At 36.8% G+C, this 72,089-nt stretch overlaps 2 protein-coding genes across 2 annotated transcripts; both read right to left on the reverse strand.

Annotated features, from left to right (window-relative positions):
* Positions 1-10,773: 10,773 nt before the first annotated feature.
* On the reverse strand, positions 10,774-11,860 carry LOC150075561 (uncharacterized). The gene has a single exon (XM_090388550.1). The coding sequence runs from the start codon at positions 11,858-11,860 to the stop codon at positions 10,913-10,915; it is 948 nt and encodes a 315-aa protein (XP_090244676.1). The 3' UTR covers positions 10,774-10,912.
* A 14,361-nt stretch (positions 11,861-26,221) lies between these two features.
* On the reverse strand, positions 26,222-27,776 carry LOC150075562 (uncharacterized). Its single transcript, XM_090388713.1, has one exon. It carries the CDS (start codon positions 27,660-27,662, stop codon positions 26,577-26,579), a length of 1,086 nt encoding a protein of 361 aa, XP_090244839.1. The 5' UTR covers positions 27,663-27,776; the 3' UTR covers positions 26,222-26,576.
* Positions 27,777-72,089: the final 44,313 nt, after the last annotated feature.

Here is a 72,089-nt window from a genome sequence, read left to right on the forward strand (position 1 = left end):
AGGCAAATGGGTCTGTCATGTTCCGCAAGGCGTTCTTGAAGACGTCTGGAGCTTTTCCCCTACATGGTAGCTGGCAAGTAATACGGTATATAATATTGCTGTTTAAAAGGGGGATGATAGGCATTTTTAATTTTGAGTCTAGAGATTGTAGACTCCTGCCAGGAAGTTGTATGCATTTCATGTGGTACTTATGCAGGATCTTAGAAATCTGGTCTGGGATGCCCAGGTAATATGGAATATAAGCAGTAGGTACACTGTCACTGTTGTGAGGGGACAAGGGCCTCGGATGAGTTGCAAGTTCTTGTGCTTGTAGTAAGCACCTGTCTTAACACACGGGCATGGTATCCACAATTCATGAGGTCAACTTTTACTCTAGAAACCTTGGTGCACCTGGCTTCCGAGTTGGAATGGCTCCAAGCTCGAGAGTAGAATACGTGCCGTGCTGTTTAATGACAACGGCTGACCTGTAGTTCGTGAATTGCCCGCAGCACATTGGTTTTAAGTATACTGAGGCTTCCAGATGAGAGCCCACTTGCCTCACCAAAGCAGCTAGGAAAGGAAGTGTTCCGTTCACTTCCAATTCCAGTGAACCGTATGAAGGGCAATAGGGAGTTGAAGTACTCTTAACAGCCGCACATCTGAACCTCGGAGGATGACAGTGAAAATATCAACTACACCACATTGTGATAGGTACTGGCGGGTTCAGGAAGATGCATTCCTCTAAATCCTCCATTGCAATGTTGGCAATGACAGCTGACAGGGGTGTCCATTGCCATACCGTGTGTTTGTAGAGAGAATCGCCAAATGTGATTACATTGCCTGACAAACACAGGTTAAGAGCTGCACAGATATCTTCTGTAGATAGCGATGTTCTATGCAATAGGCTGGGGTCATTCTCTACAAGCTGTCAGGCACATACGACGGCCTGTTGGACTGGAATGGAGGTAAATAGGGAGACATCTAAGGATGCTACGATCTTGTCATCAAGAACCATAAGGTGTTTGATGAGACGAAGGAACTCATTGCCATTGGAGACAGTATTTCCCACTAGGGGCATTAGGAGACAGGCAATGTGTTTTGATAGTGCATACGTTGGCAAGTTGCAACTGGAGACAATGGGCCAGAGGGAAGCCTGGCTTATGCACCTTTGACAGGCCATAAAATTGCGGGAGCTGGCAGCTCATGGCATGCAACTGCCAATCTTGAGATCTTCCCCGATTTGAACCACTGGTAAGTCAACTTGTTAACCTTTGACTCTAGTCGCCCAAGACCTTGATGGGTGGGTCGTGTACAGGTTCATAGACATTATGATCGAGCAGGAGGGTGAGAGCTTTCTTCAAATACTCCGAACAAGCCAATACAACCGTGCAGTGTCCCTTGCCCGCAGGAAGGCCGACGATGGTAGTCTTTCTCGATGGAGTTAAGAGCAGCGTGCTGTCAGCAGCTGAGGTTTTCGGGTTAGCAGGCTGTGCACAAAGAATAGAAGCTGTCCTGATGCGGATGTCATTAGCAGTCTCTTCAGGGAGGTGGGCTAAGGATGCCTCCACTCCCATTGCAATTTGTGATTGGCAGTCTCGATGGTAGAATGCTGAACTTCATACCAGAGGCGAAAAGATCAGTCTGATCAAGTCAATTGTTTGCTGCTAAGATTCAGGACAAAATTAGCGGTGTCAGTAGGATGGGTGTGTACTCTAATTAGGTTGACATGTTGCTGGCGAGAGCGCAAGCGTTGGACACATGGTTGGCCTAGAGCAAAGAGTGTGAATCAGCCTTGAGAATGCTGATTGGGAGATAATAGCTGATGGCCAGTATTTCCAATTGTCTGACCACTGTCCACGATGCTTTCTCCAAAAAACTTGCACATTATAGACCAATGAGGTGTTACATAAAATAGGTATTTTTAACATTAGGTCAGCACACCACAATAACCAGAAGTCATCTGGCTATAATTAACGTTAGCAGAACCCTGGTTCTGCTGACGTTAATCATGAGCATGCAGCCCATATAGTTGGTCTTGCTGTGGAAATTCAGTGGCTAGGATATTTATACTGAAATTCTCAAGCAGTGAAGCTAAAATTTAAGAGCCCCATCATGCTGAAAACATATTTGATGTGTTTCCGGCAATGCAGATAGCACCTCCTCCAAAAATCACTGTAAAATGTTGGACTGCAGCATAGTTGGAAGGAAAAATGGAATGTCTAAAGTATTCCTTGAGCAGCATGATGCACAGGCAAACTGTTGTCCGAAGATAATAAAGCACTCAAACCATATTTCCTGGTAAATGTCCATAACGGGGTCAGTTTCCTGGAATTTTCTTACTTCTTCAGTGATTGCAAAGCCAGTAATAGCATTATTGTTATTAAATTTTTTTTAGAATTGTTTTAGTAAATCAAACGTATATCTAAATTTAAGAGTTTTAAGGTTAATACAGTAAATGACAATGCATAACCACTTACCAGCTGCCTTTGCAATATCATCATCACAAGAGATTGATTCGCTCACAAGAACTTGATTTGTTTGTGGATGAAATGTATACAGGGCATCACGAAAGTCCGAACTCAGTTAAAAATAAAATAAAACTTAATCATATTAATTACCGAAATGCTCAAAATGAGCTTCTCGTTCATTCACACATCTGTCCACTTTTGTAGATTGGCAATTGTTTGATGCAATACATTGTCTGCACCTGTACTTTTCTAGAAGATCCCCAGGGCTCACATCTGGTGAGTATGGGCTTGGCTCAAGCAGGGTCCTTAGCTGGATATCATCGTTCTTCTCTTTCTTGATTTCCTTTTACCCCTCTCCCCCCTGGTACAGAATAAGCCTCAGGCTTCCTTGTACCATATGGCTAATAACACAGGCTTCCAAAACTTGAGCATATGCAGTAATTTTCACTGGTAACATTTCCCTCAAAAAATGTAAGGCCCCATCAACTCACGACCCAACCTTAGGATTAGTTTTCGAGTAGCCTTTGGATATCCATTCGGTGTTGGTATCATTCCAATATTGCCATTTATGCCGATTAACAGAACCATTCAAGTAAAAGGCCTCATCACCGAACTTGCGACAGCAAAGTGGGGTGCACACTGCTGTGCAATAACCACTCACAGAAATTCACCCATCTGTCAGTGTCATCTCCAGATAATTCCTGAAGCAATTACACTTTCTAAGGGTGGAATTTGTTTTATTTAAAATTTCTTGCAGCAGATATTTGGCTAATACGAAGTTCCCGGCCATGTTTCCTCAAAAATTTTGGGGACTCCTGTTAATAGTTGAGTAATAGCAGAGGTTTCATCACTTGTGGATATCTGAGGACAACTGCATGGTCAAAAACACTAACGGTCATCTTTAGACAGTCAAGTAGTTTTCAAACTAATCAATGACGGTGTTTTTATCGTGATGCCTTTGGTGAATTATCTTGCACACTTCCCTCAGGCTCCTGCCCCTTATGTGTAAGTGCACCAGTTCTATGAATTGGTGCATTATAGCCAAAGCAGCTTATGTGCCATTAAACCACCACAATAGCACCAGTTCTACCTTTTGTGGTGCATAGTCACTCATTTTTTAATATCTACAAAATAAAATTAAAATGTGTTTATTGATATCAATAACATAATGTACCCTATGGGTACAGACTTTTGTCACACCCTACACATACTGTGATTTACTTATTACCAGGTGGTTTGGTGGAAAAGTGTAAGGGATTCTCAAACTCAGGGTTCATTACTGCAGGTATTTGCTTAATCAAACCCTCTGCTGTGCCATCAGACAGCTAACACCCCCCTTACTACATATAAAAATACCAATGTAAACTACTGTCTGATGACTGCTAGTTTCTGTCTCACTAATCTAATATTAAAAGTAGCAAGAGCCTATATTTTTAATTACAACCACTATTATGAAAGCATCGATAGTATACAATTCTTTAATTTATTAAAGTAAGTTGTTTAATTATAAAGTATTATAAAATATGGAGTGAATAGTATGTTGGGAAGTATGTGCATTGCAATGGTGAAACTACCATGTTTAATTTCGTATAGCTGCCGAGGATTACATGAGTAGCCCAGAATTTATAGTTTTGCCAGTGGTGCAGTGAAGTAGAAACAACTACTTTATATTATTAGTTAATCAATTAATAATTAACTGGTAACATGACAATCAGTTATTTGCTTTTATTAATCACAGAAAAATTTAATCAATTTAATAAATAAAAATCTAATGTGCACAAAATGTAATGCACATCATACATTAACCAACTTATTAGATACGGTATATTATATATGGAGACATACCCAACTTAACATAACATGGCCTTCCCCATATAAAATTATTCAGACTCCCTCCAATCACAGATGGCAGAACAGAAGCAACTAGATTACACATAATTGATTCAGCTACCTACTAAAGCATTACCAACAGGTTTAGTTTGGTCATTTGTCTGCAAAAAACATTTTAAATCTGTATGCCCAAAACATAAGCAATACTGGACCTTGTCACAACCTCAAAAACATAACAAATACTGCATGATGGAAGAGATAGGGAGATGCAAGAGCTTTTAAATGAAGGTCAAATGCAGCATTTGCTAATTTAAACTTTCATTAAGCAAAGTGGTGCATTACTCCAAGTGTCACAGGATCCACTTGAAGAATGTCATCGTCCACCTAGTACTGTACTGCATAGTGCCATAGACAGGTATTCTTCTGTGCAGGATGGACACATCTCGACGATCAGTTATGTTGGTTACAGCTGAGTGGTCACCCCTAGCATGCTACGTCCTCATGGGTAGCACAGTTGGTAGGATTGCTGTTCTTCCCACACTGGGTGGAAAGGACCCAAGTTTGAATCCTCTTGATGATGGGAGGAATTTTTATAGATCTTTTTCACAATGTAGATGAGTTAGTCGGTCTCGGGCAAGGTATGCATAGTTTTTCTGAGTTTTTCGAAAATATACACAGAGCAACACGGCCTTGTCCTAAAACCCAATAACAACTAGCATGCTACACATAGTGCTTTTAGACCCTGCATGAATGATACACTTAAGGTTACTAAACTGCCATATCAGTGTGATAATGCAAGCAGATTTGCCAAAAAAAAAATGGCAGGACTTGACCAAAATCTGACATATTAGTGGAACCCGAATATCAGTTCCACCAGCATCTTAGGCTATAAGTTGCAGCCTTAGCTATCATCCCTCAAAAGTATGTCTGCAACAAACCTCAGTGACTGAAACTTAAACACAAAATATTCATTCACACAAATATGTCTTGGAAATTCATTCTCTGAGAATATCCAGGTATCCAGTGGTACATCAGCACTGCAGATGCCTGAACTTAATGTTTATACATCTGCAATGCCAGGAAATATAATCAAAACTTAAACAGTTTAGGTTATTTCCTCAGCTTTCTCATCAAGGGTTATTCACTAACAACTTTGCTGCAACTCATGTACATTTTTGGTTTCATGTTTAGCCATTGCAATCAAAAATATGATACTCATCATCAGAAATTATTTTATACATCATTTAAAGCTTATCAAAAGAGCTATAATCTAGTCAACTGGAATTTAATCACAGTTTTAGCTTAAAGGCTTCAGTTGAATCAGGATTACTTCTGAGAAAAAAAAATAGCAGTAGGCAGAAAACTTCAAGAAAATTTCTTATTCTAACAGCAACAAATTACCTCGAAATAGCTAAAAAGAAAATAAAATGCTAAGGGACAAACACATGAACGGATTAATTAATATAGATAATAAAAAAATAAATTCACCGTCGAAGATATGTGGTTGCATCGTGTGGTATATTTTAACAAGACATACAAAACGTACCTGAATCTAATGGTTTTCTTGCCACCATTCAGCATCCACTTATTGGAATATAGTTTTTGAAATAAAACATAAGAGAAAAAGCAAATAAAATTTGTGTGTAAATATCAACTAGTGTGTGTTTTCATATGCATTTTGTAACATACTTTTATTAAAGAAATAAAAGAAAAAGCACCATTCAAGACAGTACAGTTTGGATGGTGTTTTCTTTCTCTTCTCATTTTTAAGTCCACATATTTTTATATCTTCAGCTGAGTCATTATTATTTTTCCAAAGGTGAAATATTTAGGCAATTTGAGAGAGAGACAGTCACTGCTTGGTAGAAAATGCATTGTTAGATAATAAAAATGTTGATTTTAAAAGTTAATAAAACCTTCAACTGATATTCTACAATACTCCTCCAAATTTATCTGACTGGATCAGACCAGTTCAAAAAGAGTTAGACACAAGAGAAGAAAATTAATTAAAAATAAATAAATAAAATAAAAAAATTCAGAATTTTGTTCTAAAATGTTAATTATATTCTGATTCATATTTATGCTTACTAAAATAAGCTTAAAATCACTACTCAAAGAGAAATTCTAAATAAAGTGTGAAAAATTTCAAACACAAAGTGTGAGCCAAAAGTTTCTGGACTGAGGGCAATAAAGTCAATTTAGACTTGCATTAGTTACATGTTGGCATTGTCCCTTTCAAAGTAGTCAGAGTTTATACATCAATCCAAGTACTTCTCTCACTGAACCATCTATGGAACTCCTATTTTGTGATGCCATCCAACATTTTCTGCAATTTGGCTTGAATCTCCATGCTTTGAATTGTCCTTTTAACTGGATTTTCATTTTGGCAAAGAAGTTGCAGGGGACCAGGTCAGAAAAATAGGGAGAGTGTGGGATCATCACCATTTTGTTCTTGGCTAAAAATTGCTGAACTGACAAAGCCATGTGGACTGGAGCATTGTTGTGGTACAAAAGCCAATCCTGAGTGCACCATTCGGGCATTTTTCTCCTGACATCCTCTCTCAAACACTTTAGGACCCCAACATGCAACTGGTGATTTACAGTTTAGCCTGGTGGAAGGAACTCCTGATGAACAATTCCCTCACTGTCAAAGAAAACATTCTGCATGCTCTTGACATTTGACCCAACTTTCCTAGGTTTTTTTAGTTGTGGAGATGGCCTTTTCAACTGGGACGACCGCTGCTTTGTTTCTGGGTTATAAACCCAGCTTTCATCCTCTGTTATAACCATGGAAAGGAAGTTTCTGTTCACTCAGCAAACATGGCACAAATTTTGCACAATCTGCCTGTTTAAATTAGCAGTTAAAATGCATTGGCATGTTCCATACAACAGGCCTAGAAAGTCACAAATATCATTAATTTTACATTGTCTGTCCTCGTGGATGATTTTATGCACTTTTTCAACATTTTCATCAGTCCAACTTGACAATGGATAATCCAAGTGTTCAAAATTCTCAATTGAAGTTAGTGGCCTGGGAAACATAAATACCATTGAAAAGTTTGTGTTCTACCCATAGTATAACACATATATATGTTTTAAGTCTATGAAACTGTTTTCCCAAGTTTATGACAAAATATGATGCAAATTTCCTGTTCTTCAATGTCAGCTACAAAAATCGCAAGACACCACAAAACACACTTAAACAGCAATTGCACAAATGCACAATGTCTTATAGGCACGAAACTCACCACATTAACTAACAATGAATCAGTTCAGCAGTATCTAACAGTGCACTGCTATACAACATGTGTTAGTGCTCCACACAGCTAGTCCATAAACCTTTGGCTTGCACCTCATAGCACATCTTTATTAGCAAAATTCCATAAAATTAATGAGAGCTTCCAAGAACAGTCCTTACAGAATGAAATTCAAGCAGATTGTATCATAACAAATATATTTTGTTTGCCTTATTTTATTTTCTAGGTCTGAAGTTCGTTACACTTTTCTTTGTTTTCAGATTCATGCCTTTATTTATTTTACTTAAATGCATGCACTTTTTACTTAAAATCTATTACAGTCTTATAAGAATAAAATTATTAGAATAATCAGACAGTACACCTATATCAATATCATTAATAAATATTAAAAGCGTCAACATATACTCCACTCATCACAAATGTCCATGAAGGGCAGTGGCCATTTATAACCACTCTGTCTCCTACCACTTAACCATCCATTTATCCATACAATAGTAACTTGTCCCTAATGTCACACTGCTCTAATTTATACAATTGTATATATGATACCATATAAAAAGATTTATTGAAATTTAAGTACACAATGTCAAAATTATTCACTGAATCTAGTTCCTCTGTTACAACACCTCATAACAGCTAATCAGCCTGGTGAAGCATGATTTCCTTTTAACATTCCATGATACTTTATGGCCTTCATCCTATCAAGACATTCTTGCATTACTTCTTTAATTATATACATAATTATTTATTATTTTTGATGTGAAAACATCTATGCTGGCACTGGAGTAAAACCAATTGGTAACAAAATTTTCTTATGAAAATGACAATTCAATTGGTAACAAATTTTTTTACGAAAATGACGTTATTGATGTCACTTCTATTAGGTGGCTGTTAGATTTTAAATTATGCAAATGACGTCAATTCCTAAACGATGCTAGCTCAGTCACTAACAATTCAGTAGAGTAAGTAGTTGATTCAGTAGAATAAGTTCATACTAAGATACGGAAATGACGTTACTTCCTAAATGACTCCAACTCAGTCATTAATGTTGATCCAGTAGAGTAAACAGCAGGTAGTAATATCATGCAAGAATAAAAGCTTAAAAGCCACCGAAGAAGCCTCCCACATTGACAAAAGAATGATTTCAAAAACATAGAGCAAAAAAAAAAAAAAAAAAAAAAAAAAAAAGCAGAGTTTAATTAAATCTGCTTCTCAAGATTTTGATCAACATCAACCCTCTACATTGATTTCTCATCAAGAACCTGGACCATGGATCTCACAAAATTATATTCAAGAACTTCCTGAAGATTTAGATCCAGAATATTTGAGTTCAAATGAATTACCTGAGGATTTTCAATTGATTCCTAAACCAGCTAGACAGAGTATACTGCAACAACCAACTTTGATTGGATCATCCAAAAAGAAACAAAATCATATTTCAGCTCAATTGTCTGTTGTACATCCTCCACAGGTTTCAACAGTAGTCGACCATGAAATCATTTACAAGAACATAAAACATGATTGGAACTCCTATAAAGAATTTGAACAACAAGAGAAGTAACAATGTGAGTACGATAAACTGCTACATGATAATCGGGCTGCAAGAGTAGCTCATGGTGTATTGTCGATGATATATAGGAATTTTTCTAGCAGGGATAAGGAGGTGATTATTCCCTTGTATAAGGCAATAGTCAGGCCACACCTACAGGTCTGGAGGCCTCATTTCAAGAAGGATGTAGGGATGCTGAAACGAGTACAGAGAAGGGCAACAAGATTGGTGAATGGAACAAAGGGGTGCTCTTACGAAGAAAGGCTTAAGTTTTGCAAATTACAGTGTCTGGAGACTAGGCACCAGCGAGGTGATCTGATTGAGGTGTATAACGCCTTGAATGGTTTGAGCATGCTCAATGCTGATGGGATTCTTCCTCTTGCTCAGAAAAATCACCTGAGGGCATAAATTCAAATTGAGGAAAGACAGATGTAGGATAGACGTGAGGAAATTTTCCTTTAGCCAGCGGGTGGTTGGTTGGTGGAACAGACTTCCATCCCTTGTAGTGGAAGTTGATAGCCTAAATAAGTTTAAGGCTCAGCTGGACAGGTATTTCGAACGAACAAGAGGGGTGAAGTGGAAGTGGTTATTTTTTATTTATTTTATTTTTTTTTTTGGCTGATGCTGCATAAGCTTGCTTTCTTGTATCAAATGCCTCTACTAATGCTAATGCTAATACACCACCAGCTTGAAGTAAATTGGATTGTTGGGTGACTGCATCAGTGAGATTGTTACTGTGAGCACGTAAATTTTGACAATTTAACGTTAGAATGGAAAGATCTTGTCGTTTACTGATGAACTCGTATAAAGTACTTGCATGGTAAGTAGAGGATTACTCGACAACCTGGTCATTTCAGCTTAAAGTGCAAGAGTGGATGCAGTGTTTCTCAGTCTATGATAAAATTCCTTTTTTCCATTTGCAGCAATAATGTAAAGATAATTGATATCTGTAACTCAAGATAATGCAACATAAACTAATTGTTCTTTGTGATATTTCTGGTATTCATAAAGTACGGAATCGAAAGTACCTCCCTGAGATTTATAGATGGTAATAGCACAAGCCAATATTAGTGGAAGATTATTTCGTTTAGCCGAGATCTTTCTGTTATTGAACGAAACACCCATACTTCTTGCAATTGGTACGGCTTCTAAATCAATTTCTAGAGCCACTAGTATAACGACAAACTGTTGGAAAATCCGTGAGTGTTAGACCTGTTGGAGACATTTGTGCAGCCAAATGCCTTCTTCCTGATGGTCAAATGATATTGTCGTTAGTCATTTACATTTCACCTAACCAAAAGATCAAACACATCATTGAATTCATCAATTTCGTTTTACTTCCTTACACAATTGCCATGGATGTTTTCACATAAAATAAAATATCTTTCATGCGTACAGGGTGCACATGCTGCTTTTTTTTTTTTTTTATAAGATTACTTGTAGAGATTCAACACCTTAATCAGAGGTCATGCTATGCTTTTGAGGCATTTGGATGTAAGTAAAAGACCGTGAGAGACTCCAAGAAAAGATTAATGGTCTAATTTAATATAATTAAAAGTTCATTAATAAGCAAAGAAATGATTGACCATGACAATTTATTATAAAATGTTAAAACAAAAGTATTGTGCTATGAAAATGTATTACCTAAATATCCCATATCAGAAATGCTCCTTTTAAACCAAAGTGGTGTTCAAAGGAAATATTTTTAGCCAGATTCTTTTCATAAGAGCACTTTCTTGAGAACAAATTGTAAGATGTAAATGGTTAAATTATTTTGATAACCAAATATTGTAAACGTGATGTCACACAAGTATGGCATGTCTGAATGATTACTCATTGCTATGTATTTGTAAATGTGATTTTAGCTGCACAGACTGAGAAAATGCCTTCCCACAAACTTCACAGATGAACAGTTTCTCCAGAGTGTGCAGTAATAAATGTCTTTTCATACTACCTGATTGTGTGAACATCTTCCCACATGTTTCACAATGGAATGATTTCTCTCTAGTGTGAACTACTAAATGTCTTTTTAGACAATCTGATGTTCGAAATGACTTTTCGCACATTTTGCAAGAAAACGGTTTCTCCTTTGTGTGAACTCTTATATGTTCTTTTAAACGACCTACTGTTATAAGCATCTTTCCACATATTTCACAACAGAAGGGCTTTTGCCTCTTGCCAGCGTGAACTAATAAATGACTTCTAAGTAAACGTGATGTTAAAAAGGCTTTCCCACATTTTTCACAAGGAAATGTTTTCTCCTGTGTGTGAATTTTTAAATGGTCTTTTAGACTGCATGAATATGAAAATTCCTTGCCACATATTACACACGAAAAGGGTTTTTCTTGAGTGTGAACTAACATATGCCTTTTAAGTTCACTTGCTCTTTTAAAGGTTTTTGCACACACTTCACACGGAAAGGGTTTCTCATCAGTATGAGCTAGTAAATGTTGTTTCAGATTACCTAATCTGTAAAATGCTTTTTCACATACTTCACACGTAAAAGGTCTCTCCCCAGTATGAATTACCAAGTGATTTTTGAGTTTACGGGTTTCAGAAAATATCATTCCACAGATTTCGCACATACAGTTCTGCTTATTTTGGACTTTATCAACTGAAAATAAATTTTTGCAATTATCTTGTTCATTAATTCCTTCTTGGATAACAGAATTCTGCTTAATGGTAACTTGTGCTTTGGAATTTTCCAGTGATTCTATAATTTTAGGTGAAAGATTTTCTTGTATAATACCTTCCCCATTACTTTCATTGGCATACATTTTTACTTGATTATCTGTAATTAAACTGCCAATTATTCACTGCAGTATGGATAGCTGCCAAAGACTGGAGATACAGCTTGTTCTTGATATTGCTTTCCTTAATTATAAACTGGATGAACGCTAAAAAAAAAAAAATAAAAAATAATAATATAAACATGTTGAGATCCATAGTGCATACATTAAAAATATTGCATCAACTTACAAAATTAACAGTTACAGAAACAATGAGTTTTTTATAGTATAATTAAATTCCTATTTAATGAATCTATGGGGCAATAGCTTTTCGTAAACTAAACTAAGGTTTTCACTTATTGGGAGTTACACAAAATTACACCAAGAAATTGTTCATCACTGTACAGAACACTACATAATTATGATGAAACAATTTCTTTACACAGGTAGCTTCTATTTTCATTAATTGCATACTGAACGAATAATTTAATGTCCTTGATGAATCTGAAGGACAAACAAAAGAAAAAAAAATTAAGGGAAACTATATAAAGAAGTCGATGTCGATAGCTCAAAAAATGAAAATACTGTATTTACTTAAAAAAAAAAGTTATGAAATCATGAACTTAACATAATAAGTAAATCCATGAGATAAGTGAAAATTCAACGATGAAATTCTTCAGTTCCTTTATATATATGAGATTTGTTATAATGATCTTGGTTGTATATCAACTAGGGACATGATAATCTGGCAATAATAGAAAATACAAATTCATGAGAAATAAAAATTTAATAATTACAAAGAAGATCTGAAGACGATAAGCTGGCCAAAACACAGTAAAACTACCCTGGTAGTAGAAATGATGCATGTGCATTACCCAGGTATAAGTAAACTCCTTCATACTCTTAGGCATTTAGTCAAGAAATATCTTTTAGATTTTTATAATGTTTATAATTACAGGAAAAGATACCATTATTCTCTATACAGAGAATGCACTAGAAATATTGTATTCAGATGAGGCTAACAGATCTGACCCCTCAAGCCAGTGTTCTTCTCAAAAAATCTTCCCCGAAAGCCTTTTGAGGAAAGTCTTTTTTTTTTTTTTTTCCAGTGTTTTTTTTTTATAAATATAAATTCTTGTAAATGTCAAAAGAAATTTTATTTTAAAATAAAAGCTTACAAAATATTTATTTACTTCATTAAATTTATTAGATAAAATTAGAATATACTGGCTGAAAGTGCTAAAGGTATACATGAAAAAATTAAAAAGCACAATAAACAGATGGACAGTAGCTTTTGGCCACTGTACACAGCCTTTACTGACTGAAGTAAAAATAGTTAGTGCTGGCTTAGATACAGACTGACTATAATTTATCACGGATGCAAGCAGCACAAGTGATGTTTGCATCCCTCAAAACACAGTAAAGGGGTGGAATGATGGAGGTTTCTGCTCACCTTATGTAACACCAAAGGCTCAAAAATAGGCTGCTATCCCTATATTTAAGCCATCACTAATCATTACTTTAGTTGATAAAGGATGCCTACATCCTTTAGGGGAACAGGCATTCTGTGTTATTAGACACTCAGTCTAAAACACTGACGGATGTAATATCTTTCTATTTCAGAAGATTTAGGAGAAGTCCGGCTGGTCTGCCTCCCTAAAATCTACTCATGCACAACTTCTCAATGGTAAACCCTGTTATGACACTTAGGTGGCAACGAATGTGTAGAGTGGTTCTCTTCAAGATGCCTAGTCAGCATGAAGAGGAAAAGACCAAACCCTCCAGCACATGACAGCACCATGAAACAAATGGCCCTCAGTTCGCAGTGGCTTTCACTCCACCCTCTTACGGCAGCAAGAGGATCAGACTGGAAGCAGAGGGTGCTAAGAATCTCTGGGTACGACCAGGCTGCCATGCAAGGAAATTGAACTTGGCCTGTTAAAACGTAATATCGCTTATCGGTAAAGTAGGATATTAGACCTGGAAAAGGAATTAGAAAATGTGAATTGGAATATCATCGGTTTGGCTGAAGGAAGAAGAAGAAATGAATCACTTATGAGTTTATCAAGTGAAAATCTGCTGAACACCAATGGAAACAGTGAATGGAGTGAAGGTGGAGTTGGCTTTCTGGTCCATAAAGATATAAAAAAACATTTTGGAATTCAAAAGTACATCACCAAGGGTGTCAAGACTACTACTCAGGATTTCTAAGAGGCACAAGCTAAAGGTTATAACGATTTATGCACCAACATTGAGCCAAGATGATGAAGAGGTTGAAGAAATGTACACTGAATTTCTGAGTCTTCTAGATGAGCAGAAAACCCACTACACTATCATTATGGGGAGACTCCAATGCTAAGGTTGGAAAGAGACAAAACAGCACAGAAAGGGGAACTATAGGAAATTTGGAATTGGTGAAAGAAGTGAAACACTTGTGCAATTTGCAGAATCTTGAGAAATGTCAGTAATGAACACTTTTTTCAAGAAAAGGGTGAACAGAAAGTGGACATGGAAGAGCCCAAATGGATTAACAACTAATGAAATCGACTTCGCCCTCACTAACAGAAGATACATTGTAAACGACATTACTGTCCTGAATAAGGTAAATATTGGAAGTGATCACAGAATGGCAAGATGCATGCCTGATATAGATGTAAGAAAAGAAAGGAAAAAACTGACTCAAGTATATAATACAAAGGTCTTTGAGATAACAGAAGAGGAGAAAACGCAGTATGTACTGAAACTTAAGAACAAGTTTAAGCTTCTGTAGACTGTTCAGGACCAAGGTATTAATGAGGAATACTACAACTTTCAGAGGCCTCCATAGCCAAGTGGTCAGGAGTGGGAGTGTAGTAGCACATGCTCTTTGAGTAGACTGGGGTTCAAGCCCCTGACTGCTAAATACGGTCGATCTGCCAACCTGTACTGGACCAGCGTGGCAGATTATGGTCCATTTCCCTCAGCATGAATTATTGAGGGGGCTTCCATTCTGCAGTGGGCTGATAATGGCTGCAGTTTTTTTTTTTTTTTTTTTTACAACTTTCTGAAAGTGTAGTAAAAAAAAAATTTCCACTACCTGAGAGTAGTATTAACTGAAGGTCACTGCTATACAGTGTACCTGGGAAGTAGAGGGATTAGCGAATCAGAGAAAAGGGTGGAGATGAATACAGATATTAAATTTCTGTTATAGAACAAGATTGAAATACGAACAGAACTAATTCTATACGTTATTCACTTATACGTTTACATTTGTTTAAAATTAAGATAAAAATGTGTCACCCAGTATGAAACGTTTCCACTCACCTGATCTTAATATAAAACAGCTGTGCAATTTGCTTCCCGACAGAACTGTTTTCCAGATTCATTGGTGCATATCGTTTCCTTTTTTATGTATCTTTTTGGTTTGGTGACCCTTTTATATCTCTTTTAGGTTTCGTAATTACAAGTGGTAGCTGATTAAAACGTTTGTATATTTTGAATTAATTGTGACCCTTTCTGTTCTCTTGATCAGTTGAATTCTTATACGTTCCTAATTTTAGGTTTCACCCTGGAATGCTTTGTTGTAAAGCATATCTCATTACAGTTACTAAATTAGCAAAAACTTGTTTTACACAGATTGCCTTTTGTCAATGCAAGTTTGACAAATGACACCTCAAAACAAACGAAAGAAAATGGCAGCACAGCATCTCCCTCTTTCGTCACGAATTAAAAATTAGGACGTTCCCTATTTTCTCGAATATTATTATTATTGTAATAATATCTGTAAATTGCTTCTGCTCTCTGGTCGATTTGCCTGCTTTTCTGGAAAAATCCCAGTTTTTTTCGGGAGTAAAAACTTAGCTATGTACGCCTGAGACAGACTAACTCATCCACGGAGCAAAAAAAAAGTCTATAAAAGTTCCTCGCGTCATCAATGGGACCTGAACAGGGTCCTTTGCCATTTAGTGTGGGGAGGACGGTGACGATATCACTTTGCTACCGCTCACATAAAAAAATGTCATGTCAATTTATTTTATACCAGGGGCTTAGCGACGGGTGCAGGAGCGAAGAGTATGTGGTATATTTGCCAACGGGCTGCAGTCTATGCAGCACCAGCTGGTATTACTTATTTATTTAAGGGCTACAAAGTCTGCGCGAGTAGCACAGTGGTATCATCGACCTCCCCACACCGTGTGGAAAAGGCGCGGGTTTGAATCCAGTCGATGACGCGAGGAACTTTAATGGGCTTTTTTCACTCCATTGCTGAGGTAGTCGATCTCAGTCGTAGATAGCAAGTTATTCCCCCCCCCCCCCCCACATACACAAACTGGGGTTTTTGCGTCCAGCAAAATAAGCAACTCGACCAGAGAACACACGCAATTTACAGACAAAAATACGGGTATATGTAATAAAAAGCGTATAGCCGCGCTACGCAGCTGATTTCTACAGGCAACGCTACTTCCAGTTTTTAATGCTTTTGAATTCTTTTCAATTTTCACTGACCTCTAAATATCGTAACCAAATGCCTTCAGCACTCATATTTAGCAAAACATATATATATATATATATTACCTTCCAGATTACATTCATAACAGTCCATTTTACAGAGTAACTACCCACTTCGTTTCACTTTATTTCATATGTACAAGTGAGAGAATGGGCACCATAGCAAACCATCTTTAGCCACTGCGTCCGTGACAGTTATTGCGGCATATTGAAAGAACTTTCAGAACGAGAGCAAACAAAACTACTTTTTTTTGCATCAATAATAAAATAAAAAGAAATGAATCATGACAGAGTGACCAATTTTCAGGGCTAAAAACTGAGACAAAACGAATTCTAAAGATGAAAAAATCGACACGAACCGTACCCTAAAACTAATCTAACGTGCGAGGCAGTGGGGGATAAAAACGATTTGCATTCAACTAGAAATAGTTGTGTTCGAAGGTTGAAACAAGCACCATGTATTACACGTTTTCAACATAGTCACTTGACATTTTTGCCACCTATCAATATATTTCTGCATTCCAGTTTTGTAGAAGCCCTCTGATTGTCCTTCACCCCATGACTCGGCAACAGAAATCACCTCATCATCAGCAGTAAAGTCTTTTCCGCGAAGAAAGGACTTCAGGCCAGGAAAGAGGAAGAAATCTGAGGGTGCGTGGTTGGAGGAATAAGGATGCGGCAATATTTCAGTTTTTCCTGGCACAGCGACAATATTTCATATGCACATTGTGTCCTTTTATTCTTCTAGTAAGGGATCAAAAATCTGGGCATCCATCTAGAAGATGCTTTACTCATATACAAACTGTTGATGGATGATACAGTCCACAGACCCTACACTAACTTGGAGCTTTGCAGCTAGTTCTTTGACACCAATACGGTGATCTTCCAGGATTAATAACTAAATTTTTGCAACTCTCTTCTGTTACAGCAGAAGTCCTGGGTTTTCAGTGCATCCAAATGTGGATGCACTGTTTCCACATTTGTACTGTTTATGCCAATGTGCAACAATGTAACCTGGCTAGTCTTCTTCATACACAGTAAACATTTCTTTGTGGATTGTTGTTGTAACAGTAGGGTTTTAGGAGCATTAGCGACTAAGGCCATATAGCTCCATGTATACTATCTGTTGTTGTTGTAGTTGGAGCATCAGCAACAATGGCTATAATGCATAGTAAACTGTCTGTAAATTAAGTGTTGTGAGATCGCGTTCCTGCTTGCTAGACGAAAAACCCGAGGTTCCGGGAGAAAAACCACTCTACCCTCACCCGAGACCAAATAATTCAGTTTCGTTGTGAAAAAAAAAGCCCATAATATTCTTTACGTCATCAACAAATGCAAGTCTAATCTATGCGGTGTGGAGAGGACTCAGATTCGACTGTGATATAGGGCCGTACTGTAGAGGTATGGCCCTATGCCATCAGTATCTCAGAAGATCCAGTTCAAATGCAATTATCGATAACTCAAAGCTATTTAGGTTAATCTTATGTTGGAGAAAGCGATATATTAGCTGTGATTTATGTATTTTATGGATGTTCTATACAGTTTTTATGTTTTAGCATTTTGTATATAAGTAAATATATCTCCATTAGATTCCTCTGGATGCCCGTAACGGGAATCGCATCCTTGTAAAATTTTGTAAATAAAGAATTTATTATATTGCAGGGATTATTTTAAAAATGAAGATTTCCTTGCAGTGGAGTCCTAAGGCACTGACTGCAGACCAGAAGCTTGGAAGGGTGAGGTGTTTACATCAGATTGTGCAGCATTTTGAATCTAATGAAGCTGTTTTGGAGCAGTACATCACTATGGAAGAAACATTAGTGCACCACTTCAAACCTAAAACAAAAGAATAATAGTAGTGGAAGCATCCTTCTTCGATACTGCTAAAACGTTTTGATGGCAGAAGTCAGCTGGGAAAGTCATGGCATTCACCTTTTGGGATACACGAGTGATCAGTGTTGATTTCCTGGAACAAGGTGCCGCTATCAATGCCGACTATTATTCTAACCTACTGAGACGTTCCATGAGGAATAGAAGCTCAAGAAATATGGGAACTTGGCCAAAGGAGTCACCTTGTATCAAGACAATGCACCAACACACACTGCTTTTGTGACTCAGAACACACTGCATGACTGTGAGTTCAGTTATTACAGCAGCAGCCCTCGTGTAGCACAGTTGATAGGATGGCCATCCTCCCACTAGGTGGAAAAGACCTCAGTTCAAGTCCCATCGATGACGGAAGGAATTTTTATGGACCTTTTTCACAATGGCTGATTTAGTCGGTCTCGGGCAAGGGTAACATGGTTTATTCACCCAGAACCAGGTTTTTCATCTAGCAAACAGAAAGTCAAACTCAGAACTCACACATATACAGACAATAAACATGGAATAATATGGACTTAGTTGCTGATGCTCATAAAAAAATTACAGCATCCACCCTATTCACTACCTTTGGCTTCATTGGACTATTTTCTATTTCTAAATCTCAAACAGGACTTGAAAGGACAGAAATTTGACAGTGACAATGTTGTGATGAAGGCAGTTAACAGGGGCATTCCTAGGGTATGTGGTGCCCAAGTGCCAATCACAATTTGGCATTCCCTTTAAAATTTTCTGTGTATGTAAGTTTCAGGTTTTCAGGTAGTGCACCCTCAGGATGGCCCACCCCTGGCAGTTAACTGGTTTGAATCAAAATCTTCTGCGTTTAATTTGAGTTAGTTATGTAGGCACCAAAAAGTGTTGACTTTAGGGGCAACTATGTTGAGAAATGTACATATATATATATATAGATATATATAAATATGTACATATATATATATATATATATATATGTTTGTGTGAGACTGTCTATAGAGAAGACTGTCAATGCAACATTGACTAATAATATCACAGGTTGGGCAGCCCCAAGGGAAAATGGGGATGGGGGAGTGGCACTTCACAGTATCTGTTAAAACCATACCTTTAACCTTAAGTCTCTGGGTCATCCACAATCACTGCCAGAGAGAGTTCATAGAAGCCTAGTCCATCCAACCTGGCTCAGTTGCCAACATCAATAGAAACATTGGACAGTTTGCCACTCCTTGCTCCTGGATTGCCCTCTTCCCCGACCTTGGATGCCACTTCAGACCCCATTCTCATCCCCCCCCACAATGGCACCCTTACAACTTCCAGGGCTGCTACTTCTGGAATGAAGAGGTTCCAAAGAATTCAAGACTTACAGCCAGACAACCAAGCCACACCCATTCAATCCCATCATCCTATGCAGATCACTGCAAATTCAAACCAGACAAGTCTGAGCCAATCAACATAATGCTGCTTTCTCACAAGGCTTCAATGGTATCAGTCTGTCTAAAGATAATTTTGTTTTTCCTTCCAATAAAATTATCAGTAAATTAACTGTAGGAGAATAAAGATATGTTCCAGGTACAATTATGATTTACTGTATTTGCTAAACTGTAAGATGCACCCAGATTTTAGAAAAATATTTTATTGCAAATTCACAGCTACTAAAGATATCATTTACTAAAGGTATCTCAGTTTTAGAACCAGTGACTTTCAGTTCCCTTGTTTCCATTCTTTAATAGAATTTAACACCTTCAATTTGAAGTTAACAGCGTACAAACGCCTCTTCTACCTTGTACTCCTTAAAACATAAAATCACAAGCTATTAAAGGGGAGGGAAGAGTTAACATATCATGCATCAAAGGTAAGGCAGAGTACATGGTAATTTCCTTTAATCCTTTCCAGGGAAAGGTTTCTAGTTTATTTCTGTAGAAATAAAGGACGGGTTCTATTGAGATGTGCAAGACAATGAATAAGATGATGAATAACATATATAAAAAAATATATATGTTATAAATATATGTTGAAAATGCATTGCATGCTATTTAGGGACTGGCATATCCATAAGCTACAAGAATAAGTCCCCTTCCCCACTACTGATTCGCACCACCAAATTATTTGCTAACTGCACGAAGGAACTACTGTATGCACTGAATGCATGTAAAGAAAAATTAAACAATTTTGCATTTATAAAACAGATTTAATGCCAGTTAAATACACGTTTGTCCTTACAAAATCAATGTCATGATATTCTGAAATGCTTTAAGTATATTACACTAAAAAATGCTAAATAAGAACCATGGCCTCATCACATTGAAATTGGGGTTCTTTTTATGGTTATAAAAGTTGAATTTAAAATGTATATTCATTTGCGTTTTTTTGTTTGTTTTTTGACGTCAGTTGGTGTGGTGCCTGTGTGTGCAGCAGGGTTGGTCACTCCTGCAATATACAAGCTCAATCTTAAAAAAAATAAAATTAAATAACGGCATGCATCTAGTATATGTTTGGACCATAAGACACAGGGGAATTTTAGGCAACATTTTCCAGGAAAAAAAAAAAAGTGTGCCATATGGTCCCATAAATACAGTATATCCATTAAAATTTATATATATATATATATATATATATATATATATATATACACACACACACACACATTCACTGAAGCATCATTTCATATCCCTTCTGATTCATTGACAGTAACATATCGTGGTGAGAGTAGAATTCCTTTTATAAGTCACAAACTATGATTTCCTTACGTAACAGTATCATGGGACGTGCATAGTTTTTCCAAGATACACATGAAAAAAAAAAAAAAAGTTTTCATAATTTGCCTAGTCTGTAGCACATAAAGGAGAATCGTCACTAATAAATCATCAGTTTTTACTTCATTTAAATTTCCAATGTTATATATTCACTTTCTTTCATTCAATCAGATTTCTTATAATCAATGCTTCAATGCAATTTTAATCAATCACACTCATAACCTGGGTTGGTGCAATCATTCCCTGCAGAGCCTGAGTAAATTTAGCAAATACAGTTTTATATTAAGTTATGGTTAACTATCATGCTGTACTGTATAGTATATAATTGCATTATATCACTCCTCCCCACAAGAAATATATTACCATATGAATTAATCATTATTCATTCTTTGATAGTAACCAATAAATGGAATTTAGATTTCTTTTTGGATGCTTCAACATTTTTAACATATACCCAACTTTAAGTGGTGAATCCAGCAAACATTTTTAATCTGGGAGAAGATGGACTAAAGATCAACAGTTAAAAATGTAATGGAATATTTTAAACAATTTTTATTGATAATTTAAAAATTATAACTTTTACATAGATTAAATACTTAATATACATTTAACAATACAAAATAAAACATAATAAAATGAATTTTATGTGTATACATTAATGAAATAACCAAAAATAAGTAGTTTTAAAATTTATATATAAATATATCTAATGTTCTCTTTCCAGCCTTGGCAAAACATTCAATTACTTTATCTACTGTGTTTAAAACAGTGCTACATCTGTCAATCTACCTTGGCTGATCTGGTTTCTTGCATATTTAATCTCATCAGTGATGCTCCTGTTTAATTATGTACACACAAGAATATAATGGTCGTGACTGTCACTTGTTGATTTTCGTACCATTACAAATATAAAATAAACATTTCAGTATAAAATTTAACACAATAATCAAACTAAATAATTGTTTAATATTTTATTATTATACATTTAACATTCTATAACACCATCTCACTATTGTCCTCCCCCCCCCCCCAATTGGCAACTCCAACACTGTCTGTAAATTATTCTTTAGACAGCAGAGGCCAGTTCACAAATTTATGACTGCATACATATTGAATTATTAACGACAGCCACATTTTCAGCATCAGTTACAAGATGCCATGCATTTTTTGCGGCAGTGCATGGGCCCAAACTTGCAACCTCCTTACTTGTGGCTACACATGCTAACCACTGTACCAGAGCTACTTTTCTGATGTCAAGACATTTTTGATGGAGTATATTCCCTGTTATGTAAAAGTCATGAAATTATGTGAAGTAATTTTCTAATAAAAGAAAAGGGGTAAAAAGTTTGATAATCTCCTCCAGAGTCAACTTAGTACACAGTCTTTGCTTGCTTTACACAGAATTTCAAAACTTTTAAGTAAGATTTTTGGACTCTTGATAGGATTGGGCATGTCAGCACTGATTTCAGACATTCATTTGACCCTGCTGAGAACTGTCTATTAGCCATGTAGGTCTAAGGGTGCTTCTTAATTGTAGAATGCAACTGGCCTGCTTTCAGGGAACCAACAACTTCAAGCAGCTTAAACAAATCATGTAAGTGAACGAGGGCATACACAATAACAGTATGTCAGAACTGATCTCACTGGTTGTGTTAATCCATCTACTTACTAGAATTTTATTTTGGAATTTGAAACAAATACCAAAATAAACCTAAAAAATAGTATAAAATATACATAATAGGTAGAAATATATGCACACGCTCAGTTTGCATATATTTCTACTTATTTTTAGCAAAATTAACTTTCTGATTTTTTTGAAAATAAAAGGTGTAAAACATACAGCTTGTTTCAAAAATTTAATTTTTTTTTAAAAACTTACATACAATAAGCACTGCATTCTGTTAAGAAAAGATGAAATACTGGCATTGTTCAACCAGATTCACAAATAAACCCCAAAACATTTATCAACACCACTAGGAATTACAGGAGAGAATCGATAATCCGAACTAATTGGGACCAGAGGTAGCTCGAACTTTCAATTTGTTTGGATTTTTGAACTTATCAAAAACACTGTTCTGGAGACATGGAAAAAAAAAAAGGTTAATGTTTACAATGGGTACCCCTTCCGATTGACCATTGAGAGTAGCAGTGATTGATATGCCTAATCCGCTATGGTTTATATGCCTAATCCGCTATCCCCCACCACTGCCGCTGTTTTAAAATCAGAAAACGAGTTCCAGATTTTAAAACAGCAGTGGGGGGCACTCTAAGACTAACCATAGAGGACTAGGCATGTCAATCACTGCTACTCACAATGATCAATGGGAAGGAGTACCCGCTTATAAATTTTAGTCAAAAAAGGTTAGTAAGTTTAGAAATAAAAGTACTGGTTTAAAATCTCAGAGATTGCCAAATTTTTTGTTAAAATCCAGCACCTTTCCACACAACAAAGGTCCAGATATGGATTCTCCAAAACTTTGTCTCTGCGAACTATAAATAAAAGGCATCTGCGAGGGATGAGTCATCAGCTGTTCTCATAGTTTTTCTTCTTATTTTTTTTTTTTTTTTGCACCATCTGAATCAAGTTTCAATGAGAATTTTAAAAATTTTTCCATGTTGTTTTTAATGTCTGCTATGGTTGACTTTCCAACCTCGTAAAATTTTGCTAACGAAAATTCTTTGAAAGTACAATTCAATTATTAAAAATTTCTGCTTCCTTTTAAAAGATGAAGAAAACTATAGTACGGTAAAATAAACTCTGTTCAGAATCTTTTTACTCCGTATCTCGCTTGCACATATCGTGTTAGTCATAATTTCTGCAAGCCATGTTCTTTGTTTTCAATTGATGCTTATCTTTTTTTTTACTGTTTTGATTTTACAACCCCCCAAAAAATGTCAGTGAACAGAAATATCAGATTACAAGGTGTGTTGAATAACAGATTACAAAGTGTTATGTTTACTTAGTAGTGCAGGTATATTAATTAAGCTATGTACGTAAGCATTATTTTTATTTTGCTAACCTGTGGATAATATTCTTCAGATTTTCATACATCATTTAATTCTGTTAATTGGTAAGGAAAAAAAAAGGTTTAAATTTGTGCTTTATATCTTCATTTTTATAGCCTGTGGATAATATTCCTCCAATTTTTGCTTATTAGAATTGCTGTTTAATAGAATCAAAATTCATTTCAAAAACCTTAACCGGCACTTACTGCAATTATTTTATGGCACAGGCATAAAAAAAAAAAAATAATAAATAAACAAATAAATGCTGGCTTGTTTGGATTGATGTTTCGAATTATTGACCTTCGGATTTTCTTTAAATTTTCTTCGGATGCTCTACTGCATATTCAAATTACAATCTATCAAACCATAGTATATAGAGGGTTTTGGTGTCAAACATTAACTACAAAATTGCATTTTCTTTTTGCGATAACTTTAGTTTTACTTTATACAATTAACAATGCATATCATGTCATGTCATTGAACTGTATCTCTCTAGTACTTTACAAGTTAGCTTAGGCTGTAAGTACATTTCCAGAAACCAAGAAAATTTGAAATGAATTTTTTGGTTAATTACAAAAACATAGACTACAAAATGATTTTGTAGTTAATGTTGTTTGACACCAAATCCTCGATATATGGTAGAAATTTTGCATCGGCTTCTCCATCACAAAAAAAAAAAAAGGATCTTCTTTTGAAAGCGGGCTAATACTTCTGCACATTTTTGAATGAAAGTGCATACACGTCTGGGATTCTTGCAGTCCTCTAATACAATTATGATTATGAACAACACTGGTGACTTGATTTTTCCTGAGGACAACATCATATAATACCAAATGTTTCTATTGAGTTTTATTATTTTGTGTTCCTTATCTCCAAATTACTACTACATGTTTCTATTAGTGCACAGTTCCCTAATAATTCCAAAATGTGTACATAATACATTCGACTTTGATTATGGAGAGGCATTCTGCTCTCACTACAGATTAGGCACCTAGATCTCGACACTAAGGCTGGGCTCATGTTCAACTTAGGACAAGTACCATTATCCACAGTTTTGCCTAGGTTACTAACATCTTTTTAAATTATATAGCATTGCCCGAATAAGTGAACCTACTTTACATTTAAAAGTCTGAGACACCGCCGAGACAGCTGTTTCAAAAACTCACTGGTTTTTCATCAGCTAGTGAATGGCCTCTATTGGCAAACATATCTTAATTGTGAATAATGTATTTTGTCTAAGTGAACAGCCAACCAGGAATATGTGTGCTGAATAAGTGAACCTACTTTACATTTAAAAGTCTGAGACGCCACCAAGACAGCTGTTCCAAAACTTGCTGGTTTTTCATCAGCAAACATATACCTAATTGTGAATAATGTATTTTTGTCTAAGTGAACAGACAACCAGCATCTGGAAGTCAAACTTCAAACAGTTTGGCATACATTTGCTAAAAGTGACCACCCACCAGCTGATGAGAAGCAAATAAGCTTCAACACAGCTCTGCTGGCAGTAACTCACATTTTTAAATGTAAAGCAGGTTTGCTATTCAGGTGATGCTATACAATTTTCAAAGATATTAGAAACTTAGGTGGGGTTGCAGCAAACATTGATAAACATGAGTAAATTAAATATTTATTATAGAACTACTGAAATTATTGTACACTACAATCTTTCATTCCATATTTGTTTAGTTTATTGCAGAAATAAACATAGTCAAGCATGATTACGTGAACACAACTTCAATAATCATTCGTATAATTAACTAAGATAAACTAATGGCTTTCATTGGTTGAAAAGAGCAGTGGGCAAAAATTGTAATCTAATATGAATAATATGAGAAACTCTACCTCCAAAATTGGTGCTTGCCGAGATTGCTTAGGACCAAGAATATCAAATAATGCATTGCCATATGGGAATAAATTCTAAAAATATTGAAAAATAATGTATTTTAAAATGATATCGGAAAATTCTCAAATTTTTTGGTAGTTGTTGGCGCATCGGCTTCTGTGGCCATAATGCACCTCCCAAGGTTTTTGCAGTACTTTGATCCAAGCCTGAGGCGGGATTCGAACCCACGACCTTTGGGTTGCCAGGCAGGCACTTTACCCACCAGGCTCGCCCAACCGGCTCTCAAATACTAGTATAACAACAAATACTGATTATTTTAAAATTTGAAATGATATTAAAAAATTACTTAACTAGATTTTAGTAATTACTTATCTCATTAATTTCTAGCAGTTTTATATCCTGTTTATAGTTAACAAGGAGTAATGCAGTCACAGCTGATTAAACTGCACTTTAAAATTTAAAATAAATAGTTGATGAAAAGGAATTTAATTATTAATTTTTCTAGCTTTTCTTCCTATCTATGTATGTTATTCATTTTGTTCTGCCAGGGGTCGCTAAAAATTGTCTTATGAAAAGTGGTTGGGGATAAAAAAAAGTTTAAGAACCTGTGGGTTAGTTGACAGTCTAGTAATATTTAAGAGGCAACTGGATAAGTACCTTCTCACAAGAGTGGAAAGAGTATGATAAAAGAGATATAAGTTGTACATGTAGATTTTTTTTTTGCTGATGCAACAAAAGCCTAGCTTCTTTGCATCATACAGCTTGCCTCTATACTGATACTAAATATTTTTAAAATTGTGATTGTGCCATATCACATATTTCAAATTGGTTTCTCATCAGTGTGAAGTAATAAATGACTTTTTACATTACGCTTTGATGAAAATGTCTGACCACATATTTCACAAATGAAGGATTTTTCCCGAGTATGAACCAACAAGTGTGTTCTTAAACTACTTGATTGTGAAAAAGCCTTGCCACATGTTTCACAAGTGAAGTGTTTCTCCCCAGTGTGAGTCAACAAATGTGCTTTTAGAGTACTTGTCTGTGAAAATGCCTTGCTACATATCTTACAAGGGAAAGGTTTCTCACGAGTATGAACACGTAAGTGTCTTTTCAGACCACTTGACTCGGCAAATGCTCTGTTACAAACTTTACACATAAGTGGTTTCTCACGAGTGTGAACTCTTAAATGAGTTTTCAAGTTGCCTCTTTCTATAAATGCCTTTCCACACATTTCACAAATAAAAGGCTTCTCTTCGCTATGAGTTTTTATATGTCTTTTTAGACTACTTAATTGCACACATGCTTGGCCACATATTTCACAATAAAAAGGTTTCCTCTTGCTGTGAATTAAGGCATGTATTTTTAGATCCCCTGATCTCAAAAATGCCTTGCTACATACTTCACAGGAGAAAGATTTCTCCTGAGTGTGAATCAATAAATGTCTTTTCAGGTTACCAGATTCTGAAAATGCCTTTTGACATATTTCACAGGTGAAAGGTTTCTCATTAGTATGAATCAATAAATGTCTTTTTAAGTTGCCAGATTCTGAAAATGCCTTGTGACATATTTCACAAGGGAACGGTTTCTCTTGAGTGTGAACTAATAAATGCTGTCTTAGAACCGATGATCTTGAAAATGCTTTTCCACATAATTTACACGAAAAGAGTTTCTCCTGAGTGTGAATCAACAAATGTCTTTTCAGATTACCAGATTCTGAAAATGCCTTGTGACATATTTCACAAGAGAAAGGTTTCTCTTTAGTGTGAACCAATAAATGCTGTTTTAGGGCTCCTGATCTTGAAAACGCTTTGCCACATAATTCACACGAAAAGCGTTTCTCTTGAGTGTGAACTAACAAATGTTTCATTAAATCTCCTGATTTTGAAAAATCTTTGCCACACATTTCAGCAAGTGAAGGATTTCAACTGAGTGTGAATAAATAAATGGCTTTTCAATATATATAATTCAAATAATGCATTTCCAGATACCTCACACTTCAATAGTTTCTCCTGAGTATGAACTAAAAAGTGTCAGGTGATTAAAATATACAACACCCACTCCACACATTCCATAATTAAATTTCTCTCTACATATTCAAATTTCTCTTTTCAAATTCCTTTTGTTACAATACAATTATTTTGTTTATTTAGTTTTCTTGTTTTTTAATAATTCCTTTTTGAATAATGTTCTGCTTACTTATATCTCATGCAAGTGAGCTTTTTTTTCTGTTTCTGTTGTTTTATGTGAGACAAGGCTGTCTTGTATTCTTGAAATAGATTCTCCTTTTTTCTTCACTTTCAAAAATTTTTGGCCACTGTCATGAAATTAAAAAATTCTCTTTGACATGTTTACTTGATAAACAGATACTGATGATGCACTGGCTACACATCTGCTTTTTCTTTCCCTCAATTTTTAATTGATTTAGAATTGATGTATTCACCACTCTGAATCTGAAAAAGAAAACAGAATATATGAAGTCAATGTGCATATGTTAGATATAATGATAAAAATAATGAGCTTCACTTCTAAGGACATATTGCAATAAATCCTTAGAAGTAAAGAGACAGCGTTGTTTCTACTGTTATATTTCATAATGGCTTTGGATATTTAAAGGTTATTCTGTGTTGAAATTCCATTTTATATATTAAAGTTCTATTAATCACAAAATATCATATTCAACACTATGCAAAACTGAAATTTAAAACCTGTGTCTGCATTTGCATTTTAAGATTAATATAAAATAAGTTTTAACTTAAAATGTGTGTATATTGTGCACACTTGCTTTACCGACTTGTATTTAACTTGGCAGTGGGCATAAACTGCATATCACTCTGTTTAGCAATGAAATAAATAATAACCACATACACACACACACATATATATATATATATATACAGTCGAACATAAGTTATGTAGACTACAGGTTGGGAAACACTGAGTAATCCTATATATATATATTAATATAAAAGAAATAAAATCTCTAATACGTGAATTTCATATAAAAATGACCAGGTTGCTATATATATATATATAGGGGTTTGGTTTTTTTTTTTTTTTTTTTTAGGAGCATTAGCAACAAAGGCCATATTGCTCCATCCGGGGATATGCGGTGGTCATTCCGTGACCTTTCCGCATCCTTCGTATTTGGTGGTCATAGGCTCGAACCCCGATCTAATCAAGAAGCGTGTGCTACGCACTGCTGTTCCTGCCCACCTGGCTACGGAGGAGCCTATATATACAGGGTGTCTCAAAAATATTGGTACAAACGTTTAGGGGAGGTAGGTAACATCTAAAGGAATGTAAATCACATTGGAACCCATAACCGGAAACATCACCGTAAGTCGGTAGATGGCGTAGTAGTCGCCGCATGAAGAGCATGTATCGATATACGAACTGTGAGCTGTCAGACATGCACCTAATGTATGGATTAGCAGAGGGCAATGGACGAGCCACTCAACGAATTTATGGAGAATGCTTCTCAGACAGACATGTACCGGACCACCATTTGTTTGCACGTGTGCATCAAAATTTGTGCGATTATGGCTCATTTAGAGGTAACAAGAGTAGTGCAAGCAGACCATGTTCGATGCGAACTCCCACCATGGAAGAAAGTGTGTTGAATGCCGTCCAGAATAATCCTACTACCAGCACACATGCCGTTGCCTCAGGAGTGTCTCATTGCAGTGTACAGCGTGTCTGGCATGAAAATTCCTTACACCCCTTTCATCTCCAAAGGGTTCAGTTACTGCTCCCCCAAAATCATCCTGCACGTGTGGCTTTTGCACAGTGGTTTCTCCAAGAAAGTGTTCAAGACTTGAATTTTCCAGCCTATGTTTTGTTCACTGATGAGGCTTATTTCACTTGGGAAAGCTTATTCAATCAGCACAATGCTCATGTGTGGGCTTGCTCACGACAACCCACACGGTGTGTGCCCCCATGTGGCACAAAGTATTCAAAGTATTCAAAGTATTTTATTATTTTCTGCGGGCTCCAGGGTTTCCCCTATCCGCCGCTGAAGAGTAACTGTACATTATTTACAATTTGTGGTTTTACAATACATCTTGATCCAGCATCTTCACAGGAATGATTACAAACATACTGTATAACCCTAACACTTGCAACTAAGTTATTACAATTTGTTGAAGGCACCAATTTCTGTATTAACCTTCACAACTTATACAACTATACAGATAGTTAGGACCTACCAGTTCGGTTACAATGAGATCCGATATATATCTTACAATTTTTACAATTTATGATTTACAATTTATGATTTACAATTTATACAATGTAAGATTTACAATTTATACAATTTAAGATTTACAATTTATGTACCTTTTTTACAAGCCGAAGTCCCAGGACACCGTCCACCCAACAGTGATCCTGGCACATCGACTTATATATTCTGAATGCTAATATTGCCTTCCGGCAATAAATACAAATACATTTCCTCATCAGAGGTCTTGTATCAATACGATTAATACCAAGGAGGCAACTATATACAGTGGTAGTACACTTATTACATTACATAATTATTCTCAGCCGGCAAGTCCTTTCCTTCTGCGGAAAGCCTTGTCTGCAAAGTTAGCCAGTGCCTCATAATTTTCTTTACATTCTAAAAACTTGGTGAAGTTATTTGCATCGTAAACTTCGGTCAATGCCTGAAGTTCAAATCGAATGTCTACATAATATCGACATTCTAAGATTATATGTTGGACTGTCTCCTCTGAGCCACATTTACAGAGAGGAGACGCAGCCAAACCCAGAGTAAATAACTTTGAGTTTAAGCTGCCATGCCCGGATAGAAGGAAAGTTAGGTGAAGACCCGGGTTAAACCAGGGCCAATGTTTTTTGTCAAATTCGGAAACTTGAGGTATAAAAAGGGTAGTAATTCTTCCAGTGTTGGCATTACTCCATTCGTTTTGCCATTCCTGGAGGAACTGGTTTCTTAATCTAGTGTTGTCTTCTTTCACTGGCACGTCTAGGTTTACAGAAAACTGGTTGAACTGTGCCGCAATACCCTTCCTTCTACAATACTGAAAGTAATTGTACAGCACTTCGTATTTAATTGGTAGTTTGCCGTTGATTACCTGTAATGCCGACGTTGAAACTGTGCGACAAGCTCTTGAAGTTGCAATCAGAAAGAAGCGCTGGGCTTGAGTCAAGATTTTTTCCACCATGACTCTGCGTATACTGGGGCCCCAAGCGCCCGCAGCATAACAGACAATAGGAATAAATATACATTTGTAGTACAGCTTGAGAGTAGAGGGTTTCAGACCCCAAGAACCTTTGGTAATTCTGATTATTTTGCCTGTCAAAGTCTTGATTTTGCTTAGTACGTATTTAGCATGGGTCATGAATTGAAGTTTGTTATCTAACATAATTCCTAGGTATTTGTACGAGTTAACTAATTTTATTGATTGTTCTTTAATCTTAATACATGGAGGTCTATTTGGGTCTAATTTTCCTTTGAGAAGAATTTGTTTTGTTTTGGGAACAGAAATAGTTAATTTATGTGTACTACACCACTCATCTAGGTCTGATAGGACTTCATTAGCACGGATTTCAAGTTGTAGTCTGGAGTTTCCAGAAACAAGGATAATTAAATCGTCTGCGTAGGCCATCTTTGTAGTGCAATTATGTTCGGTAGCCAGCCACCCATCAAGGACCACGTTCCAGCATACTGGTCCAAGAACTGATCCCTGAGGGCAACCGCGAGTCACAGGTCTCGCAACAGAGCAGGATCCACTGGAGACCACAAGTGATCGATTCTGGAAATAATCCGTGATGAGACGGTAAATAGGCACGGAGACCCTGGCCTCTCGGAACCTCTCCAGGACACTTTGCCACCAAACAGTGTCAAAGGCCCCATGTGGCACAACATAGCTTTGCAATAAATGTGTGGGCAGGTATGGTCGGTGACTGCTTAGTCGGCCCATACCTGTTACCATCCCGCACGAACTCCGCTAAATATCGGATCTTTCTTGAACAAGTTCTACCAGGGTTACTTGATGATGTTCCAGCAAATGTGAGACGCAACATTTGGTTTCAACATGATGGGGCACCTGCCCATTATGGAAGGTGTGTTCGTGACCATTTGAACAGGCGTTTTGGGTGTCGATGGATTGGCCGTGGTGGACCCGTTGCCTGGGCCCCCCACGCTCACCTGATTTATCAAGCCTTGATTTCTTTCTGTGGGGCCCTCAAATCTATCGTGTATGAATCGCCTGTGGAGACAGAAATGGATCTCGTGGCGAGACTCATCTGCGCTGCTGCTACTGTCAAAGAAACTCCAGGTGTGTTCGACCGTGTCCACCAATCCATGCTGCGTCGGTGTCCCGCATGCATCACATCTCATGGTGGAACCTTCGAGCATCTGTTGTAACATCATGAAATGCAACCATCTCATACTCCATTGATAATATTATGTCAAATAAATGTTTGTCACTAATTACTGTCTTGTGTGATTTCTGCTTCTCGTGCCTCTGCTAATACTTTTCCGTGACGTTTCCGGTTATGGGTTCCTATGCGATTCACATTCCTTTAGATGTTACCTACCTCCCCTAAACGTTTGTACCAATATTTTTGAGACACCCTGTATAGAGCAACCTGGTGCTATTCAACAGCATAGGTGCTGTATAAGCTTATACAGCACCAGTTAAAAAAATAGCAAATAAAAAAAAATATTTGATTTTTGCATTCTTTCCAATAATCTGTCCAAACCTTCCTTAAATTTATGCAAACTTTCCCTCTACAACACTAGGTCAAAGCTTATTACAACAACTGATTACTCTGTGGCTGAATGAGAATGTCCACATATCTATTCTGCAACTGTCCTCCTCCAATTTAAATTGATAACACATTGTGCATTTCAAGTCTTGTCTGACAAATTTCATTGGATACTATGATGTGGTTACAAAGGAACTGGATGCAAAAAATAATTTTGATATCATATACTTGAATTTCAGGAAAGCTTTTGACACTGTTGCACAGGGAAGAATGCTGTACAGATTGGAGCAGAATGGTATTAAGGGTAAGTTGCTACAATGGATACAAGGATGGTTGAGTGGAAGAAGACAGAGGGTGGTAATCAATGAGTGCTGCTCTTCGTGGACTTCGTAATGTTATTAGTGGAGTTCCACAGGGTTCGGTGTTGGGCCCACTGTTGTTTTGTATATTTATCAATGATAGTGATGAAGGTATATCAGGTTTAGTGTTGAAGTTTGCAAATGAAACAAAGATTGGCAGGGTTGTTAATGACAGTAATGGCAGCGTGCTACTGCAAAAGGATCTAGAAAATTTAGGCAGATGGGCTGAGAAGTGGCAACTGAAGTTTAACATTGACAAATGCAAAGTACTGCATATGTGTAGAAGTAACCCCAGAGAAACGTACCAACTCTGTGATACTACACTTAAGGTGGTAGAAAATGAAAAAGAGCTGGGAGTAATTGTGCAGTCAGATATGAAGTTTTCTGAACAATGAGACAGGCTGCAAGAGCAGGTCATGGGGTTTTGTCAATGATATACAGGAATTTTACTAGCAGGGAAAAGGAGGTGATTATCTCTTTGTATAAGGCAATGGTCAGGCCACGCCTTGAGTACAGATCTGGAGTCCTCATTTTAGGAAGGACGTAGATTTCCTTGAGTGTGTACAGAGAAGGACGACAACAAGATTGGTGAGGTGAATGAAGGGATACCCTTACCAAGAGAGGCTTAAGTTTTGCAAATTGCAGGACCTTGCAAGGTGATCTGATTGAGGTGTATAAGGCCTTGAATGGGTTGAGCATGCTGAATTCTGATGGGATTCTTCCACTTGCTCAGATTACGAACCTAAGGGGGCATAAATTCAAATTTAGGAAAGAGAGTTGTAGAATAGATGTACAGAAATTTGCCTTTAGCCAGCAGGTGGTTAATTGCTGGAACAAACTTCAATCTGTTGTTGTGGAAGTTGATAGCTTAAATAAATTCAAGGAGGATTTAGAGGGAATGGTTGTGTGAATTATTTTTTATTTTTTGGATGATGCTACATAAGCTCATATGCTTGCTTTCTTGCATCACATGCCTCTATTACTATTATCTAAGAAAAGGTCAGCATTCAGTTTACCTAAACTTTTTAAAACCTCAGTAGTGAAATTATGATATTGCCACCATGGGGTAGCTTGGGAAGTCAGTGCAGAGGTGGACTGGGTCAAAAATTCTTACCGGGGAAAACTTGAAGCAGCCCCATACTAGTGCTTATGGCCAGAATCACACTGGCCTTTGGTTCCCACGGGGTTTCCCTCTTATGGCCAGTCTGTCTCTGAATCAGTGGGAACCCCAACAGCTGGCTTAGTACAGTTATTAAACATCATGATGTGATCATTCGGCAATTTGATTGAAGGAGGGGGTACAGAATTTATAGTTTCAACTCTGAGCCTTTTTTACTTCAATTAGGTCACCATGCAGACCTAATTGAAACTTAATTTCTAGAGAATGCAATTTGGTAAACCCCAGCCTTTCTTGGTAAGAATATGCAGTATTCCAGATGTGGCCTAACCTTAGAATACAAGTAAATAATATTCCTGAGAGGAGAATTTTAATTTAAATGTATTACAATAAGATACAAACAAAAAAATACCAACAATTGTACAAGGGTAGTTTATTATCGAACAGAGGTGAAACTAAAAATTCTGGATTTCCCAACAAGACCTTTAACAACCTTACCAAGCCAACCGTTTCGCCATCTGACACCTCGGGCAATCAGTTCCCCCTCGCCACGGCAGACTTGGCGATTTAATAGTTTCGCTACCATTGAAGAAAAATTTAACTAGTTATTTGAATCTGTATACAGCATATCTTATATGTGAATCGCAAAAACAAAATTAACCGCTTACGTGATTCAATTTAAAACATCATTTCAGATACTCGCTCAAAGCCTCAGCCCACTATTAGGCACAACAAAATAATAGAGAAGAGGAAAGTTAAAGGTCCGTTAATTATAATAGCGCCATCTCAGTATTGCGTTATTATAAAATAAATCTCAATTAATAAAATTAAAAAAATAAAATAATAAATCTCTCAATTATAAAATAATTAAAATGAACTGTTCCAGTTCATTTTAATTATTTTATAAATTTAATATAAATTAAATTATATAATAATTTAATTTAATAATTTAATATAATAAAATTATAAATTTCAAATAAATAAAATTACTATAAAGGATGATATCCATGCCCATGTTTGGATGATTATCATCACGAACGTGAGACCCTGTTTGCCCTAATTTTTTTAAATATAACTTTCCATTATGTGCCTTGAATAACACAGGAGGTCTCAATTACACATGTTGCATGATTGAGCCCACCCACTTCTACAAATATCGAGAAACCAGCACAACAATTAACAAATGTTGTACTGGTTTCTCAATTAGTTTATTTCTCATTGATGCGAAAACCAGGTGGAACTGCAAATATATATACTGCCCTACCATTAATATCCGGACACCCCTCCATGGATGGGAAAACAGATCCTATGCATGAAACATGTCACAGAACATGCTATAAATTGCACACTGGGCTTCGAACAGACAATTTCAAAAGTAGGCATGCAAGATGACACGTTCAACAGAATTTATCACCTAAACAAATGGTAGACACCGATTAACGTGGTGTAAGGAGTACGAAACCTGAACTGTAGAGCAGTGGAAAACAGTGATATGGACAGAAGAGTAGAGGTTCGCACTCTACCTGTCTGATGGCCATTCCTGTGTGTGGCGAATGCTAGGGGAGCAGTTCCTTCCTGATTGTATTCTCCCAAACAATGAAGTTGTTGGAGGCAGTGTTATGGTATGGGGCTCCTTTTATGGTTTGGCTTGGGCCCATTAGTTGCTATCAACAAAAACATAAATGCTGTATGTTTATGCTTTCCAACATTATGGCAATACTTCGGGGAAGGCCCATACCTGTATCAGCAAGACAACGCGCCATGCCATACTGCTGTTATGACCTGAGCAGTATGGCATGGCGCGTTGTCTTGCTGATACAGGTATGGGCCTTCCCCGAAGTATTGCCATAATGTTGGAAGTTCATAATTGTCCAGGGTGTCCTGGTATTTCACAGCATTAGCATTAGCATTAGTAGAGGCATATGATGCAAGAAAGCAAGCTTATTCAGCATCAGCCAAAAAAAAAAAAAAAAAAAAAAAACACTACTCCCATTTCACCCCTCCGTTCGTTCGAAATACCTGTCCAGTTGATAGCCTAAATAAATTTAAGGCTCAGCTGGACAGGTATTTCGAACGAACGGAGGGGTGAAATGGGAGTAGTGTTTTTTTTTTTTTTTTTTTTGTGGCTGATGCTGAATAAGCTTGCTTTCTTGCATCATATGCCTCTACTAATGCTAATGCTGTGAAATACCAGGACACCCTGGACAATTATGAACTTCCAACATTATGGCAATACTTCGGGGAAGGCCCATACCTGTATCAGCAAGACAACGCGCCATGCCATACTGCTCAGGTCATAACAGAACAGTTTTAGGGTGTGGAAAAGTTGAACTGGCCAGCCCAGAGTGCTGATCTGAACCCTATCAGACATCTTTGGGATGCATTGGATCATCGGGTACGTGCATGTAGAGATCACGCAACGAACAAGGCAGAACTGGTGGCTGCGTTAAGGGCCACGTGGAGAAACATACCACCTGACATTTATAAAAAGTTGGTTGATAGTATGCTGTGAAGATTGAAGGCCGTCATAAAAGCAAAAGGTTTCAGCATAAAATATTAAATGACACAATAAAACCTCTTTTTTTGTCTAAAGGCAGGTGTCCAGATATTAATTGTATGACAGTGTATATTTACTTCAACAACGTCTGCATACTGACATATCACACTTTAACTTTACATATCAACTGTTAAACTAAACTTTACAGTATTCGGGTCTCAGCTTTTATAGATTCTGAAATTCATGGGTAGTCCAATTAAAACAGTTCCTGTAGAACGAGTAAAATTTCAATATAACCAAGGGATTTATAGAGATCAAGGTATGCATTGTTCGCACCTCTGACGTTTAGTCAATAGAGCTGCTGACACAGAAAGCTCGAATTAAGAGCTAAAGAGATTAAGATTCCATGATTTAGTGGTGTTCGTAACACATTTACAACCTTCTCTCACACATACTGTACCAATAAGTCGCTCTGGTCAACTGCTTTCATGTATCTATAGACAGCGGGAAAGATTTGATCAGGGCGTTAAAAAAAAAGAAATTGCTTTAAAAAATTGATATTACAGAGGGCCCCGTGGGACCTCCCTATGTGGTGAGGTCTGAGGCTAGTGCCTCATGTGCCTGTTCATAAGTATGGCCCTGTATATATCTTAACTAAGAGCATAACCCCTCCATCCCTTCTGTCCTGTCTCTTCCTGTATACATTGTACTCCCAATTTTCAGCATCACTTATGTCTGAGTGAAACCATATCACCACTATCCTTACAATGTCTGCATTTGATGACTTAATCAGTAATTCAAATAGATCAAATTTAAGTTACAATAGTCCAAGCATTAGTGTTTGTACACACTCTTACTCTTAGTTACCCAGACACAGCTCATATATTACCTGTTTCCATTACGACCCAAGGGAGGGCCTAAAATCTGCAACACTTTGCTTTCCATGGCTACTGCATTTTCCAACAGAAACAGTGCAAGAACCACCTTCATCTCTGCCTGTGGATGTAGTTAATCTGTTAATCTGTGTATATCCCCAAGCTAGCAGTTTTCCGACCCAACTATCACTGTCTTAATCCCATCAGTAAATATTCTTGCATACCCTCTCTTTAAGTGTATCCATTCCTGTAAAAACAGTCACTCCTGTTAATAAGCACAGACCATGCTGGAAAAAATTCTACCTCATGAGCCTCACCCATTCTCTCCAGTGCAGAATTGAATGAAAAGGCTCTCAACGTATGTCTCTCTTTTATCATGTCTTTGCAGAAATGCAGACTTTCAAATTGAGTCATAACTCGCGAGTTTTCCCCAATATTGCCTTGTGTTGTTAAGTAGGTCTTCAAATCTCCTACTCTTAATATTATTATTGTCAACATGCACAACAAAAACATCAGACAAAAAAAATCTTCCTATTTCACAATTCCATTCCGTCCAATTGATTTTCTTGTTCATCCTTGAATTAATTTAAGCTATCCACTTCCACAAACACATGGCAGTTTGTTCCAGCAATCAACCACCTGCTGTCTGAATGCAAACGGCTGCATATACAGGGTGTCTCAAAAATATTGGTACAAACGTTTAGGGGAGGTAGGTAACATCTAAAGGAATGTAAATCACATAGGACCCCATAAGCGGAAACGTCACCATAAGTCAGCAGACGGCGTGGTAGTCGCCGCACGAACAGCATGCATCAATATATATGAACTGTGAACTGGCAAACATGCACCTAGTGTATGGATTAGCAGAGGGCAATGGATGAGCCACTCAACAAATTTATGGAGAATGCTTCTCAGACAGACATACCGGACCACCGTTTGTTTGCACGTGTATATCAAAATTTGTGCGATTATGGATCATTTAGAGGTAACAGGAGTAGCGCAGGCCGACCACATTCGATGTGGACTCCCGCTATGGAAGAAAGTGTGTTGAATGCCATCCAGAATAATCCTACTACCAGCACACGTGCTGGTAGTACTCTGCTTTAGGAGTGTCTGCCTCTGCCTTAGGAGTGTCTCGTTGCAGTGTACAGTGTGCCTGGCACGATTCCTTATACCCCTTTCATCTCCAAAGGGTTCAGTTACTGCTCCCCAAGATCGTCCTACACGTGTGGCTTTTGCGCAGTGGTTTCTCCAAGAAAGTGTTCAAGACTTGAATTTTCCAACCTATGTTTTGGTCACGGATGAGGCTTATTTCACTCGGGAAGGCTTATTCAATCAGCACAATGCTCATGTGTGGGCTTGCTCACGACAACCCACACGGTGTGCGCCCCCATGCTGCACAACATAGCTTTGCAATAAATGTGTGGGGAGTTATGGTCGGTGACTGCTTAGTCGGCCCATACCTATTACCATCCTGCATGAACTCCGCTAAATATTGGATCTTTCTTGAACAAGTTCTACCAGGGTTACTTGACGATGTTCCAGCAAATGTGAGACGCAACATTTAGTTTCAACATGACGGGGTGCCTGCCCATTACGGAAGGTGTGTTCATGACCATTTGAACAGGCATTTTGGGTGTCGATGGATTGGCCGTGGTGGACCCGTTGCCTGGCCCTCATGCTCGCCTGATTTATCGAGCCTTGTTTTCTTTCTGTGGAGGCCCTCAAATCTATTGTGTATGAATTGCCTGTGGAGACGGAAATGGATCTCGTCTGCACTGCTGCTACTGTCAAAGAAACTCCAGGTGTGTTCAACCGTGTCCGCCAATCCATGCTGCGTCAGTATCATGCATGCATCGCGTCTCATGGTGGAACCTTCAAGCATCGTTGTAACATCATGAAATGCATCCATCTCGTACTCCATTGTTAATATTGTCAAATAAATGTTTGCCACTAATTGTGTCATTTCTGCTTCTTGTGCCTCTACTACTATTTTCCCATGACGTTTCCGGTTATGGGTTCTTATGCAATTCACATTCCTTTTGATGTTACCTACCTCCCCTAAACATTTGTACCAATATTTTTGAGACACTCTGTATAAGGAGAACCAGAGACCTGTATGTAGTACTCAAGATGTGGCTTGACCTTGCCTTATACAATGGGATATGGTAGTAGTAGGGTTTTAGGAGCCTCAGGACCTAAAGCCATATTGCTCCACAGGGTCGGACCAAGGTAACTATTACCCCAGCCAGAAATGTTATTTCGGTTCCCCTTTGCATATCCTAGAAATCTTTGTGCAAGTGCAGCAACCCCGAGCTATAATCACCAGTCCTTTCGGAAGGGCTGTTTGATGTCTGAAATAAGACATCAAATTTTGATGGCAATTTATATCGATCCAAGTGATGTCAGAATGGACGCAAGTTCTGAACCGTAGAAGAATCTTTCGATCGATACTTCGATTTCGACATTATGTATTGATATATAAATTGAAAAATCAAAAATAAATATGTCAAAACAAATAAGCACAAAATATACCGATCGAAATTTCAATATTTTCCAACATTCAACAGCGCTCCCTCCCATTCGGAATGCATTTAGTATTTGATGATGGAAAATTATGTAATACAAGCTAGTGAAAAACAATGCTCTTTATTAAGCTACAATATACAAGAATCATTTTTTCAAATTTATACAAATCCTTTATCACACAACAGTCCATGGGCTACAATTGCACAGAGCATACTGATCTAAAATTTAACCTTAGTGTCTATAATACCAAGCCATAACATTTACAATAATTCCTTATGTACTGTATAAGTTATTAGATACATATGACATTAAATTTTACATTACAATAAGTACATTATAAGGTGATTAATTAAAATTTAAAACAATAGTGAAGGAAACAAATTTCAAAAATATTTTTTTCTTGACTTGAAGTCCACAAAATTTTTGCTGATGTCAATTCATTGGAGTCATTTTCTGTCAATAATAAAGCTAATAAATGTAATTGTTCATTTCCCATAGTCGATCAAAGGTGTTTTTTAAGTTTTAATTTGCTAAAACATCTTTCACAGGCAGCAACTGTAATAGGAATTGTTAGTAAAATTCTCAATGCTACCCATAAATTTGTTAGAGCATTCTGAAGATTTAGTGTCAAGTGCTGAAGGGGAACTTAAATGGTCTGGAATTAAATTATTGAGTGATTTGATTTCATCAAATAATTCTATACTGTTAATATCCAAACAACTTCCATCTGAGAATCAATTCTAAATTTATGCAACATTTCTTTAGTTCAATTGAGTTTGGCATTTTCTTTAAATCAAATAAAAAGCTCCAGGTCTGTTGAAAGATTCGTTTGTTCAAACCGTTCTTTCATAGAAGATATTTAGCCCCAGGGGCGCACATCTGGTGAGTATGGGCTTGCCGCACCTAGGGTTCTTTCTTAGTGAGTTCTTCTCTTTCTTGGTGATTCCTTTCTACTTCTGACCTCTCTTTCTCTCTCTCACAGGGTAACTCGGGAATTTTTTTTGGCTGCTGCAGCATAAGCCTCAGGCTTTCTTGCACCATATGGCTAATAATAATAATAATAATAATAATAATTACTCTGTCCAAAATAGTGTTGAATACATTTAGTTCGAAATTCTTTTTAGTCTCCAATAACATGGTCAGTAGATTCATAGTTGAACCGCTTTTTGTCTGTAAAAATGAATTCTATTGGAGACAGGTGTAAAAACAGGTCTTTTGAAGACTGGAAAAACAGGTTCTAAAGAAATTGTTTTTACAGGTTCTATTACCAGAAGTTCTGATCTCTTTTGCTTCAACTAAAGCATTTGCAAATCCATTCAATCGATATTCAATTATATATTCAGTGCTAGATTTTAATATTAACAGAATTTAAATCCATGGTACTTAATTGCATAGCTTTGCTTACTGTATTTATATGGTAGAGTACATCATACCAAGTAATCAGCATTACCAAAAGGAGAAATCACAGTTGTTTGAACAGCAACATCGGATGCACTTTGACGAAGTGTTATAAATGCACACAAATTTCACTAATTTGATACCTTAAGAGCTTTAAACAATCAATAAAAAAAACAAAAAAAAAACAATCAACATGACTTTCCCAACATGTTTCATAAAGCGGTTTAACTGTGACGTTTTGGCACTGTATCAATTAAAATTTTCCATCTTGCCACAGATGCAGAAAATAAAGGATATGTTGTATAATGCCAAAATGCATTATACAACATATTGTGTGCAAGACATTGCAGCATCTTCATTCACCAAATTTAAAGTAAACCAGACCTTTGTTTTCATATAGAATTCAGTTTTATTTTTATCATTATTCTTAACTGATATTAAAATACGTCACTTTGGCAAGAGTTTCAAAAATGTTGTAAAAACAACAAAATTCACTGAGAGAATGTTGTTCAGGGCAATATGAGCTAACATGACGTATCCAACTGCACAAGATTTACAGCAAGAGTAGCAATAATAAAAAAAATACTACTATAGCCTCAAAAAAACCTCTCCATATTACATAAACTCATTAGCAACTGAATGATATATGGTCATTCGTAATGCTTTTGATGAGGGGAAAAAGGAACGAGCAAGCATTACTGGAAAATAACCCTCTCCTATACTTATAATCATGTACCCATTAGCAATTTTGGCTGTGGAAGGCAGTATATGCTGCTGAGAGTGGCTGTTACATTTATTATTGTATTTCATATATACATAGTTTCAATATGAGCAGTTTTATAATTTTTCCATTTCTATTTATAAAGTAGACTACAGAATATTTCCTGGTTAACCGTGTAATATGTCAGGAAGAATTTTGCTATACAAGTCAAAATGACGTATTTGGGAAAAATTTCATAAATAAACCTATATCATGAAAATTAATACCCAAAAATACCCCATCTCCTGAATGTGGTATTTTATATCCTTCAGTATTTGTTTCAGTTCCCAATACCTTGCAAATTATTTGAGACATTTTCCAAAAAAAAAAAGTTTCTTGTGAGTGTGAATCTTGGTAACAAATGTTTCATAACTGTGTGATTGTGAATATGTCATATCATATATCTTATAAGAGTTTCTCATTAGTATGCAGTAATAAATGATTTTTCATATTACGTTTTGATGAAAGCGCTTGGTCACATATTTTGCAATTAAAGGGTTTTTCTCGAGTGTGAACCAACAGGTGTCTTTTTTGACTACTTGACTGCGAAAATGCCTTGCCACATATTTTACAAGTGAAGGGCTTTTTACCAGTGTGAATTAACAAATGTGTTTTTAGAGTGCTTGACTGTGAAAATGTCTTGCTACATATTTTACAAGGGAAAGGTTTCTCACGAGTATGAACTCGTAAATGTCTTTTCCAACCACTTGATTCAGCAAATGATTTGCCACATATTTTACAAGTAAGGGGTTTCTCATGAGTGTGAACTCTTAAATGACTTTTTAAATTACCTTTTGATAAAAATGCCTTTCCACATATTTCACAAATGAAAGATTTCTCTTGGCTATGAGTTATTAAATGTCTTTTCAAATTATATGCTTGTAAACATGCTTGGCCACATATTTCACAATAGAAGCGTTTCTCTCGGGTGTGAATTAAGAAATGTATTCTTAGATCTCCTAATCTCGTAAATGCTTTGCTACATATTTCACAAGAAAAGGGTTTCTCCTGTGTGTGAACTAATAAATGCTTTTTTAAATCTCCTGATGCTGCACATGCCTTGCCACATATTTCACAAGTGAAGGGCTTCTCTTGAGTGTGAGTCAATAAATGTCTTTTCAGGTTGCCTGATCCTGAAAATGTCTTGTGACATAATTCACAAGGGAAAGGTTTCTCTTGAGTATGAACTAATAAATGCTGTCTTAGGACTGACGATCTTGAAAATGCTTTGCCACATAATTCACACGAAAAGAGCTTCTGAGTACGAACCAATACATGTTTCTTTAAATGCCCCAATTTTAAAAATTCTTTGCCAACTATATCAAACGAAGGATTTCTCTTACATGTGAATATTTTTTTTACAATGTCTGATTTAGATAATACCTTGCCAGATACTTTTTCACACATTTCTCTTGAGTGTGAACTACAAAGTGTCTTTCCAGAAGACTAAACTATACAACATTTTCCCAAGCCTTACACAATTGACGTGTTTCTGTCCATGATCAAATTTCTTTTGCTAAAATATAAATCTTCTATAACTGGTTTTCTGCAATTGATTTTTTTTTTAATAACTCCTTCTTGAATGAAGTTCTGCTTACTTGTAATCTGTGCAAATGAATTATTTTCTGATTCTGTTATTTTCTGTGGGAAGGTTGTCTTCTTGCAAAACAATCACCCTGTATATTTCACTAGCACACATTTTTAGCCTTCTTACATGATATGAAATTAAAAATTCTCTTTGATCTGTTCAATGGTAAATAGATCAAAGATGATGCTTTGGATGCTCCTCAACAATACTTAGTTTTTAGTTGAATTATAAATGTATTCTCCTCTTGAAATCTGAAAAAAAAAAACAAAAAAAGAAAATGTTAGCAAGTGATACAAGAAAGCAAGCTTATACAACAGCAGCCAAAAAAAAAAAAAAAAATCCTCATTACCCATCCACTGCCTCTAATAATTTGTCTAGTTTCCACTTAAATTTATTCAAACTTCTACAGCACCAGATGGAAGTTTGGTCCAACTAGCTGCCTGCTGGAAGTAAATTTCTGCACCCATTCTGCAATAATCCTTCCTCAATTTAAACTGCTATCCCTTCATATGTGTGTGTGTGTTGTCTGACCAAAAGGTACAATAATATCCTAATATCAGGATTTAGTTTACACAATCCGCTGAAATCCTTAAACACTCAATCACATCTCCTCACAGATGCTAATTTTAAGAATGCGGCAATTTGCAGTATTGAATTTGAAGCCTTTTTGCTAAGAGTACCCTTTTGTTGATCTCATTAATCTCATTGTCCTTCTCTGAATACATTTCAACAGATCAATATGTCGCCTAAAATGAGGCTTCCAGACCTGTATGCAATACTCAAAATGTGGCTTAATCACTACTTTATACAATAGGATAGTCATCCCTTTTCTCTACTGGAAAAATTCGATATGTCATTGACAAAATGCCAAGCTGTCCAAGCAGCCTGTCTGCACTGTTCAGGTAACTTGATATCTGACTACAAATTTACCCTGAAGTCTTTTTTCCTTCTCCACTACGTTCAGTGTTACATCACAAAGTTAGTATGTTATTTTGAGATTACTGCCACCATATACAGTACCTTGAACTTGTCAATATTGAATTGCCACTTCTCAAACCATCTTCCTAATTTTTCTAGGTCTTGTTGCAGTAGCACACCCTGATTACTGTCATTAACCACCCTGTCAGCCTTTGTATCATGTACAAAGTTAGATATTAAGACTGATATACCTTAATCAATATCATTAATAAATTTTGAAAACAATGGTCCAGGAATGAACACTGGGTACTCCGCCAAATACATTAGTTCAAGAAGAGCAGTGCCCACTAATAACCACTGTCTTCTCTCGCTCAACCATACCTTCATGCGTAGGAGTAACTTGCTTCTAATGCATGCCATGCTGCTCCAATTTGTACAGCAGTCTTTTATGTGCAATGGTATCAAAAGCTTTTCTGAAATCTAAGCATATGACGTCAAAATCAGTTTTTGTATCCAGTTCTTTTGTTACTGCAAAAACAGTGTCTAATAAGAGCGGTGAGAAAAAAAATCACTCTTTAATATAATGCTTAAAATTATTCATGCTTTGATTGACATATAACCAGATTTCATGCCTAAATGGTCCTGCATTACTTCATCAGCCATTATTTTCCGGTTTTTTTTGTTTTTTTTTACATTTGGCTTTAATAATTTCTGTTTCAATTTCCTCTCTGCACAAAAATCATCTAGTTTCCTGTTAGAATTATATAAACTTCTCCACCCCTAAAAAATTCTTCACAAGTGAGCAGAGGCAGATTGGCTATAAGACTTAACAGGGAAACCATGGTGGGCCAGAGGCTGGTGTGATTTTCTATATTACACTCTGACCTCCGATACACTCTGTTTTCCCCAGTAATGATTTTTGACCCAGTCCATCTCTGTGAGTGAGTATAGATGCAAAATACCTATTCACTTTGTCAGCAACCTGAGCAGCCTCATCAACAATTAAGCCATTCATAACTAGCCAACCAGTGCAATTCATTCCCTTTCTTTTAGTGATTACCTAAGTAAAGGTTTTGCTAAAGACTTCTCATTGACTCGACTACAGACTACTTTATATCTACTACATACTTCAGTATCACCAAATAATTTAGATGCATTCCACATATTTTTCTTCTCTGCAATGAGTCTTATTAGTTCATCAGAACAAAGTTTCTGGCATTCCCTCCCTTCCCATCTCCTTCAACCCATACACAGTACTAAGTATACTATGGGTTTTGATATGTTTCATGTTTGGGGGTTTTATAAAAATAAATAAATAAAAAGAAAAATGGCCTAAGCCTTAAAGCATATCGCTCAGTTGGTATAAAAAGCTTATAGTTTGAATGATTACATCCATGAATTTAGAATTTGCTCATGGTAGCTACATCAGTTGATCCCACTGCACAAAATTTAAAAACTGTCTGAGACACTGTACAAACCTTTATGAAAGCAAAAGCCTTTCCTCTTGCCTTTGACAGTAGTTATATTTTCAAATAAATCCCATATCAACACAACATAATCAATGTGACCATCTAGTGATTCTTTCATTTCCAGATCCTAATGCATGAAGAGTCACTGCTGATTGTCAGATCAAGGGAATTGCTTTCTCTAGTTGTCTGTCTAAATATGCTGATGCAGAAAACAGTCATCCAAGAAATCCAGTGTTACTACTATGTGAGTGATCAACCCACAAGTTCCAGTCAATACCTGGAGAGTTAAAATCCATTATTCTACAACATTCTAATTTTCCGGCCCACTCTTATTTCTCTGTACAGTTGTTTGTTTTACTCAGAGTCATAGGCCTATAACACACTGCTACTCTTTTGTTTTCCCTGTGCTTATGTCAAACCAAACTGACTCAGCATTGCACTGGCCATTGATATGGACTGGTTGCACTGCCTTAGATTATGTGCTTCTTAACTATGAGCATACCCCACACAATCTTTTCTATATGCTTTGCCCGCCCCAAACTCAAATTGGGTGTGCGTTATTATTATTATTAGCTATATGGTACAAAGAAGCCTGAGGCTTATACTGCACCAGCCAAAAAAAAAAAAAATTTCTGAATTACCCTAAGAGAGAGAGTCAGAAGTAGAAGGGGAATCACCAAGAAAGAGAAGAATGATGATATCCAGCTCAGGACCCTGGGTGTGCCAAGCCCACACTCACCAAATATGAGCCCCTGAAGTTAATATGTCTGAGTAACACCATGTTCCCAATATCCCTACATTTAATGAGCAGAAACACAGTAAATAACTTCATCAAATTTATTTACTGTGCTCATAACACTAAGTATACATGCACCTGTTTTCAGTCTTAGTAATCCTAACATGGCCCATGTATTTGCTTTTGCCATAAGAATTCCCTAGCAGGCTCTGCAATCTCTGACATCGCAGCTTCCAGGCTTCTTCATATTCCATGCAGCAGCCATGAAAGCAGTGCAAGAATCACTTATAAATCTGGCTGTGGCTACTATTAATCTATTGGTCTGTTTATCCATCCCAAGCTAGCAGTCCTGTGACTCACTTAACATTGACTCCATAGTATCAGTACCCTTTGCACCACTTTAATATTAAGTGCATCCCACCCCCTGTGAAAAGAAAGAGGTCTTGCAGCCCTTTCTTTCGCTAGTCTCCGGAACATGGTGCACCTTTAGCCTGCCATGGTCTTGGAGTGTTTATTTACCCCATTCCCGCTGTTTTAAAATAGGAAAACGAGTTCCCGATTTTAAAACAGCGGCAAGGGTGGGATAAACACCCTAACTAACGCTAACCATAGCAGGTTAGGAACATGATTTTCAAAGGGGCACCGTGTTCTGGACTTTTACCCTTTCTTTTTACAGTGGTGCAATACTCCTTTCTTAATACTAAAGGAGCCTTGCATTCCTTCAATATTAAGTGCATACTGTTAACAAACACAACATAGGCGGAGAAAAATTCTCCGAATCTCCAAACATAAATAAATAAAAATAAATTTAACTTACTAATTCGATTAAAAATGTTTTTTTTTTTTTTTTTTTTTTCGTTTCTGGTCACATCCAATAATAACTGTTGGTAATCCTACAGACTGGCGAAGTAAACACAAAACAAGCAGAGAATGGACTTTTAAAAGACAGATGAGAACCAAATACAGATGAGAAATTTTGTTTTTTTGTTGCAGCGCCCTCTCAGAATTTTAAACCGTCCTAAAGAGTTCATATTAATTTCATCTTGGTGTTTTTTTTTTATCTTGTAGAAAAGACTTGCTTTTCTATTTTTAATGTTAGTATCAGATTGTGTATACAAATTCAGAGACCGAGGAAATACTTATTCCAAAAACCGTCTCTTACTGTATTTGTGACTTACTTATTACATACTAAGAATCATACATGGCATTTATAAATTTTATAGGAAATGTTTTAAAATGTTATGAACTGCAATTTTTATTTCATTGTAATTTCTCAAATATTCATCTTTCTTTTCCTTATAGCAGATTAGTTTCTAAATCTGCGGTATAATACATGATAATAAGAGTATATTTCACGTTATTTTTCATTGCTGTTGTGTTATCCAACCGGAAATGTTAGACGGACATTATGAATCTCCCTTTAACGTTTACAGGTATGAAAAAATATCCATGCAAATTTACATCTCAAGCTCTTCTTTTAGTTGAAAATTGAAAGTTCAGTGTATATTAAGTTATTTAAAGAGTTTATTGGCAATAAAAAAGGCTAGTGATAAAAAGAACTGAAAGTTAATTTCGCTAGGAAGAAAAGGTAACTGATATCTTTTTTATACTCCGGCACGACCACAGATCAGTGGAGTTTACAATTAATACAACTAATACAGACGTTAATCATATTTAGCAGTCACGGGCTTGAATCCTGGTCCACTCAGAGAGTGTGTGCCGCTGCACTCGCGATCCTGATCACTCGGCTACATCATTCAAAATCTCTCTCTCTCTCTCTCTCTCTCTCTCTCTCTCACACACACACACATCTGCCCTACAACCGTCTTTTTTCAATTTGAATCTATGCCCTCTCATGTGATTATTCTGGGCAAGAGGAAGAATTCCATCAGCATTGAGCACGCTCAAACCATTCAAGGCTTTATACACCTCAATCAGATAACCTCACAGGTGTCTAGTCTCCAGACACTGTAATTTGCAAAACTTAAGCCTTTCTTCGTAAGAGCAACCCTTTGTTCTGTTTACTAATCTTGTTGCCCTTCTCTGTACTCGTTCCAACAGCTCTACATTCTTCTTAAAATGGCCTCCAGACCTGTATACAGTACTCAAGGTGTGGCCTATCCATTGCCTTATACAAGGGGATAATCACCTTCTTATCCCTGCTAGAAAAATTCCTGTATATCATTGACAAGCTACCATGAGCTACTCTTGCAGACCGTCTGCACTGCTCAGAAAACTTCATATCTGCCTACACAATTACCCCAGGCCCTTTTCATTCTCTACCACTGTCAGCGTGGTACAACAGAGTTGATACGTTACTCTGGAATTACTGCTTCCCATATGCAGTACTTTACATCTGTCAATGTTAAACTTCATTTGCCACCTCTCAGCCCATCTGCTCAACTTTTCTAGATCCTGCTGCAGCAGCGTACTGTCATTAACAACCCTACCAACCTTCGTATCGTCTTCAAACTTGGACATTAAGCCTGATATAACATTATCAATTTCATTTATAAATACAGAAAACAACAATGGACCCAACACTGGACCCTGAGGGACTCCACTAATAACATTAGTCCACGAAGAGCAGTGTCCATTGATTACCACTCTCCTGTCTTCTCACACATGACCGGTTATGGCGCAAGCCTCATCACAAGAAGTATAAAAGCGACTAATGGGGGAAATCCTGGGGTCCGCAACAACTACACATAAATAATTAATACTTTATTATGTTAGGGTCACCTATACGGACATTTCAGCTGCAATTTATACTTGGTCAGTAAATTGAGTGTGTGCTCTGGTCGATTTGCCTGTTTTGCTGGACGGAAGAAAACCCCGTTTTTCCTGAGAAAACCTTGCTAAAAACGTCTGAGACCGATTAACTCAGCTACTGAGTGAACAAAGCCCATAAAGGTTCCTCGTGTCATCGATGGGATTCGCACCTGGGCCTTTTCCACTCGGTGTGGGAAAGACTGTGACGATACTGTGCTACATGCGCATACTAATAATAATTAATTATGGTCTATCTGTGTTTCCCTGGTTTTGGATTAGGCTGACATTGTTGTAGGATTTCAGGCACATCAGCAAAGTAAGGCATACATATGTGTGTAAATTGCGTGTGTTCTGTGTCGATTTGCTTTTTGCTGGACAAGCAACCCGATTTTCTGGGAGAAAATACCAGGTACCCTTGCCTGACAGCAGCTAACTCATCCATGTTGCAATAAAGCCCATAAAAATTCCTCGCATCATTGACAGGATTCAAACTGAGGTCTTTTCCAGTCGGTGTGGGCAGGACGGTGGTTATACAAATTGTGCTACATATGAAGGCTATACTGACATAAACACATTTTCTGAACAGTAGACAACTTTTGCAGCTTTCTGGGTAAATTGCTGTTTGTTGTGAAAAATATTTTCATTTTCAGCCCTTTCACTTACTTTCAAGAGGTATTTGGCCTAATAATGCCTGATATATTTTTTCACGGCCTATACAACTAAATTATAAAACGAACATAGCGTCCCTTGACAGAGCTAAGCTTTTACTTTCAAATTCAAACACCCCAGGGGTGCGCTCGCCGTAATACTACACCACAGTGACGTCACCCGTTCTCCTGAGCGGACAAGAATGTTGATCGAATGCAAAGGTCCGAAGAACGGTGAAAATTGTTATATGATACGAGTAGAAATTACCAGAACAAGACACAGCAGGTCTTGCATAACAAGACCTTTATAAAGATATTAATTGTCACTACGACTCCGTGCATGGTACAGTATCCATTTAATTCTTCCCCCCCCACATAGTTGACTCGTGAGAATAAGACAATTCTTAGGGAGCGCAGTTGAGGGGATGCGGAGGTATATATTGGAAAAGGGGAAGAAAGACACAGAGACACAGTGATCTTGGTGCAAGACATGACTGAAGAAAGAGTAGTGATAGTTTTGGCCGATTTTTGTCATTATGTGAAGAAGAGGTAAATTAATAATTAATAGGAAAAGATGAGAAAAGAACTATATTGATGTCTGGAACAGATTCCCCCCGAGGCGTTGCAGAATATTTTCGGGTAAGACAACCCTTATTGTTTAATAACAAACTGTATTAAATCACCCAAAAGCCAACCTATTACCTGCATACGTTTTAATGTATTTATAAGACACCTTTCCTCACATAAATATACCCCGACAACTGTATTGTTTTCTTAGTATTCAACTTTAATAATAATGCGACTTATTAATTTAATTGTCAATTACTAATTACACTATTAAGATAATATAATTACCTGTTTCATATTTTGAACAGTGGTATGCTCTGACAAACACTAATTATTTTGTACTTGCTAAGGAATTAGTGGAAAAACCATATGAAGAATATTACAACATTGTAATATAGCTAACAGCAAGATAATGCTTGCATTCAATTAATTTGTCTAACAATTAAATACCAATTAATCTAACTTATGTACCAGTTATATTGTACTCACTTGTATACATATATGTTAAATAAACCTTATTTTGTTTGTTATTATTTTGCGTTCTGATCATTCTTTCTAAATTACATACAATTCACTGAACAATAATTATTTTTAAGAATCATTTATGGCGGCATTTCGAACCAGCCCTTAGCTAAGAGTTGTTTCGGGATGAAAAACACAACGCAATTCTGTCGCTGCGAGTACGCTCACTGTGACATGTTGAGTGAGACTTGAGGGCGCAGGATTTTGTCCTAATTTGAACCACTAGATAGATCATTCGAAACCCAGGCTTTTCTGGAATTCACATGATATTGTGCTGACTTGCTATAGCGAGGATTCACGAGTATATTGATAGGCAAGAGCATAATATGACGGAAAAGCCTGTGGAACACTGGTTGCTAATCGTGACCAGGATGAAATGTGCTTTTGCGGGATGAAAAACCTTTTTTTTTATATATGAAAGCTTGTGAGTTATGAGGATTACTGTAAACTGAAGAGCAAAGCACAACAAGAGTAACTGTGAATAGAAGACAAATAAGGGATTAATGTGGTAATAGAATAAAAGGGAAACGTCTAACACTAGTGATTTTGTGTGTATACAGAGAATGGTTAGAGACATTTTATTATTATTTTTTTTCTTTTTCAGCAATACAAATAACATAGTCCTCAAGTACATACACAGTAGTAATACATACAACTAGAAGCATTTAGTAGTAGTTAATTGATTTGTCAAAACAAATAATAATAATAAATTACAAAAAAAAAAATTCTAGTTGCTATATGTTAGAAACTCATTTTGTTTTTAGCATTGCTCAGTACTAACTGTTTAGTTCTGTTTCAGCTACGTAAAGGTAAGTACACTATTTTGGAGGGACCTTTCCACCCCAAATTTTACCCAAATATTAGTAGTGTCATCTAATTTAATATAGACACTTATAAATCCAACATGGAAGAACAAATCCCACAAACTTCAACCGACCTTTCTGCTGCATTGTTTGATACGCAACAAACGCAAGCCCCGCCCGAAACAGGTAGGCTGCGTGTGGCTAATATCGCAGGTTACCTAAGTTTGGTGCCTACTTTTTTTGGTACAGACGAAGGCCCATCGGTCCAATATTTTTTTGAAACTTTAGAAAGCGTAGGGAAATTAGCGGCTTGGGAAAGCTCAGAAATGATCGCCATTTCAAGATCTAAATTTCGTTCTTTGGCATCAGAATTTCTAGCACAATCCACTGAATTGCGTAAGGAAGAAAATTATAACGTGTTCAAAAATGCTTTCTTAGCTCACTTTGAAAAAACGGAACCCATAGTCACTTGTTTAAGCGAATTCGCTAATACTGTGCAAAAACCTGACGAAAATGTCGCCAGCTGTGGAGCCCGAATTCAAAACCTGGCAAGAAAGGCGTTTAAGATACAGAATGAAACCCCTGAAGCAAAGTCGATTTTAGATCAGGCAATGTTAGCCCAATTTCTTAGGGGTGTTTCAAATAAAATTAAAAGGATAGTCTTGTCACAAAACCCCCTCACTTTCCATCAAGCAATTGTTATTTCGAAACGAGAGGAAACAAATGAACTTATTACAGAAACAAAACATAAACCAGTTAATGCCATATATTGTCAATCTAATAATGAAGTAGTCGGTAGCCAGCAGGAAAATTATTTTGAAAAATTTATTAAACCTTTACAAAATGAAATACTGGACTTAAAACAATCACTTAAAGCATTAGCTGTAAGTAACGCGACTTGTAATAATTTACAAACGCCAATTTACGAAACGGAACGATGTCAAAATTTTGATACTGCAGCTTATCCATTTTTTCCTTCCTACAATCAGTGTTGCCAACTCTTAATAATATTTCCCGCTAGCCGCATACTCAAAATCCGCTATTTTTAACACTTAACCCGCCAAATTTTTTAAATTTTCATTTGTTTGTACTTTGTAGTGAATAAAAACAAACAAACAAATAGTATATATAAATAGTTATTTATTTTCTGTTTTTAATATAAAATCAATATCTAAAAATCGAAATTAATTTCGAAATTCAATATCTCCTCATCATATGCTTCTTGTGTACCTATTTTGCGAAGCACTTCTTCAGGTAAAACAATTTTTACAACACTTTTCAACTCTTTTGAGCCCGTGTCGTACTGATAAGATTGCATTAACCATGCCAACACTCATTCTGTTGCGTGTTTTGTTTTTTACTAGATTTAAGTTGCTGAATATTCTTTCCACATCTGCATTGGATAATGGCAAAATTAAAATACCCAATGCAAATTGGCTAATTTCTTTAAATGGATTTTCACCGCTTGCATCTGGATATTTCTAAACTTCTGACCAAAACTTCATTGTATTGTTCATGTTTTCCCATTTAACAAGAGTAATGTTTATATACTGTTGCTCATTTTTTTCAATTTGATTCAAAAGATTTGTTTACTCTTTGTACTTCAGATAAGATAGGTTTTAAAAATAAAATATACGCTAAATTACTTTCATCTTTGAACATTGAATAAAGAAGTTGTGCAGTATAACGTTTGTAAGTCAAACGAGTTATTTCAAAATTTTAATTCAATATACTGTTCTAAAATTCTTGTTATAGCAACTTCAATGGATAATCACCTTGTTTGACACGAATGAACTATGTTTTTCGGATCTGCACCATCGTTTATGGCACTGTATAAATATTTGAATTGATTTTGTCGGTTGGTGGATTTCCTAAACCAATTATAAGTTTCAGCGATCATGAATTGTAGACTTCTAGGGAATGTTTCGCGGGTTGCATGAGGTACTGCTAATTGCAAAGAATGACATACGCATTTAATTAATATCAATTTCGGTACATCGGACTTCAAATGTGTATAAACGCTGTTATTAACTCCAATCATAACGCTAGCATTATCTGTCCCAATGCCCACAAATTATTTAAATTCTGGTTTAAATCGTTTCAGCTAATTCTTCATATTATTTTTGGTATATTGTAATTATGGAAGGTAGATTAAATGATACTGAAAATAGACTAGCTCTGATGCCGTAGCCTAGTGGTCAGGCGCGCGGGTGCATAAGTACACGTGCCTTGAGTGACCGTGGTTCAAGCCCGTGACTGCTGAATACGGTACTGTTTCTTGTATTCTGTGTATCTTGTAAACTCCTCTGACCGTTTGGTCGTCCCGGAGTATAAACAGAAAATTTATTTAAAGGAAGTTTACAATTTTCCAGCATTATTTTAATTGAATTTGAAATATTTTCAGCGTTACATTGATCTAATTCTACAAGAGCTAAGAATGTAGAAACTCTTTTATCGAATTGCTCATCATAATACACAATTGCAATACCTAATAGTTTTGTTACACTAATATCGTGTGATTCATCTAGTAACAAACTATAATTTGAAAAGCCATTGAGCACTGACTATAATAAATCTTTCTGAAAGTGAGGGTGTAGGATATATTTTATAACGCCGTTGCATTTTGTTCGATGAATTTTTAAAGTTTTGGCTGTTTGATCTTGGAATGCATTCTTACATAATTCACCAAGGTGGTCTATTGCCAGTATTGACGAGTGAGCACAAACAAACAAACTTAACTTTGCTTCAGCTTCCACTATTTGTAAATTCTTGGTGGGAAAATTTAATTTAGATTGGTTGCCTGATCTATTAGGTGAAAATGGTTCTTCTACTGACTTAATATGTTTGAAAGTTTTTAAATGACTTTTAATGTTATGTCGGTAATTCGGATCGCATTTCTTGGAAGCCAATCAAATACGACGAATAAAAATTATTCAGTGCCATTTCTTCGCGGTTTCAAAAAAAGGCGTCATTAGAATTTTTCCCACATTTTTAGATTTGATTCAACAATTAAAGCTATGACCCAACGGTCAGGTAGTTTGACAGCGGGCGTAACTACGTAAAATTGTTGGGGTTCTCCTCAGGGAAATTCCAAGAATAATATAAAACCGATTCTTCGCTTTATAAAAAAAAACAAAAAAAAAAATTATGAAATATGATATCCCTACTATGTTTACGATGTATATCAATAAAACATTTCAATTATGAAATATTTTTATTGTTAATTAAATAATTAATTGAACAATTAATTTAATATTTGTTAAATAAATATTTCTTAATTTAAATGTTACATTGCCAAAATATATAAAATGCTAAACATTTATACTCTTCCCGCTAAAAAATCCGCTATCCGCTATTTCATATTTTAATCCGCTAAACCTGAAGCAATTATGCTAAATCTAGCGGGAAAACCGCTAAAATGGCAACACTGCCTACAATAACAGAGCGCCCAGTTTTACGTATTCGCAGTCTGAAGAGCAAAGAGACGCTATGCCCTCAGGTGTCAGTAGCAATGAACTCGCCCAAAGTGAGAGACGCGTTCCTGCTCCGTGCTATGCTGGGAAGCATGTATACTGTAACCCTACGTACGAAGCAAGACAGGCAGTAAGACGCTATGCCGCTTGCCGTCGTCCGAGCAGCTCCCGACCGACGCCAACTTATTCTAACCGTCCGTGCCCGAGTCGCGGAGCGCGTGAATACACTGCGTTACCAAAATATCGGACGCCTTATGTTAATACACAAAGTTGCAATTTTAATGGAAATGGGGTGAAAAATGCAAACCAAATGTATTATAATAATCGAAATAGGACAGATATGAACTCTTACACGGGTGCAACAAAAGAAATACCTAGAAATAAGTTTAATCAGGGACAAACTCACCCTAAAGCGATTTTTGGTAGGCAAATTAACCAGGTAGATAATGTAAGTTACAGACAAGGTAGAGATAGGTATTTCTGACATAAACGGATGTCTGAAGGAAATAGAAGGGACTATCTGCGTCATAGAAATGTGTTACCAGGTCAAAATTATTATAGAGGAGCTAAATCGTATGCCAATCACAAAAATGTACAACATGGAGTTTATATTTTAGATAACGATTCTCAATTGCCGTTGATCATGGGATCAGTTCAAAATGTTGAGGCTAAATTTTTGGTAGATTCAGGCGCTAGCGTAACTTTAATTAATACAGACTTATTTAATAAAATTAAACATGATAAGTCTCTAAATCCAAGAACTCCAAACTTGACGGTAACGGGTGTATCTGGTTATGTAGTACCGATCCATACTGAAATTACAGTAAACATTAAACTGGATAATGCATGTTTTCAAGATAATGTTTTGGTAGCTAATGGAAATTTCACCGGACAATATAATGTTATATTAGGATTGAATGTTTTGAGACGTTTTTCGTTCATAATTGACTTAGGTAAAAAAATGGTTCGCTCAATCCCATTGAATATTTGTTTAAGAGAAGTAGGTGTTAGGGAACAAATTATGAGTTCTAAACCTGTGGTAGCTAAACTCACATGTAAACATGTGCTACCTGGATATTCCGAAAGGGTGGTGACAGCATATTGTAACCAGCTTGCTGTTTCCACAGAACAACTTGTGTTAACAGAGCCTAATTATAACCTTGGTCGTGAGGACTTAGCTGTCCGTTGTTCAGTGGACAAAGTACAGGCCGATGGATTAGTATCAGTCCTGGTGGCAAATTTGTCAACTGAGCCTTTATATCTTCCAAAGGGGATGGGTATTGCTAGTTTGGAAAGGGTTGAAATTAATCCAGTTACTTTTGCAGGTAAGGAAGTAGAAGACAATAAGACATCTCCTGTGACTTTAAATGATTTTAATCTTGATCATTTGACTGGTGATCAGAAACGTAAACTATCAGACTTGTTGTATGAATATAGAGACATTTTTGCCAAGTGTCCAGCTCAGCTAGGAAATTCAAAGGTATATAAACATAGAATTAAATTGACGGACAGTATACCGGTTAAGCAGTCAGCTTATAGAGTTCCTTTCTTGTTGAAAGATGAAGTTCGAAGGCAGGTGAATGAACTTTTGGAGGCAAACATCATTCAACCCAGCAACTCCCCATATTCAGCGCCAATTGTTTTGGTGCGCAAAAAGGACCAATCATATAGGCTGTGTATTGATTTTCGGAGATTGAATGCGAAAACGGTTTCAGATGCATATCCTGTCCCAGATTTAAATGAAATTCTCCAACTTTTAGGGAAAGCGCGCTACTTCTCTTCACTTGATTTGCGAAGTGGATTCCATCAAATTGAGGTGCACCCAGCTGATCGACACAAAACCGCCTTCACTACTGGAGAAGCCTTATTTGAGTTTTCTCGAATGCCACATGGATTAAAAAATGGATTTTCGTCATTCTTGAAAGCCTTATCATTAGTGCTTCATGGTCTCGGTGAAGAATCAATTTTTGCGTACCTTGATCATATAATTATTGCATCGCCCAACCTTAATGAGCATCTCTTGAGGTTGCGAAAGGTTTTCCAGCGTCTGAGAGAATACGACCTTAAGCTAAAACCTAAGAAATGTGAGTTCCTGAAAGAACAGTTTAAATATGTTGGGCATTTAGTTAGTTCTGAAGGCATCCGTCCGGATCGAGAAAACTTAGTCGCCGTTCGAGACGCACGCCCCCCCCGGTCCGTAAAACAAGTCCGATCATTTCTTGGAATGGCAGGTTTCTATAGGAAATTTATTCCCAATTATGCAGAGATAGCAAGACCTCTCACTTCGCTAACAAAAAAAGAAAAACCTTTTGTTTGGGACTGTTCCACGCAGCACGCTTTCGATCAACTGAAAACTGCCTTGACAACTGAACCTCTGTTGGTTTTTCCTGACTTTACAAAACCATTTCTCTTATCTACTGATGCCTCAGCGTACTGTGTAGGGGCCTGTCTCGAGCTTCAGATGGATGAAGATACAAGACAGCCAGTTGCCTATGCTTCTAGGCTATTAAAGGAGTCAGAATTGAATTATAGTACAACAGAAAAGGAAGCATTGGCTATTATCTTTGCAGTTATGCAATTTAGACCTTTTCTAGTGGGCAATCACTTTACGCTCATAACGGACCACCAACCATTGAGCTTTTTGCTCAATTTGAAAAATCCTTCGCCCCGCTTAGCGAGATGGAGTATGCTTTTACAAGAATACGACTTCCAAATTCAGTACCGTCCTGGTAAAGTACATTCAAACGCAGACTTTCTTTCAAGGCCAGTGTTAGAAGAGGATGAAAAGAAAAAAAGGCTAAGCAAGGCTAAAACAACTGAGTTAGTAGCTCCCATATCAGCTGATTTAACCATGGAGTCATTGGTGATGCCCCAGCAACAAACCAGAACTTTAATTAAAACCCTGCAAAGAGAAGATCCGGTTTTAAGAAAGTTAATTGAACAGTTGGAAGGAATACCCCAGGCATCAGCAAAAATCCCAGATACCTTTTATTTATCTGAAGAGGGAATACTATATCACTACACTTTATCTGACCCTGGAGCGACAAGAGAAGAGCCAACAGAACAATTAGTGGTCCCCGTGGGCTTGAAGACAGAGGTATTGAAAGCATGCCACGACAACGGAGGCCATTGGTCTCTACAGAAGACATTAGAGAAGGTAAAAAAGAATTTTTTCTGGATTGGGATTTACAGCGACATTAAGAATTATATTGAGTCATGTCCATCGTGTTTGGAACGAAAAGGATACAATCCGAAAGCTAAAGCAGCTCTGATGAGAGTTCCCAGTGAAAATTCACCTTGGGTGCGAGTATCATTAGATATCCTAGGACCACTTCCTATGTCCTTGAGAGGACACAAATATTTATTGTTAGCAGTGGATAATTTCACGCGTTATGTTGAAGCAGTTCCACTCAAAACTCAGAAGGCAGATGAAGTAGCCACAGCATTTATAAACAATGTGATAGCGAGACATGGAATTCCTAAATACATACTCACAGATCAAGGTACAAATTTCATGTCCTCATTATTGCGACAAGTATGTGAAAAATTGAACATTCACCAAATTCATACCTCTCCGTTTCATGCGCAGTGCAATGCCAAGGTGGAACGGTTAAACCGTACCTTAGCGAACATATTATCCCATGTCATAAATCAGACTCAGACTGACTGGGACGAAATGATTCCATTGGCTGTGGCTGTATATCATGCTGCAACTCACAGTTCTACTCAAGAAACACCCAACTTTTTAATCTATGGCAGAGATTTAGTGTTACCTTCAGATTTATGGCATGCAAAATTAAGGCCAAGTTACGCATCCTTAGAGAACTATTCAGAAGAAATGTGTGCACGACTCCGTAGAGCTTATGAAATGGTCTCTGAACATTTAGAAGAAGCAGTGCAGAAACAAGAACAACGTAGAGCAGCAGTGGCTGTGGATAAGAATATTCGAGTAGGAAGTCTTGTTTACCTTTTCACTCCTAAGGTGAAAGCCGGTACCACGAAGAAACTGGCTCGATTGAGTACAGGACCTTACCGTGTGATCAATCAGACCTCTCCAGTCAATTTTGAAATACAGAATATAAATAAACCTAAGGACAAGCAGTTAGTGCATGTTGACAGATTGACAAAGGTGGTAAATAGGAAAGTGTTTCCTGAACTTAGAGTAGAAGAGTCAGAAGAATCAGAAGAATCAGAAGATGGTGAAATACAAGATCAATCTGGTACAGAGACAGTGCCAAAAGAAACATGGATCTTTGATGACCCCATAATAGAAGAATGTGATTTAATCCCACCCATAGACCCCCAACCTGTGTATTTGCAGCCAACCAGAACTGCACCTATTCCAGAACCTTTGACGACATCTCCAAAAGAGAACCAAAATAGGCCATCAGTGAGAAAACAGTCTGAGGAGACAGTTGAAACTACCCATAGGCCAGCACAGACACATGACTATAATTTGCGCAGTCGTAGTCGTGTAACTCACACACCATATGTGGTAACCCTCAATCCACCGTCACAAAATGAAGTGAGAATTCACGAATCAGCTTCTGACAGTAGAGTAGGAACAGAACATGGAAGCTCCTCTCATGAAACAGGGATGCAGAGAGGCGAATCTTCTGATCAAAATACAGAAGAACATGGAAGTGCAGATCACGCTGATCAACCCAGTGGATTAGATAGGACTATTCAGTGGATGTTGGGAAGTCCACTTACCGCGAGGTTAAATACACCAAATGATGACAGAGGCCTTGATTTGGCAGGTCTTATATAAGAGATGCGTGGAGAGATTAAAAGTAAAAAGAAGCAAAATTGAAATTTGTGAGAAAGAGAAAACAGTATGAGGAAAAGTTTGTTATTGTGTTTCCTCCATCTTTAAAGAAAAGAAGTCAGTTCTTGGAGAGGGAAAGTTATATAAGAATAATGATTCCATTATCATGCTAAATTGATGCATAGTGTCAGAAGATAAATATTGCATTCGGTTGAAGATGTTTTGATTATAAGCTAAGAGATACATTAAATGAAGTTTCTGATTAATTAGAATATCAGACCCATGAAGTTTTTACTTATAAAGGGAACAGAAAGGTTAGTTCTCATCAAACTCTATCATTGTGTTTATCAGCAGTTATGTTAGGGATGATGTAGTGAGCACAGAGAATTAAAGGATACAGGTAGAGAACATGGAAAGAGAATCTGGATTTCAAATAAAAACAAGAGTTATTTTCAGGAGTTGTTTTAAAAAAAAAAAAAAGAGAAGGTAAAAGAAGATAAATACTAGAACTCTTATTCAAATTTGACCATTGAGGAAAATATTTTCTTATGGAACCTATATTATCACCCTCATTCCACAAAACATGTTGCAATTGTATAGGCCAATTTTGAGAGGAAGGTTGCAGTGGATACTAGGGCCTTTTGGGTGCACCCCCTAGTTTCTTTTGTTTTCTCTCTCTCTCATTGCTGACTAAAATTTCACTACAAGAGAAAAGATTCTGGAAAAAAATATAAATATGTCTATATATATATTTAGGCTTTTTCTTTTGAAGATCGGATGAAATAAGTGGCCTGAGGACGGCTGGTTCCGCCCAGTTACTGCTTGTTTTGTCGTTCCTCCGAAGAGAAGAGTAGAGTGTAATAAATAGTAACACCTGTGTTTCTAGATGAAGATAGGAGAATCTTTCCTTGTACCATTTTGAAAAAGAATACTCAGCCTCATCCTGAGTTAAAGTTGAAACAATATAAATCAGAGTAGTAGTTCCATAAATAATTATTTTTTTTTGAAAAGGAGTATATCCACTAATTACAGTTGTATCACATATGACATTAGAAAGGTTAATGATATTGTATTAATGTAAAGAGAGTTTGGATGGTATGCATATTTAGACTATATCAACTGCAATAATGAAAAGAGAACAGAAAGCAAACTGTTGAAGTATCAATCTTGTGCTCTTGCCTTTGATAATCCAAATAGCTGATGATTAAAATAGTGCACTGATTGAGAAGATCAGTGCTCATTTTTTCAAGTTTAGAGATTGGTTACTAATTTCTGTTAAGGGAATTTTGTTTATCTGTCATGAGTGACTTGTGTGTTTCTGTTTTGGAAAATAAAGAGAAAAATCCGTTTTTTGAAAAGAAGTGAAAGGAAATAAGGAGGTGACAGTTTTGGAATGTGATCAAGTACAAGAAAAGTGAGTGGAAAGTGTATAGATGAAGGGTAAATGGCATGAGACCTCACCCCCTCTCCTACAAGTCAAAACAAATCTGAAAAGATGAATAAAGATTGTGAACATGACATTTGAACGTGTTGATCAAAAAAAAAAGGGAAAGAAAGAAAGAGAAATGAGATCCACTTAACATTTTACCCTCTTCTTGCTCAGTTGCTTCGAGGAGATTTTTCAGGATGTCTTAGTTCTTTATTGTGCACAACAGATGACTTTCCTCTGAAGGCATGCAAAAAATTCTATTATTCAGAACTGTAGTGAACATTTAGTCTTTCTCACGCTCTGACATGGTGTTCCAGTTAATAGTGAAGGACTATCTCTATGAAATCACTCAAGGAATATTATGTTGTCTTCACAGCCGACAAGTGTACTTAGGCTTGAACTTAAAGGATTTGTGAACCCCAGAACTCTCTCTGTCTGGAGAGTTAGTGAGATATTTTCCACAGATGATGGTTGCACCATCAGAAGGTGCTGAACAGTTAAACTATACAATTGGTCAGTTAATATAACTGCCTAAATTTTACAATTGAATCTGTAGTCTTATAACATTGCAAGTATAAGTTGGAACGTGCAGCCATATTTATTCAATGTATTCTTTGATTTTTTGTTCTTATTGCAAATTCTGTATATTAGTTGCAGGAATTTAATTATATGTGAGGATTTATATTATATAATCATTTAATGTTTGATGTGTTTTTCTTTTTTTTAAAAAAAAAGGGGTAAAAAAAATAAATAAATAAGATAGAATAAGTAAAATAAATGTTCACCTGTTAGAAGGATATTTTTTTTTGCTGTTTACTTGATATATTTTAAATACATTCATTATAAAAGGATGTCTTATGTATTGAATATTTGTGTCTCAGTTGTTAATTGTCATAATGAATAGTATATCTACTGTCATATTATACTAATTTTGTTAAAAAGAATAGATACTGATTCTTTGATTTTTTTTGTTGCATGTAATACTATTGTGTGGAGTCAATGCTGATATAAAGGAAATGTTACCAAAGAATTCTTTGAGAAGTAGTTCCAGTATTTTTCCCTGACCAACAATGAACAATCCTATCAGTATTCCAGTGCTTCAATTGTCCAGTTCAGACGTTTGTGTAGAGAACATTCAGTGCAACATACTACAACAATTTGTGTTAATACAAAAATAAACATTGCTACAATATAGACATTGCATATATGATAAACACCTCTTGTGAAAATTTACTTGCTAATATGGGATTTTGTTTAAGGTCTGTGGAGACCAAGTTGCGGATCAACCAAGGTAGGGTTGTTGAATGTGAAAATTTACATAAAGTTATCGTTGTTGTTATTAGAGGACTCAGAAGATTTTGAAAATTGTATGTAGACACATTATTTCTTTGTGTTTGGGGTACCATTTATCATAGTGGAGAACAATCCGAATTCTGTAAGAGGAAAGATGTCTGCCACTTCATTTTTTTTTTCACACCGGTAGAATTCATGTTACACGTTTTTTTTTTTTAAAAAAAAAAAAGAAACTTGAGAAATTTTGAGCTTGTGAAATTCTCGGCGCTCAGAATTTCTTATCCGTAGGGGGAAGGTGTGTGAAAAATATTTTCATTTTCAGCCCTTTCACTTACTTTCAAGAGGTATTTGGCCTAATAATGCCTGATATATTTTTTCACGGCCTATACAACTAAATTATAAAACGAACATAGCGTCCCTTGACAGAGCTAAGCTTTTACTTTCAAATTCAAACACCCCAGGGGTGCGCTCGCCGTAATACTACACCACAGTGACGTCACCCGTTCTCCTGAGCGGACAAGAATGTTGATCGAATGCAAAGGTCCGAAGAACGGTGAAAATTGTTATATGATACGAGTAGAAATTACCAGAACAAGACACAGCAGGTCTTGCATAACAAGACCTTTATAAAGATATTAATTGTCACTACGACTCCGTGCATGGTACAGTATCCATTTAATTCTTCCCCCCCCACATAGTTGACTCGTGAGAATAAGACAATTCTTAGGGAGCGCAGTTGAGGGGATGCGGAGGTATATATTGGAAAAGGGGAAGAAAGACACAGAGACACAGTGATCTTGGTGCAAGACATGACTGAAGAAAGAGTAGTGATAGTTTTGGCCGATTTTTGTCATTATGTGAAGAAGAGGTAAATTAATAATTAATAGGAAAAGATGAGAAAAGAACTATATTGATGTCTGGAACAGATTCCCCCCCCCCCCCCCGAGGCGTTGCAGAATATTTTCGGGTAAGACAACCCTTATTGTTTAATAACAAACTGTATTAAATCACCCAAAAGCCAACCTATTACCTGCATACGTTTTAATGTATTTATAAGACACCTTTCCTCACATAAATATACCCCGACAACTGTATTGTTTTCTTAGTATTCAACTTTAATAATAATGCGACTTATTAATTTAATTGTCAATTACTAATTACACTATTAAGATAATATAATTACCTGTTTCATATTTTGAACAGTGGTATGCTCTGACAAACACTAATTATTTTGTACTTGCTAAGGAATTAGTGGAAAAACCATATGAAGAATATTACAACATTGTAATATAGCTAACAGCAAGATAATGCTTGCATTCAATTAATTTGTCTAACAATTAAATACCAATTAATCTAACTTATGTACCAGTTATATTGTACTCACTTGTATACATATATGTTAAATAAACCTTATTTTGTTTGTTATTATTTTGCGTTCTGATCATTCTTTCTAAATTACATACAATTCACTGAACAATAATTATTTTTAAGAATCATTTATGGCGGCATTTCGAACCAGCCCTTAGCTAAGAGTTGTTTCGGGATGAAAAACACAACGCAATTCTGTCGCTGCGAGTACGCTCACTGTGACATGTTGAGTGAGACTTGAGGGCGCAGGATTTTGTCCTAATTTGAACCACTAGATAGATCATTCGAAACCCAGGCTTTTCTGGAATTCACATGATATTGTGCTGACTTCCTATAGCGAGGATTCACGAGTATATTGATAGGCAAGAGCATAATATGACGGAAAAGCCTGTGGAACATTGTAATCAAATTTAAACAGGAAATTTCATCCAATACTGTATATAAATTTGAAAGGGTGTATTTTTCTTTTTGTATGATTTTGTGACCAAAGGGATTTGAACTGCCCAATAATACAATGTTATCATTCACAGCAAAGCAAACTTTAACCTTTCAAGTTTCCCTGATATTACGCTACTTTCAAATACACTGTTCTACCCAGACACCTGCCTTTGTTTAGACAAAAAAGAGCTTTTATTGTGTCATGTAACATTTCGTGCTGAAACCTTTTGCTTTTACGGCCTTTTACTTTTGCTTTTACCTTCGCAGCATACTCTCAACCAGCTTTTTATAAATGACAGGTGATATGGTCCTCCACTCGGCCTTTACCACAGCCACAAGTTCAGCCCTGTTCTTTGGGCAATCTCGACGTGCACGTACCGACGATCCAATACGACCCAAAGATGCTCGATAGGGCCCAGATCAAGATTCTGGGCTGGCCAATCCAACTTTCCCACACCCATCTCCTCAAACCACTTTGTTATGACCCGAGAAGTATGGCATGGCGCATTGTCTTGCTGTTACAGGTATGGGCCTTCCCCGAAGTATAGCCATAATGTTGGAAGTGCATAATTGTCCAGGGTGTCCTGGTATTGCACAGCATCATGGTTTTGTCAATAACGAGTAGTGGGCCGAAGTCAAAAAACGAAAGGACTCCCACATCATGACACTGACTCCACCAAACTTCATTGTTGGGAGGATACAATTAGGAAGGAACTGTTCCTCTGGAATTCACCACATCCAGAAACGATCATCAGACTGGTAGAGTGCGAACCTCTACTCATCTGTCCATATGACTGTTTTCCACTGCTCTACAGTCCAGGATTCGCGCTCCTTACACCATGTAAATCGGCGTCTAGCATTTGTTGAGGTGATCAATTCTTTTGAACGTGTCATCATGCATGCCCACTGTTGCAATTGTCCGTTCAAAGTCCAGTATACATATTTTAGCAGGTTCTATGACGTTTCCGCATCAATGGAGGGGTGTCCGGATATTAATGGTAGGGCAGTGTATATGACATCGTGAAAAGGTTAGCATGTCATTTATTTGAAGGGATCATTTGCTGTCTGATGAGGGGCTAGTAAGTCCTGAAACAGCAATTATCTTTTAATGAATTTGCAGATTACACCGAAAAATTATGAAAAAATGTAATGGACTTAATGTACTTTTTAAAGTTTCGATTTCACTAATAATACGTTTTCACGGCTTACTGGTGCAAAATAAAAATAAAAAAGTATATTCTTTGTCCACACAGCGAGTGACCAAATGAACCTTTTTAAACAGAATAAAATCCATAGGATACCCCAGGAGAATGGGCTTGGTACACCCAGGGTCCTGAGCTGGATATCAGCATTCTCTTTCTAGGTGATTTTCTTCTATTCTCTCAGGGTAATTCAGATTTCTTTTTTTTTTTTTTTTTTTACCATTAGCATTAGTACGGGCATATGATGTAAGAAAGCAAACTTATATAACATCAGCCAAAAAAAAAAAAAAAAAAAAACTACCCTTCCCATTTCAACCATCCATTCGCTCCAAATATTTGTCAACTTCTGCTTTGAACGTATTTAAGTTGCTGACCTCCACTACAACAGATGGAAGTCCCTTTCACAATTATGGCTAAGGGTTTGCTTACTTCCAACTATCAATGACCGATTGGCTAAAGGCATATTTCTGCACATCTATTCTACAATTGTCTTTCCTTAATTTGAATTTTTTTCCAGTTACCTTAAAGGAGGCAGCAAAGAAGTAAGCAAACCATTACCAATAATTATGAGAGCTTCCTTGGACTGAGGGGAGGGACCAATGGACTGGAAATGTGCAAATCCAACCCCAATCCACAAAGGAGGATCAAAGGGAGACACAAGTAATTATATACCTGTTAGTTTAACTGCTGTATTGCAGGATCATCTCGACAAGACTCCAGTTATAGCTCAGACACAGCATATGTTTGTTAAGGGGGAAGTCTTGTCTGACCGTTTGATTGGATACTATGACATAGTCACAAAGGAACTGGATGCAAAGAATAATTTCGATATCATATATTTCGATCTTAGAAAGGATTTTGATACTGTTGCACATGGAAGACTGCTGCACAAATTGGAGCAGTGCGGCATTGAAGTCAAATTGCTGCTATGGATAAAAGGATGGTTCAGTGGTAATCAATGGATACTGCTCCTTGTGGACTATTATTAGTGGAGTCCTACAGGGTTCAGTAGGCGCCTCCGTAGCCAGGTGGGAAGGAGCAGCAGTGCGTAGCACACGTTTCTTGATTAGACCGGGGTTCGACCCCGTCACCACCAAATATGGAGGATATGGAAAGGTCAGGGAATGACCACCGCATATAGCGGAGCAATATGGCCTTAGTTGCTAATGCTCCTAAAAATCAAATAACAAACAAACAACAAACAGGGTTCAGTGTTGGATGCATTGTTGTTTTCTGTATTCATTAATGATATTGATGATGGTATATCAGGATTAATGTCCAAGTTTGCAGACGATACGAAGATCGGCATTGTTGTTAATGACAGTACACTGCTGCAACAGGATCTAGAAAAGTTGAGATCCGCTGAGATGTGGCAACTGAAGTTCAACATTAACAAATGTAAAGTACAGCATATGGGAAGCAGTAACCCCAGAGTAATGTACCAATTGTGTGGGACTACACTGACAGTGGTAGAGAGTGCAAAGGACCTGGGGTAATTGTGCATGCAAATATGAAGTTTTCTGAGGAGTGCAGACAGTCTGTAAGAGTAGCTCATGGTGTCTTGTCAATGATATACAGGATTTTTTCTAGTACGGATAAGGAGGTGATTATCCCCTTGTATAAGGCAATGGTAAGGCCACACTTTGAGTACTGTATACAGGTATGGAGGCCTCATTTTAAGAAGGACGTATAGCTGTTGGAACGAGTACAGAGAAGGGCAACAAGATTGGAACAAATGGAACAAAGAGTTGCTCTTACGAAGAAAGGCTTAAGTTATGCAAATTACCGTGTCTGGAAACTAGGCACCTGCGAAGTGATCTGATTTATGTGTCTAAAGCCTTGAATGGTTTGAGCATGCTCAATGCTGATGGGATTCTTCCTCTAGCTCAGAATAATCACCTGAGAGGGCATAAATTCAAATTGAGGAAAGACAGATGTAGGATAGACGTGCGGAAATTTGCCTTTAGCCAGCGGGTGGTTGGTTGGTGGAACAGACTTCCATCCCTTGTAGTGGAGGTTGATAGCCTAAATAAGTTTAAGGCTCAAGCTGGACAGGTATTTTGAACGAACAGAGGGGTGAAGTGGAAGTGGGTTTTTTTTTTTGGCTGATGCTGCATAAGCTTGCTTTCTTGCATCAAATGCCTCTACTAATGCTAATGCTCACAAAACTTTCTGCTACCCTGACAGGATTCAAAGCCTGGCCTTTTCTACAGGGTGTTTCACGTAAAACCGGCCCTAGTCACTGGCAAAATAATTAGAGAAATCTATACAGGAGTAAAATAAGATAAACACAAAAAACTCAGTCAAAAGTAACTTTATTTATTCTATCTGAATGTACACACAGTTATAAGAGATGTTGGAAATTATTATTATTATTATTATTAGCCATATGGTGCAGCATAAGCCTCAGGCTTCCTTGGTACAAGGAAGCCTGAGGCTTATGCTGCACCAGGCAAAAAAAAAAAAATTTCTGAATTTACCCAGAGAGAGAGAAGTAGAAGGGAATCACCAAGAAAGATAAGAATGGTGATATCCAGCTCAGGAACCTGGGTATGCCAAGCCCATACTCACCAGATGTGAGCCCCCGGGGGTGTAATGATGTTCTTGTGCATCTATAAACTTTTGTACATGTGTAATCATTTTCACGGTGACCCGATACGAAACAGTGACATTGATAGCCTCAATATTTCTTTGAATGCTGTCCTTCAGTTCATTTACTGTGTGGGGGTTGTGCTCATAAACTCTTCCTTCTAATATCCCTACAGGTAAAAGTCACACGAAGACAAATTTAAACAATGTGGCAGTCACAATCCTTTGCCAACTCTGTGAAACTGTCATGAACATAGGCCAGTGATTCACAAGGCATGTGACATGTAGCACTATCCTGTTGAAAAGTAGCAGTTTACAGGCTCATGTTCTGTTAACTGAGTGTAGATGTTCTCAAAAATCTGAAGATAAACTGTGGTGTTCACTGCAGTGTCAAAAAATATTGGGCCGAGAATTTGACTGCCAGAAACTGCACACCATACCCTGATTTTCTGGTCATGAAGCGGTTTCTGATGTAAGTTGTTAGGATTTTCTGCACACCAGTATTGAGTGTTATGAGAATTCACATGACCAGAAAGATGTAACCATGCCTCATCACTCATAAAATAAAGCAGTGGATCGAGTTCACCATTTGCAATCTTGTTAAGGAGCCACTCAATAATTCAGACATTTTGCTGCATCAGGTGGCAATAATTCTTGGACACACGTTGCATGATAGAGTTTCAATTTCAGGTAATGAAGTACATGACAACAAGAAGTTGGTTTCACTCCAGTTTGTTGTGACAATTTCCTGATAGATTTTCTGGGGCTAGCTAAAATTCTCTTTTGAATGTTCAACACCACCTCTGAAGAACTAACAGAGGGTAGACAATTTCTCAGTGCATTAACAGAACAGAACCTGTTGTCTGCCATTTTGCAAATAAGCACTGAATAGTACTCTTAGCTGGGATGGTAGCAATAGGGAATTTCTCAGAAAACAATTCCTGCGTTTCATTAAAAGAGCCGGTATGTACATAGGCTTCCACTATACAAATTCTTTCTTGCACAGAATATGGCATTCTTGACGATACTCTCACACATACTATCACTTACAAGAGCCAAACACCAACTGTATGTTGAGCAACACAAACTGAAATGATTTGGCTAAAATTCATTCTTTGAACAACTTCGAGTGGGAGTCGTTCAAAAATGAATTTCACGCCAGTATGAGGCAGGCTGGTTTTACATGAAACACCCTGTACATGGTGTGGAAAGTCAGAAATCATAACCACTGTGCTAGTTAAGAAAGTCTAATCGAAAAGTAATGAAACATATGCTCTTATGGAAAACTGAAAAATGGGAAGGAGACCTAGAATCTTTTCCCTACGGAAGGAACTTTTATCAGGTTTTTTCCCTAATTTAATTCAGATCACTGGGAGAGGGTTGTTTTTTATCCAGAAAACAGGCAAACCAAATGAAGAATACTATCATTACATATAATATTATTGACACATCACAGCCTAAATGTCTTGGCACTTAACTCAGACTTCATGTTTTATTTTTTAAGTCTTTTATTTAGATGCATTCATTTCAAGTTTATTTTTCATGAACAGGCATTGTGCAGGACAATTTACACTGCTGGATGTGAAGTGAATAAAAAATCCAGAATGGCCGGTCACTAATTCTAAAGAGAAAAAATAGATTTAGTTCTAGAAATGAGTTGCTTGGTTTGATATTAATTATTATTATTTATTTATTTAATTTTTGTTTTTATCATTGTTTTGTTCGGATTTTTTTTTTTTTTTTTTTTTTTTTTGGCTGGTGCAGCATAAGCCATAGGCTTTCTTGCACCATACGGCCGTTACTAATACTAAATACTAATATAGCATTGGTTGAAGGTAAAATAAAATTTCTGTTGTAAATATCAATAAAAGTCATGGTTCCATTTCCAAATGCAATTTTTATTAAATCTCCTCTCTGCCAATGATATTTTTCTGATCTAATTACTGTTTTAATTTTTAGTTAATTCATTTTTTTTTTTCACAATTTTTTTATAATCTAACTCCTAACGCTGAAAATTAATAGAACCAATGGCATTATAGTACCTTTACATTTATTGACACTGGACACGAATTTCTACAGATTGTAATTTTCAGAAATGCTACAATGCCCAAAAGCTAAGATGACAAAATGAAACACGGATGGTTTTGGTAATTTACCAGGTCAGCAGTATAAAATTATTATATATATGGCAAATAAGTTTACGTATAACTGGTTAAGTAATATTTGGGAGTAAAATATTATAAAGTGATTAGCACACGAACATAAACCACCATAAAATCACAAATCAGAGTCAAGAATTCACATGATGATTTAGGTCAATGAGAGCATATGGAAAACAGTTAACTAGCCGAGTGGTCATGAGCAGAAGTATAGTAGCATACATTCTTTGAGTAGACTGAGGTTCAAGCTCCTGACTGCTAAATACATTCAATCTGCCAACCCATACTTGACCAATTCATGTTTAAACTCAACATGAATTGTTGAGGAGGCTTCTACCCTGCAGTGGATTGATAATTGCTGCTGCTTACATTTAACACATGGTCAGTAATACATGACTGTTTACTTTGAAACTACACTGGTGTTCAAAGAAAGTACATCGCCTAGTAATTTCACATTTCTAACCCTTTTTTGGTGGTGGTATGTTACATTAATGACTAGCATCACAAATAGATATATAAACAAAAGATATTTATTAATAGTTAAGGCAAAGGTAAGTAATATTTGACAGGTACTCTCAAAATATTCCAAAATGAGCATTTGCAACCTTTATACAACAGTTTTGGTAAACACGACAATTATGGCTGAAATGGTATCAGAAGTCCTCAATTTGCTTCAGTTTATCATTTTAAATGGAAAACAAAATGAAAAATTCACCAGGTGCAAACTAATATTTAGTTGAACTGCCTTTGGTCCTGATGACAGCAGCACACCATCGAGGCATTGACAAGATCAATTTCTGAAGATAATCAACTGATAATTCGTGGTTCCAAACACGAATTATGGCTTTCTTAAGTTCCGAAGGGTCTTTGGTTTCTTTCTGGCAACTGTAGATTCCACTCGATCCCAACAGTTCTCTATAGGATTCAGGTCCGGGCTGTTTCCTGGCCAGCTAAGAGTTGTAATGGACTGTTCTTCCAACCATTTTTTCACCTGTAACAAATGTAAACACATTACTGTTGAACCTGAGGTGTATAAGGCCTTGAATGGGTTCAGCATGCTGAATTCTGATGGGATCCTTCCACTTGTTCAGATTACAAACCTAAGGGGGCATAAATTCAAATTAAGAAAAGACAGATGTAGATTAGATGTGCGGAAATTTGCCTTTAGCCAGCAGGTGGCTAATTGCTGGAACAAACTTCCATCTGTCGTTGTGGAAGTTGATAGGTTGAATAAATTTAAGGAGGAACTGGACAGGCATTTGGAGGGAATGGTGTGATTTTTTTTTTTTTTTTTTTGGCTGATGCTGCATAAGCTCATACACTTG

This window comes from Mastigoproctus giganteus, chromosome 14, assembly GCF_048544385.1.
Source record: "Mastigoproctus giganteus isolate SK-2022 chromosome 14, ASM4854438v1, whole genome shotgun sequence".
NCBI classification, from domain to species: domain Eukaryota; kingdom Metazoa; phylum Arthropoda; class Arachnida; order Uropygi; family Thelyphonidae; genus Mastigoproctus; species Mastigoproctus giganteus.

Bases quoted from the DNA above. Each gene is read 5' to 3' on its own strand.
- LOC150075562 (XM_090388713.1), bottom strand. From the start codon at position 27,662: ATGTGTGGCAAAGATTTTTCAAAATCAGGAGATTTAATGAAACATTTG.
- LOC150075561 (XM_090388550.1), bottom strand. From the start codon at position 11,860: ATGTATGCCAATGAAAGTAATGGGGAAGGTATTATACAAGAAAATCTT.